Here is a 71,340-nt window from a genome sequence, read left to right as displayed (position 1 = left end):
TGATAGGAACAAGAGGCCCGACATACTATTTACATATTACTATTGTTCTTAACATCTAGCTTTCTGCCATTTTTTCTGTTTTATTGAATTTATATTGTTGTATGTTTCCATGATTGTCCACAAATGTCGAAATACTGCTTAATTTTGAAATATTGTATTGGCTATAGATGACCTCTTTGTTGAAATTTCTATCTTTCTTTTACTGTGATACCCAATCAGTTGTTGTGTTTATTTTATTTTGGTTGTGGTAATGAAGTTTTTTTTTACTATGTAGTTGATGTAGTTAAGGTGTTTGGTTAAATGTTTGAATGAAAAAATGAAAGCTAATGTTATTGTTTTGGCATCATCTACTCTTTCTAGTATTTGGCCCTACATAAACAACATCTACTCTTTCTAGTATTTTGTTTTGTATTTGATTTACAGATTTTAGTGTTAAACTGTTCAATAAAGTTTGTAATAAATAGACATTGTGTTGTTCAAAAGAAAAGGTTGTGTAAAAAAATTTCTAATAAATTTTATTTGGATTTATTTCTTCAGGAAAGAGCATTAAAGAATACTACCAATCGATCAAAGAGGAAATGGGAGTCGAAAAATGGTTCAGTCTCCACACCACGACATCACATTCGACGTGGAATGGTGTTAACTTCTCCTACCAGTCAAATTGAGACATGGCGTCTAAAGCATTATGATGCTGAGAAAGGATGGACTGGAATAGAGCTCGAGCCATTATATGTAAGTAATTTAAATTTTTATTTATTATATTTCTTACTAATAATTAATTAAATATATTATTAGGATAAAATGATGGAGTTAAGGGGTCAACATCCTCCAGAAGAACTGTCTGATAAAGAGATTATGGAGCGTGTACTTGGACGTGATTCGGTATACTTGCGAGGGTGGGGGCGGTCTCCTAGTGTCACAACTTCTACTTCACATCATGAAAATATTGTGGGTAATCAACCAACTTATGAAGAGTTAGTTGAACGACTTAATGATACAACTTCCCGCCTTAATGCTACTAACGAACAACTTAGTGTGGTTGTGGATATACTTCGTCATAACAATTTGATGGCACCGCCTCCACCACCTCCAACAGACCAAGCTTCAGATGCAAATTTAAGAGAGTCGCCATCTTTTTCAGTTCGGGAGTCACAAGATGATTCTTAGTTTATTTACATTAATTTACTAAGGAATGAACTTTATGAAGTTTTTTTTTTATTTTGGTAGGGGAAACCTTAAAATGATAACTTTATGACTTATTTTAGTATTGAACATTATAAAGAATTTTAGCATTAAACATTTTATTATTGTATGGTTTTTTTCTAGTTTATTTCTAATATAGAACATTTATAAATAACTGTTATTATCTTTTACCTACACATAACCATTAAATTTGAACAAAATATAAATTGTGTAACAGACCAATAAAATAATGCTATGTGGGCTAATAAAATGACACCACGTAGGATGCCACCTATGATGTCACGTAGGATGCCACATATGATGCCACGTCATCAGACACGTAAAACTACAAAAAACATGTCAGCATACACGTAGGATGCCATGTCATCAAACACGTCATCTGATGACTCATCAATTGATTTATAACTTAGTGGGGTCCACTGATTCTTTTACCTACAAGTGTTAATAAGTGTAGGTAAAGACTCTTTCCCCACTAACTTTTATCTACCAATTTCTACCAATTCAATATTGGTAGGTAAGCCATATTACCCACCATTAGACTAGTTTTACCTACACTTACAATTGGTAGGTAAAGACCCCATTTTCTTGTAGTGTGCTAATTCTGCGCCGCCGCCTGTTTCCCAGTACCCTAACTCCTGTTCTTCTACCTGAGGATGCTTCTCGAGGTTGTCCCGTCGACGAGCTATGACACCGGCTACGCCACTTCAAGAACGAGGTTCTGCCATCCTTACAGTCGGACAACCATCATCTTCAACGGTCGACACCACGCAGTAAGTCTTTTCTTAACTCTTTTACCAACTTTGTGAACTTAGGTTCTCTAGATGCGTGCGTCTAGGCTATGTGCTTTAGAATTTGCTAGGAAGGCTGCCTGGTTTGGGTTGCTCCGTACTCGGATGCTTCCCGGACAAGGGGTGGGCCCTAGTAGCCTCCTCTCCCGATCAGGGTCCCGGGGCTTTTCGGGGTCCCGGACCTGATCCGATGGGACTCCAAGCAGTCCTTAGGAGACTCCCTGTACCTTGACCGACTTTCTTGGGTTTAGGTACTGACTGCTTGGTCTTTCTTTCTTTGTTCCCAGATCATCAGTTATGGCAACGGGCGTTACACTCCATTCCGAAGAAGAGGTCAATAGGGCCCCCATCGTCGCCCCTGGGTCCCGGACGCCCGAAGGCAATAGGTGAGAGATGGACGTAACCGCTAATTTGTTCCGGAACTAACGGATGATGCTGCTCCTGGAGAAGCAACTGGTCATCGAATCCACTCCGGGCCTCTTTCACAATCGCATGGCCAGGCTCGAGGAACGGGCGCATACGTCCGTGGAAGGATTCGGGGCCTGGAGCGCTGGCCATATCAGCGCGGGGGCTACGCTCCCGCTTCATGACTACTTCGTGCGGTTCCTGACGTATGTGGGGATCGCACCGTTCCAGTTGCTGCCGCAAGCGTACCGCCTGCTTGCGGGATGGAAGGTGTTCTATGTCGCAAAGGAGATTGCGGTGCCCACCCCTACAGAAGTCTTGTACTTCTACAAGCTGGTGCCCCAGGTCAGCGTCAAAGACAAAACCCTGGACGGCTTTTACAGGCTGCAGCCGCGGAGCGGCTATCCTGCTCCTGGAGGCACCCCCCGGATGTCAGGCATTACTGGTACAAGAACCCCACACTGCTGCTGGACTTCCAGCGAGTGGGTAAGTATTCCTCCGGACTTTTCTCCTTTATTCATCTTTTCCACTCGTCTCTTATCATGTCTTCCGGGTCGCAGGGCCCTTCGTTCAGACCCCCCTTACCGAGTTCCTCCTGGAAAGGAGGAGGTTTTATGCTAAGTTGACCGTGGAGGAGCTGGACGTAGGGGGCTACGTCAGGGACGACAACCTCTGGCTAGTTGGGTTACTCGCGGCCACCCAGACCATCGTTGTCCCAAGCCTTCGGGGCATCCCATGCGAGAAGAACGCCGACGTTCGAGAGCAGTTGGCCCTCGACCACATTGCCACGGTGGTGAAGGCGGCGCGAGCCGACGCGACCAAGCGTAAGAAGAACCAGCTCCCGGCAGAAGCAGTTACCTCGGAAGACCTGGAGGAGCTTTTCGAAGATGCCCTACCAAACGTCGGGACTCCCGGGGCTAGCGTATCGAGGCGAGGTAACTCCCCCTTAATCTTAACTTATGCTCCCCAAGTCGGGGACTTAGCTAGGGATAGGCTAGTACCGCCGGGCCCCGCGTTTGGGGCCGATGGGGAGATGAGGCCTTCATCTCCCGTCCCTGTAGGATCAGAGATCCTAATGTTCTTATCCGGGTTCCTCCAGTACGAGGGGTTTCTGAACCCGGACGACGTAGGAGATCAGATCCATTCGTTTGCTTTAAAGGAATTGAGTCTCGCCCGGGGCCTAGATGAGGGTTCGTCCCGGGCCGTTTTTTACTGCTTTATGTTTTTTCATCTGTTCGGCTAACCGTCCTAACTCCTTTTTCTGTACCTTGGCAGAGGATTCCAACATGTCTAACCCGGCCAGCGAAATGAGGAGACTCATCAAGGACCGGGCGGCCAAGAAGGCGGCCCGAAAAACAAACGAAGTGGCGGGCACAGAGCCCATCCCCACCAGTGAAGCACCCGGGACTGGGCCTTGTCAAGGCGAAGCTCTGGCCGTGGTTCCATTCCAGGGTGTGGAGCCTGCTGCAGACGTCGCTTCTGACCAGCCCCCCGTGATCGATTTGGAGGCGGGCGAAGCCGTCAGCCGGAGCTCCAGGAAAAGGGGCCCGGAAGTCCACGCTGGGGAAGGCAACCTAGGGAAGAGGCCCCGGACGACGCGGGCGGGCTCAACTAAGGAGTTGCACGGGGAGAGCCGGCTAACCGCATAGGAAATCCCCGCACCGCCAGTTCTTCCCCTCCGTCCAACTCTTCTCGAGGAGGGGGAGTCCGCCTTGCGGGACGAGCAGTCCCGGCTAGTCAGCCGGTGCTGGAGGGACGATGCTTATAAGGCCCTGACGATTCGTCGTCAGGTCGAGTTCTCAGATCGTCCTGCCGAGTTCAGCATTCCCCAGCCGATCGTGGACCGGCTAGTCGCCGAAGAGGGCTTCAGCCCAAAGCTCGGTCAGGACATTGCCCCCATGGCGGCTGACCTGCTGGATCAGGTTGGGAGCACTATGTCCAACCTTCAGCTGAAGAGGTACGCCACGATAGCCAACCCGGACGTGCTGTTCATCTCCCAGGCTCTCCGCCACCAGGCCACCGCGGTAATTTTCACTTCTCTTATACTCTTTCCAGCATTTGTTGATGGCGGTTTTATTTTCTAACTTTTCTTTGCTACAGGTTGATCTGTTGTCCCAGAGGAGTGCTGATCTGGTGGCCGAGCTGGCCATAAAGATGGAGACGGCCAAGCTGGAGCTGGAGCTGGAGGCGGCCGTGAACCAGAGGGAGACTGTCAAGGAGACCCTTGGCCGGGAGATGGCCCATCTCCAGGAAGAAGTGGTCTGCGTGAAGGCGGAGCGCGAGGAGCTCGGTCGCGCCAAGGCCGGGTTGGAAGAGGAGTTGTCCCAGAAGACAAAGGATGCCGATGAACGGGCGACGCTCTTGGAGACGGTCGCGGCGCAATTCGCCCTGGACAAGGAAGAGATCCTGGCCTTGAAAGCCCGAGTCTGCGAATTGGGCGACTCTCTCCTTCAGGAGAAGGCGGCGCATGAGACGACCCGCAAGGAAAAGGAGGAGGCTGAGGGTCTACTGGATGTCACCTTTGATGAGGCCATCTACATGGCCTGGTGCAAGGATAAGAATATGAACCTTCTCGTCTTTCCTGATCCTGAATCAAAGCGGGCCGAGTACGAGGACAAGGAGAGGGAGGACGCGGACCTCCGGGCGGATGTGCTTTAGGCCCGAACACCGGCCTTGTATTTTTGTTATTGTTTTTGGCTTGTAATCATATTTAATCACACTGCTACTTTCTTTGGTTTTTACGAAAGCTCCATTTTATTGTTCAATATAAATTTCGTCTAATTGCCGCAACCAACTGAATGCAGGGGGCCTAGTTCCGGTTCCAACGGCCGGGACCAGTCCCAACGACTTAATTTTCCAAGTCTTCAGCCTTGGCACTCAGTCCAGGGCCCTCCAGACTCGGTTTTAGGCCCCGACTTTGCCCTGGGGTTAACCGGATGCTTTCGTATTCCGGAATTCAATTTTCCCGGATTGGACGTCGTTCGCCCGAAGTTGACCTGCCTCGGGCAGGTTCTTTCTTTATTATACCCCCGGACATTGCTCGTCCGGGGCGGGACAGGCCTTGTGCTCGGTCCTCTTTATTATACCCCCGGACATCGCCCGTCCGGGGTAGGACTGGCCTTGGGCTCGGTCCTCTTTATTATACCCCCGGACATCGCCCGTCCGGGGTGGGACGGGCCTTGGGCTCGGTCCTCTTTATTATACCCCCGGACATCGCCCGTCCGGGGTGGGACCGGCCTTGGGCTCTGTCCTCTTTATTATACCCCAGGACATCGCCCGTCCGGGGTGGGACCGGCCTTAGGCTCGGTCCTCTTTATTATACCCCCGGACATCGCTCGTCCGGGGTGGGACCGACCTTGGGCTCGGTCCTCTTTATTATACCCCCAGACATCTCTCGTCCGAGGTGGGACCGGCCTTGGGCTCGGTCCTCTTTATTATACCCCCGGACATCGCCCGTCCGGGGTGGGATCGGCCTTGGGCTCGGTCCTCTTTATTATACCCCCGGACATCGCTCGTCCGGGGTGGGACCGGCCTGGGGCTCTGTCCTCTTTATTATACCCCCGGACATCGCCCGTCCAGGGTGGGACCGGCCTTGGGCTCGGTCCTCTTTATTATACCCCCAGACATCACTCGTCCGGGGTGGGACCGGCCTTGGGCTCGGTCCTCTTTATTATACCCCTAGACATCGCCCGTCCGGGGTGGGACCGGCCTGGGGCTCGGTCCTCTTTATTATACCCCCGGACATCGCTCGTCCGGGGTGGGACCGGCCTTGGGCTCGGTCCTCTTTATTATACCCCCGGACATCGCTCGTCCGGGGTGGGACCGGCCTTGGGCTCGGTCCTCTTTATTATACCCCCGGACATCGCTCGTCCGGGGTGGGACCGGCCTTGGGCTCGGGCATCTCCCGGACAGCATTCCGAGCCGGGACTAGCCTAAGCTCGCGCCCCGCCAGGTATTTTGCTTATACCTATGATGATACCCCCCGCAAGTGAGCGGAGATGGGTCTGGGGTCACTTGAGATAGATTAGCATGGTTGTGATAATAGCCCTTTATGACGTTTTGCACACGTCATTTCCATTGTCCGAAAGAAATTCGCCCTGAGGCGTACATTGCATACTTCGAAAATATTAAACTGGGAAAAGTTATAGGACTACTGATAGTATTTACGGAGATGCTCCGCGTTCCAAGCTCGCGGGACTTTCGAACCATCGAGCTGCTTCAAGCGGTACGTTCCGGGGCAAACCTCGTGCTGGATCTCATATGGACCTTCCCAATTAGGGCCCAGAACCCCTACTCCCGGATCTTGAGTGGCAGGGAAGACTCTCCGCAGGACTAGGTCGCCGGTTTCAAACTTACGGCTCTTGACTCTGGAGTTGAAATGTCGCGCGATCTTGCCCTGGTACATCTTCAACTGCACTTTCGACTCTTCCTGGATCTCTTCGACGAGATCTAGCGATTCCTGGCGTAAGGCGTGGTTCTGGGTGGGATCATAAGTGTCGCGTCGATGGGACGGGATGGTCGTTTCAATTGGGATGACGGCTTCGCATCCGTAAACCATCGAGTAGGGGGTGTGCCCGGTTGACGTCCTCTCGGTCGTCCGGGTAGGCCCACAATACGCGGGGGAGTTCCTCGGACCATTTTCTCTTACAGGCCTGGAGCTTTTTCTTCAGTGTCCCTTTTAGGATTTTGTTCACGACTTCTGCCTGCCCGTTCGCCTGAGGTCTGGCAACCGCAGAGAAACTCTTCACTATACCGTGTCTTTTGCAAAAATTCGTGAAGTGGAGGCTGTCGAACTGCTTCCCGTTGTCAGACATGATTTTGTAGGGGAGGCCATACCGACACACTATGCTGTTGATGACGAAATCCAAGGCCTTCTTGGAAGTGATTGTGTTCATGGGCTCTGCCTCAACCCATTTCGTGTAATAGTCCACCGCCACAATGGCATACTTAACCCCTCCTTTCCCGGTCGGGAGGGATCCAACAAGATCGATCCCCCACACTGCGAAGGGCCAGGGACTATTCATCAAGGTTATCTCTGTTGGGGGGGCCCGAGGGATCTTCGCGTACCTCTGGAACTGTTCGCACTTGCGTACATAGCCTATGCAGTCTGTCTTCATGGTGGGCCAGAAGTATCCCTGGCGCAGGATCTTTTTGGACAGACTGGGTCCGGCCGTGTGATCTCCGCAAAAACCCTCATGCCCTTCATGCATGATGGCACTCAGCTCTGTTCCGGACACGCACCTGAGGTATGGCATAGACAGCCCTCGGCGGTAGAGTTTTCCGTCCATCATGACGTACCGGTGTGCCTGGTACAAGAGTTTCCTGGCTGCGGCCCGGTCATTTGGAACTTCCCCGGTGGACAGGTATCTGATCAGCAGTCCCATCCAGGACGCGGAGTGCTCGACGGCGTGGACGGCGGAGGCCCTGATGCTAGGGACGGGGAGATGGTTGACGGGAACCAATCCGGCCAGTTCGGCCTCTGCGTCGGTCGCCAGCTTCGCTAATGTATCCGCGAAGACATTTTGCTCCCGGGGGATCTGGCGGATGGAATGCGCTCCGAACGTCTGGAGCATCTCCCTTGTTTGAGTCACGTATGGCGCCATTTTCCCCCCTTGGTCTGATACTCCCCCGAGATTTTTCTGACTACTAGCTGAGAATCGCTGTAAATTTCGAGGTTCGCTGCCTCTACCTCCCGGGCCAGGCGCAGGCCAGCTAGGACAGCTTCATGCTCTGCCTCGTTATTCGATGCTTTGAACTGGAAACGGAGGGAATTTTGTAGCTGGTGCCCCTGAGGCGACACCAAGATGATCCCGGCGCCGACCCCATTCTCGTTCGAGGCTCCATCCACGAAGATTCTCCAAACGGGCGTCGCGGGGGCTTCGAAGCTATTCCCTTCTGGGGGAATCCCGGAACATTCGACGATGAAATCGGCCAGGGCCTGTCCCTTGATGGACACCCGGGGCACGTAAGTTATATCAAACTGGCTCAGCTCCATTGCCCACTTCAGGAGTCTCCCCGACGACTCAGGTTTCTGCAACACCTGTCGCAAGGGATGGTTGGTTAAGACATTTATGGCGTGAGCCTGGAAGTAAGGTCGAAGCTTCCGGGATGCCATCAACAGGAAGAAAGTCAGCTTTTCGATCAACGGGTACCGAGACTCGGCGTCTAGTAACCGCTTGCTTACGTAGTATACCGGGAGTTGTGTCCTTTCCTCTTCTCGCACCAACGCGGCGCTGATAGCGTGCTCGGTCACGGCCAGGTATAGATACAAAGGCTCTCCTTCGACTGGCTTCACCAGGATGGGGTCTTTGGCTAGGTGTTCTTTCAGCTTCTGGAAGGCCTCTTCGCATTCGGGCGACCATTCGAACCGCTGGCTTCCCCGAAGGACGTTGAAAAAAGGGACGCACTTGTCCGTGGCCTTAGAAACGAAACGGCTCAGGGCGGCCACTCGCCCCGTCAGGCTTTGAACGTCCTTGTGCTTTCGGGGAGAGGCCATGTCAATCAGTGCCTTGATTTTCTCTGGGTTGGCTTCAATTCCTCGGAAGCTCACTATGAAGCCCAGGAACTTCCCGGAAGCCACGCCGAAGGTGCACTTCTTAGGGTTCAGCTTCATCCCGTACTTCCGGATAACTGCGAAAGCCTCCGCCAAATCGTCCAAATGGTCCCGGGACGTCTTGGACTTGACCAGCATATCATCGATGTACACTTCCATGTTTCGCCCTAGCTGGGCGTGAAACATTCGATTGACGAGCCTTTGGTACGTTGCTCTGGGATTTTTGAGTCCGAAAGGCATGACTATGTAGCAATAGATACCCTTGTCAGTTTGGAAACTGGTATGTTCCTGATCCGCCACGTGCATGGAGATCTGGTTGTAGCCGGAGTAAGCGTCCATGAAACTCAAGATCTCGTAACCAGACGTAGCATCCACCATTTGGCCGATTCGGGGGAGCGGGAAACAGTCCTTCGGACACGCTTTATTGAGATCTGTGAAGTTAATGCAAGTCCTCCAAGTCCCGTTCGGTTTCGGCACCAAAACGGGATTGGCTAACCACACGGGGTACACAGCTTCGCATATGAAGTTGATGGAAGAAAACTTCTCTACCTCCAGCTTGAGGGCCTCGGCCCTCTCCGTCCCCAAAGGTCTGCGCTTCTGGCGGACCGAGGTCGCGTTTGGGTCAATACTTAACGCGTGGCAGATGATATTGCGGTCGATCCCGGTCATATCTGTAACGCCCCAACTCCAGGAACCGCTACAGTGCACATTGCAAACAATGTTAAACCCACTAACCGAGTCATTTGACCATAAATGTGTATCTAAGTGTGATTAGCGGTTTAGGGATTAAAAACTTTGGTTAAGATGTAACGTTTCACTAGAACGTTTACTGTATATATTGGGATCCCAAAAATATAATTTTAGAGTCTATTACAAAAGAATATTTACAACAGGCCGTTCTAAGCGGCAAAACAGGGTTCAGCCCTAGTTCCACTTTCAAACCTCGCCCATGTATTGGTCGAGCAGATGCATATGTACACGTCATCACCTAAGCTCTCAAACTCAAGGATGGTCCAGCTTCCTTTTGCCTTTACCTGCACCACAAAGCACCCGTGAGCTGAAGCCCAGCAAGAAAACTCATATGCTCATAAACAGTCATATCATGATATCAAATCATATCTGGCATGCCTAGCATACAAAGCTCTATTCAGCATGCAAATGAATTCAAACAGATGCTGGGGTATCCAGGATAAGAAATCATGGCCTTCTGATTGGAGGACTATCAAGTCAATCCTAATCAGATGAGTGTCGCAACACTTGAGGTTCCGATAAACCATGCTGAGTGACCGTCAAGCGAGTCACTAATTCAAGTGGAAGGGTGGCTGTTGGGTAAGTCTCTAACCTTCAACAGGTTCTGGTAAACCATGCTGAGTGACCAACAAGCAAGTCACTGGGGCCTCAGTGCCCAAGCCATGCATATGATGATCAAAATGATCATGCAGATCCCATAGCTCTGATCAGTTGAGTGAATATCACTTGAGGTTCTGGTAAACCATACTGAGTGACTGACAACCAGGTCACTAGGGGCCCAGTGCCCATTTCCTGCAATGGCTCTACTTGACTAGCCCTTGGCTAGATAAATGCTTGTTTATATTCATCGAACTTGAGGTCGGTCCTTCATTAATGCTCTTTGAGTCATTCAATGCAGAGGGTCAATTAGATCCAATCGACAAAGCTTGCACTACACACTAGGGTTGTCAAGACTAGTGAGTTAGCACAATGTGACCAGTGCCCAGTACCACTGCCGAACCTGACTAATGAGTCACGGCTTCACAGCTGATACTAACACCTTTGCCAATTCTGACTAATGAGTCAGCCCTGTGTGACCAGTGCCCAGTACCACTGCCGAACCTGACTAATGAGTCACAGCTTCACAGTTGATACTAGCACCTATGCCAAATCTGACTAATTAGTCAGTGCCATGCACAAGTAAGTGATGCTATCAATGTGTACCACATGCCAATTATCCAAGAATAGGGCATTCAGCATGCTTACTAAACAGTTACTAGCATAATTATGATCATGCACAAACACAGAGACTCAAGCTCTGACCAATCTCATATTCATCATTCCTGGCATGCCCTAATCACATGTTTCTCGTGCATCACATGCATCACATTTAGCCAACCAGCATATCTCAATAATAATCATATGCAAATGGGCAAGATTGCCAAGCATTCATTATGCTATCAATGTTTACATTTAAACATTCACACATGCATCGATCATAACCATGCATGTCACATATGGGGTGCAGTTTTCTTACCTTGGGTCCAAGCACAGGTTACCAACAAATGAGCCACAAGCACGATTCCGATTCCAAGCCTCTAGTGTTAACCTAGTCACAACCACAAATGGTGATCCAATGAGTTCAAGTTCTAAAACCAACCCTTGAACTAAAACTTAGCCTCCAAGACATCAATCCTCACTAATCCGGGTAGTATGAATGATCCCGAGGCCTAAAACCATGTTTCCGGGGTCAAAACGAGCAAACGGGGTGAAAACAGGGCAAGGGTTGCGGCCCTAGCACCTTGGGCCGCGGCCCCTAGGGTTCTCTGAGGCTAGGGCCGCGGCGCCCTCCATCAAGGGCCGCGGCGCCCAGCAAGGCCAAATCCTGGCACCTGCTTCTTCGAGCAAGGGCCGCGGCGCCCAAGAACAGGGCCGCGGCCCAACTTCGGGGCAGCCATTTTTCCTTCGTTTTAACCTGTTAAAACCTCCCAAAAACATGTCTAAACATTCCCAAATCATTAAATCAAAGTTCCCAAACTCCCCAATGGTCCAAAACCACCAAAACCCGAGGTTCAAACAAACTAAAAACCCAACAATTCACAAAGTCCAATTCAAGCTTAAAAACTTTCAAAAACTTAAAACTTAAACTTGAATTACCTCTGATTGAGTTGTTTCCAACTAAATCCTCCGGCTAATAAGCTTCTAATCTTCCTTAGGATTGCTATGCCTCGATCCTCGCTTGAATCCGAGTCCTAGAACTCAAGTTATCCTCGAAAATGCGATCGGGAACGAAAAGGGAACTTTAGGGAGAGAGAACGTACAGAACGTTTCTTTTCTTTCTTAAAAGGTTACTTCAAGCTTAAGTAGCTTCCAATAAAACCTAATGCTCAGGGTCCCGAAAACACCCCCGGGGACACTATAGTCAAAACTTCCAGAATTTCCCCCTGGTCTTACTAACTCCCAATTTATCACCAAATATTAATTCACATTACCCAATAACCCGGTAATGCTCTAAATACCCCTTGACTTACTCCAAGTCAAGCTTAAATCCCGTTGTGACTTTCCCACTAGCTTACCTCCTAGGATCGTCTTGTGCTGGGTAACCCTGGCATAACCAGATAATAACAAAGCACCACGCCCATTTCACATATATGCCAAAAATGCCCGAAATGGCCAAAATATGAAAATCACCCAATTAATCACAAATGGGTTCACATGCATATTCAATACACCTAAACATGCATACTATCATTAAATAGCATAATAAATCAATTATGGCCCTCCCGGCCTCCTAATCAAGGTCCTAAACCTTATTAGGGAATTTGGGGCATTACAATATCGGAGTGGGGCCAGGCCAGAAGGTCCTGGTTCTCCTGGACTCGGGCGATAACGGCGGCCCGAATGTCTGCTGGCAGGCTCTTTCCCACCTAGATTATCCTGGGCGGGTCGGTTTCGCTGATGCATACCTCTTCTATTTCGTCCATTGGTTCCAGGACGCGATCGTCCCCTATCCGCGGGTCCAGGTCTTCTTCTTCCTGGACCACTCGCTCAGCAGGAGGGAGGGGAGCCTGCTCGACGAGCTCCTCTCGGACCATGTATATGGGCCGGGCGAAGACATGGAAACACTTCCGGGCGCTCTTTTGGTCTCCCCAGACAGTTCCTATTCCTCCGTTGTCGCATGGGAACTTCATGCAAAGGTGGCGGATGGAGGTGACGGCCCTGAACTCGACCAGCGCGGGCCGGCCAAAGATGACGTTGTAAGCGGTGGAGCAATCCACCACAACAAAAGTGCAGAATTTGAACGAGTGCTGCAACTCACTCCCCAGCGTAACCGGCAACTGGATCTTTCCCATGGGGAGCAGCGCATCTCCGTTGAAGCCGTAAATTTGGGTCGGGCAGGACGCCAGATCTGCTTCCGTCAAGCCAATGGCGGCGAAGGCAGATTTGAACAACAGGTTGACGGAGCTTTCGTCATCCACCAGCACGCGGGACACCAACTTGTTGGCGATTTGTGCATCTATGACCAGCGGGTCATGGTGCGGGAAATGGACGTTGCGAGCGTCGTCCTCCGTGAAGGTGATGGGGAGGTTCATCAGTTTAGGGCGCTGAGCCGGAGCCTGGACAAGGGCGCAAACTTCTTGGTCGTGGTCCAACTCGCTCAGATAGGGCTTTTGGTCATTTCTCGAGGGTCCTCCTAGGTGAGGTCCGCCCGAGATGGTCGCCACGTGTCCGTCCACTCGAGGGGGCACTGCCCCGGAGGAATAGGGCATTCCGGGGCCGGGAGTCTGCGATGCGAGGGCTCCCTGAGGGGCCTGCGTTGGGGGTCCCTGTGCATACCCTCCCTGGGGTGGGAATGTCCGAGTCGTTATCGGGGTCGTGGATTGCCCGGGGCCTGCTGACACGCCCGGGACTCCCACGGGCATTCTTACCCACTGGTGGAGGTGCCCTAGCTTGATGAGATTTTCAATCTCATCTTTGAGCTTTCGACACTCGTCAGTGGTGTGGCCCACGTCTTTGTGATAGGCACACATTTTACTGGTGTCTCTCGGATTCCTTCCCCCCTTAAACATGGGGCTAGGCTTCCGGTAATGGACCGCCCTTTCTGTCGCCAAATATATGTTTTCTCGGGTGTCCACCAAGTTGGTGTATTCCGAATACTGGGGCTCGTAGCCTCTTTTTCACTTCTTGGCCAACTCGGGCCGGTTCTAGCCTTTGCCCGACCGCTTCCCCCGGGAGGGATTCACGCTGGCTTCAGTTATTCCCGTTTGCGACTACTGGGCCACGACAGGGGCCATGTTGTGTCCTGCCGGTGCGACGCCATAACCGGAGAAGTGGGTTGACTGGGATGGGGCGTACCCTGACGCGGCAGGGCCGTATACCGTAGGGGTGTAACTGATGCCGGGTGTTACGGCCGACCCCGGGACTATGGGGGGTGTGGCATATGACTGCGCGGGGAACTGTCCCGCACCTCCCGGAATCGTCTGAGGGATGGGGTGAGGAGCTGGGGGCCACCCGAAGGCTTGGATCTGAGCCTCCTCGCAGTTGATGAATCCTTGGGCTCTCTTGATGAATTCTTCCAACGTGGCGGCTTTACTGCGTTGCATGTCATCCCAAAGTGGGGATCCGGCCCGGATCCCGGACTGCAGTGCCACCAGGCGCTGTCCGTCATCGACCTTGGTCTTGGAGGCTTCTTCAGTAAAGCGCTGGATGTAGGCTCTCAATGTCTCCGCGGGTAGTTGCTTAATATTGGCGAGGGCGCTGATTTGCATGTCCATCCTCATGGCGGCCACGAACTGCTTCCAAAATGCTGACTGTAGCCCGGACCATGATTGGATGGACCCCGGTTTAAGCCTTTTCCACCACTCTTCGGCGGGACCGCCCAACGTGATGGAGAAGCAGAGGCATTTGCCGTCGTCGCTGACATGAGCCACGATCATGAGTCGGTTGTACCTGGACAGATGATCCCTCGGATCGGTATTTCCAGTATAGGCGGTGAGGCTCGGCATCTTGAACCCCTTGGGCAGTACGGCGTCCAGGATGTGCCTCGCGCACGGCTCTTTATCTTCTTCGACGGAGTCAGTGTCCGCGCGTTCCTACTTGCGGACCAGGTGATCAGTGACCTTTTTCAATGCGGCCATCTGCTCCATGAGCAGCTTGGCCGTGCTATCCTCCAGGGGGATTCTCTCGTTCCTTCTGTCGTTGATGTCGTTCCTGAGATCGCCGTCTCGTGGGAGGATTTTTTTTTTGCGGGCCCGCTCCTTTCGGGCATTCAGTCCATCGCGTAAATCTATCCGGGAAGTGTCGTCCCCTGACTGAGAGCGTGACGATCATCACGGTGAGACCGTTCTCGACGGTTCTTGTTGACCGAGGCGCTTGGGTGCAAAAACCTTTCCCGCCCGTTTGGCCCTGGGGCATGCTGGGGCTGCCCATTCCATGGCCGCGTCCCCTGCGAATCGATCGGGTGGCCTCGTCCTGGGACGAAGCGCACCTTCTCTTTCCTAGGTAACGGTCGTGAACGTGCCCCGGATTTTTTGACGGGGGTGGTCTTCTCCCGGGTCTTTCGTCGTTCCTTTTCCGGGACTCCTGGGGCCGGCTCGGAGAAAGGCTCCGGGGGACGTACCGGGCTGGCACCTCTGGGGGCGCCAGCCTGTTCTTGGGGAGCGGATTGCTGCGCTCCTGGAAACGGGCCAGCTGTAGGGTTGGCTGCCGGACCCTGCGCGACCATGAGCGCCTGCAGGACTTGAAGAGACTCTTGCATCCGGCGATACGCCTCCGCCTGCTCAGCAATCCTGGTTTTCTGATCCAGGACTTGCTGCCTTAGTTTGGTCACCTCCAAATCCTCCTGATCGTCGCAGGGGGTCCTGGGATCCACAGCTTCGTCGTGATACTCCTCATTTTCTTCCTCATAGTACTCTTCCTCGTTTTCCACTCCGTACTCTGCCTCATCCTCGTAGTCTTGCGACTCATCTTGGTGAGATGTCTGAGGAGGCACGTCCTCGGGCAGGTCCTGAGGAATATGCTGAGAAGGCAGCGGGTCTCCGTTACCTTGCTCTGGATTGGTAGGGTCGAAGGTGGTGTGTCGTGTGTTCACCATCGTAGTATAGGCGTGGTGTTAGCACTAGCTTCCTTCAGCTCTCAATGAAAGCACCAAAGTGTTAACCAAGATTTTCGGCAACTCTATTAATGAACAATATTTACTGAAGATAATAACGGAAATAGAAGATTGACACAGGGTTTTTACGTGGTTGGGGCGTTAATTAGTCTTAGTCCATGAGTCTATGTTATTAGAGCTTGAAGAAGCTTTTACAATGGAGTTTTCTCTCTATTTTGACAGAGTTTCCGTCTTTTTCGTGAGATCCATCCCCCTTTTTTACAGTGCTCTGTGGCTTGTATTTATAAGCTGATGGGAATACCGGATCTGGGCCGGACCAGACCCAGGCCCATCGGAGAAACGGATACGAGCGCCCTTCTGTAATGGAGGCCCAATACAAAAAGATATAAAATACACGAAATTCAAACCAGCTAAGGCCCAATAGGTTGACCTTAGTACTACGCCTCGCCCGACAAGACGACGCTTTGTCTCTGACCACTTCGAGTCACGAGGCTGATTCAGGAGACAAGACCAGTCAGAGTACTTGGCTGCACAGTCCTGACACATCAGTGTGCGATCCCAAGGTGACCCTTTCTGCAGGCGACAAGTGGGGACAACTCCCACGCGGAGTGAGGCGGCTTCAGGGTCATGGACGCTTGGCCCCTTCAACTGGGGATCAGGTGATCCAGGTCCATTTACCGTTGGCCCACTCCATTTACCATAAGCCCGGACCATATCAGGGTCCGGGACCAGGACGCGCAGGCCGCGATGGTCCGGGTGCTCGGGGCATCGCCCGGACCATCCTCGTCGAGGACGACCCCGGAGGCACATCCCGGACACTCCCCACGGGCCCAGTCTCGAGTCCCCGGTCCATGCATGTCCCCTAGGGCACTCTCCGTACCGAGAGACCTTGGGCCGGGCCCACGAGCCGAGCTGGCCCTCTGACAGCGGGCCAAGACGAAGGCCCAGAGCCCTTCCAGGAAATGGGGATAACAATAGCCAAAACTCATTCAGCCAAGTCCATCTTCTCTTTCATTTTTCCCTAGCCGCCTCACCATCTCCACCATAGCCAAAACTCCTCCACTCGACTGCCTCACCATCTCCACCATCATCTCCGGCAACCCACCCTCACCACCTGCCAAGAACACCCCAGTCGCACCTCCGTGAAACCCAGCCACTCCTCCACTCGGCTGCCTCACCATCTCCACCATCATCTCCGACCACCCCCCTTACCACCTGCCAAAAACACCCCAGTCGCACCTCCGTGAAACCTAGCCACCTTCACCACCTTAGGCGCGCACCTCCGTGAAACCCAGCCAAGAACACCCCAGTCGCACTATCGACGAACACAAACTCAATCTGCGCATCTCTGCACGATTCCATTCGCGAGCCCCCAAATCCAAAACGATGGGGATAGGCTAAGGTGAGGGATGTGCTGGTGGTGGTCGGAGGCGAGGAAGAAGGGTGGCGCTTGGGCTGTGTGCGATTTGTGGTGCTCGGAGCTGTGCAAAACAACAGGGATGGCTGGGTTTGCGACGGGGTTTTGCACGCAGGGGATTGGGGGTTTCTGGTGGTGGTCGGAGGCGAGGGAGAAGGTTGGTTCGTGGTCAGATCTGGTTTTTTTTTCTGTCTTCAGATCTGTGGTAACTGGTTACCTTCACGTTGTTTGTTTGTATATTTTAGGAGGTAACTGGTTACCTTCACATTCTGATGTGTGTGCATAATTCTGGGTTCTATATAATAATTGGTTACCTAGGTTACTAAATCATACTTACTCTTCTTCTTTTTTTTCCTTCAAATGTGATTTTTTTTTTTTCATTTCTAATATGAGTGACTCGTCACCCTCTTATGATAACTGGTTACCCCTCTTATGGCAGTAAGTTACTAATCTCACAATAACTGGTTACCCCTATGATACATGTTATTTAACCTCTAAGACTATTTTTTACATAAATGTGAAAAAACAAACAAGTAACTGGTAACCTGCTGAATAAATGTTATTTAAGTTAGTTGTAGGATTTTTTTTACATAACTTTGAAAAATCAATTAAGTAACTGGTTACCTTACCCAGGTTTTGAAAAAAAAAAGTATAACCTAACAAAAAAAAGAAAAAAATGTTTACAATAAATACAATTCATATTAAAAAAATATTTGCAAAACAACCATGGAAAAATTTTATATAAAAATAGTTATATAAAACTAATATAAAAAAAAAATCAAATAAGCTAAAAAAAAAATAATCAAATTATAAATATACCATTCCAAATTAATAAAACTTGATTAAGAGTGAAAATATGGCATAAACAAACTTTTATACAAAAATATGGGATACTAAACCCATAAAAGTGAAATTAAAAAAAAAGCCATAGATTAACTTTCTTGAAAAAAGTCATATTTTTGCACAATCTATTAAAATTCCCTTATAACATATAATTTTCACAAATATTTTTAATAAATTGGTCCTTTAGGAGGAGAGATAGATTAATTGAGATGGATAGAAGAAAGATGGAGAGAAGAGTGAAAATATTTTATGTTGTTTGGTAAGTTAGGAATGATCAATAGAAGATAATTATTTATCCCTTTGTTAATTTGGTATGAAAAGGATATTATAGGATGGATGAAAATAATTTTAATTATAAAATTTTTATATTATTTATTATATAATTTTTTAATTTATATTTATTATTGCACTAATATATACATATTATTATTTTATATTTTTAATAATTATTATAAGATTGAAGGAAGTTGCATTTAATTTTATTTTTTTAAAAAGATATATGTATAATAAAGTGATCGACAAGTGGGAAAAAAATCTCAAAATGTAAATATATATATATTTATAAAAAATATCTTTAAATAACAAAATATATATTTCTTAATATTTTAATATGAGTAGATATGTAAATTTGCCAACAAAACTTCTCTTTCTTCCTCTCATCCTTCTAGAGATGGAAGGATTAAAAGTTTTAGCCTATATTGAGTAGTTTTTCCATTATATAAACATAATTATGTTTTTTTTCCTGCAAATTTATTAATATATATTTTTAAAATTTTAAATAATAAACTTGAAGTGGCTGGTCGAGGCCGGAGTACTATTGCTCCACCCCATTTAAAATTTTGGGAATATACATATGTTTGGTTTTTGTTTCATTGAAATATAATTTTAGTATCTTTTAATACAAAAAATCAATCAAAAATGGTACCTTAGATTAAATTTTGGTCAATTTATTTTATAATACCCAAATTACCCTTAGTTATACCTAATTAGATAATTAAAATTTATCTTGTTTTATTAAATTGATTTAAAAATTAAAAAATATTTTTAAAGAAAAATAAAACAAATTAATAACTGAAAAGTAAAGAATAATTAAAGACAAGGGAATTATATGATATTTTAAAACACAACCTCTTATGCTAACCCATTCCCTGCAGATCTAGATGTGAGCCACCACCCACTCCCGTGCGAATCCACTCCGACGAAAGCCCATCCTCGACGAAAGCCCCTGCGATAACCCAGTCCCTGCAAACCTTTGTCTAAGCTCCCCCATACCTGGCGGTGAAGAATAAGAATAGAATGATAAGAAGAAAATAAAAATCTTTACTTTTTATTTATTAATTTTTTTTTTTATTTTTAATTTTAAAATCAATTTAATAAAAAAAACAGATTAATTTTAATTATTTAAGTAGTTATAATTGAGGTTAATTTGAGTATTATGATTTAAAAATTGACCAAAATTCAGTATAAGGTATAATTTTTTATTGATTTTACAAATACAGAATACCAAATAATAATTTTTCATATTAAAGTGTACTAAAGCTATATTTTAATTAAAGACAGGGTACCTATAACGCTCTGGTTAGCCAACACCGTCACACTGTGTACTTTAAATAGTGTTTAACTTACTAAATGAGTCATTAGGTCATAAGCGTGCATCTAAATGTTATTAATGGGTCAGGGTTGAAATCTCGGTCAATAGGAATGGATATATTTTATTTAAAACGTTAAACTGTGCATGGGATCCCATAAAAGTGTTTACAAATTTTTTTACAGTCCAAAATGGTCATTACATTTCAAAAGTTACAAACACGCCGACTGTAACGCCCTAAACTCCAGGGACCGTTACGGTGTGCCTTGTAAACAGTGCTAAACTCGCTAATCGAATCATTTGGCCAAAATCGTGTAACTAAGTATGATTAGCGGTTTAGGAATTAAAAATTTTGGTTAAGATATAATGTTTCATTAGAACGTTTAGTATATACATTGGGATCCCAAAAATATAATTTAAAGGTCCATCACAAGAAAATATTTACAACAGGCCGATCTAAGCGGCAAAATAAGGTTAAACCCTAGTTCCTCTTTCAAACCCTCGACTGTGGCGGTTGAACAGTCGCATATGTACACATCGTCACCTAAGCTCTTCAACTCAAGGATGGTCCAGCTTTCTTTTGTCTTTACCTGCACCACATAGCACCCGTGAGCCGAAACCCAGCAAGAAAACTCAACATGCTCATGAACAGTAATAACATGTCATCGTAACATAATGTGCATGCCTAGCAATAATAGCTCTCATCATGCATGCAAATAAGTTCAAGTAAATAATTACGGGGTCCTGCATCTAAATAGTAGACTAATGAGTCATTCTCTAAGGACCTGCTTCCTAGATAAATGACTAATGAGTCAATCTCGGAGTGGGTGACTAATGAGTCACACCTTGGATAGGTGACTTATGAGTCACACTCTGTATAGATGACTAATAAGTCATACCCTGTGTAGATGACTAATGAGTCCATCTCTGTCTAGGTGACTAATGAGTCACACTCTATATAGGTGACTAATAAGTCACACTCTGTATAGGAGGCTAATGAGTTTTACTCTTTATAGGCGACTAATGAGTCACACTCTGTAGAGATGACTAATAAGCCAATCTCTGTATGGATGACTAATGAGTCATACCCTGTATAGGTGACTAATGAGTCACACTCAGTATTAGTTACTAATAAGTTACACTCGGTATTAGTGACTAATAAGTCACACTCTATATAGATGACTAATAAGTCAATCTCTGGAGGTCTCATACCCTCCTAGCCATGTGACATGTAGGACACCTTAGCCTTTCTGGCTCTGGCTCTAATTGACTAGCCCTTAGACTAGACAAGCGCTTATGAGTTTCATTGACCTTAGGGTCAGTCCGACATTAATGCTCGTTCGAGTCATTCAATGCAGATGTCGATTAGATCTAACCTTTGTTGGCTTGCGTTGAGCACACTAAAGTCGTTCCTGACTTATAAGTCAGCACTGTGTGACCAGTGCTCAGTACCACCACTGAACTTGACCAATGGGTCACAACTTCACAGTTGATACTGACACCATTGCCAATCCCTGACTAATAAGGCAGTGCTTCCTCATTTAGGCAATACAAACCGACATATATCATATGTCAAATATTCAGATATAAGGCATTTGGCATGCTCAATCAATAATCAAAAGCATAAATATAATCATGCACAATTCCAGAGACTCGAGCTCTGATCAATCCCATAATCAACATTCATGCCATGCCCTAATCTCATGTATCTTATGCATTTCCAACGCAATCAATGTCCACATATAGAGCACTCAACATGCCTCATAAATAACCATGCATGTCACATATGGGGTACAGTTTTCTTACCTCTGGTTCGAGCGAGAGTTAGAACAAGAAAGACCCTTGAGAACTATCGATCATTTATCCTTTAGCGATCACCTAGTCATAGCCAAATACCAGCTCCGATTAATGAAAATCAACAATAATAGGGTCTTGATCTAAACCCCACTCTCGAGACCCTGAAATGTACCCACACAGTGAGTAGATTCGATCCCGGGCCTTAAGGATTGAAGCCCCGAGCCAAAAACCCTTAAAAACACTCAAAATGGGATTCTGGAGGAACAGAGTAACGCTACAGCGCTACTCCCTAGTGCCCCAGCGCTATACTCAGAACCCCAAACCATCCATCAGCAAACTTGTGTAGCGCTATAGCGCCCTATGATGGGCGCTGTAGCGCTACCCCCAGATTGATGCTCCCCTGAAACCTCCTTCTTCGACTCCTTCAATTCTAACTCGATTCCAATGCTTCCAAATCCCAATTTTGATGCCAAATGGACCCAAAAACCATCCTCACATGCCCCAAGCATCATAACCACAAGAACCCTAGCCAAAACTCCAATCAATTCCCAACTTTCTAACTCAAAAACCACCTGAAGCTTAACTAAGAAAACAGAGCAAAATCAAGATTTCTAATGGCTAAAAACTCACCTCAATCTCAGCAACACACCCTCTTCAATGGTGGAGCATAAACCTAGCTTATCCCAACTTGGTTCCTTGGCTTGGTTCCTCAAAAAGAGCTTGAAAATTCAAAGAGAAAAAGAAGGAAAAAGAGGTACGGGAGAAGAGGAAGAGATGCTCTGTTTTTTACAAGCTTCTACAGCCTTAAATGGCTTATATCTATCCTAGGGGTGAAAATATCAAAATACCCCTAGGTCAATTAAGAGTTTCTAAAGGCTCCCAAGGGAAAAATTGGTATTTCCCACCTATCTTGTTAATCATAATTAACGCTCTTAAATTCCCGCTATTCTCAATATTCTCAAACACCAATAATTCATATCCCGATACCCTTTTATTCCCAGAAACACTCTAATCATTAAAATCACCCCGAGACTCATCCCAAGCCCCGAACTTAAACATGTTATGACTAAACCACTAATTAATATTCCATGATCGACTCATGCCGAATAGCTCGAACAAATCCACATTATAATGTGGTCTCAACAATATGCCACCGACATGCATACAAATATACAATTACGCCCTCAACGGGTCAAATTACCAAAACACCCCTGTAACGAAATGTGAACCCACATGCATGCATTTAACATCATATTATAATATAATTCACATAAACATGCATATGATCACTCAATAACGTAATAAATCAATTATGGCCCTCCCGGCCTCCTAATCAAGGTCTTAAACCTCATTAGGAAATTTGGGGCTTTACACCGACCTAAGCGGCAAAAATAGGGTTAAAACCTAGTTCCCTTGAGAAACACCTTGGTCGTGGTGGTCAAGCGGCCGCATATATATACGTCGCCACCTAAGCTCTCCACCCAAGGCTGGGTAAGCTTCTTTTTCCCTTTACCTACACCACATAGCACCCGTGAGCTAAGGCTCAGCAAGAAAATTTATTACTGCATGAATACAAATATAATAAATTAGATGGCTGTGAATTCACTCTGGGGTCCTGTGCCCTGGATAGATGATTGTTAAGTCATTCCGAGGTCCTGCGCCCTAAGCCCTGTGACTATCAAGTCACCTGAGTCGTTTAGCCCTGGCTCTGAGTAACTATATCCTTAAACTAGCCAAGCTCTTTAGTTTTCTTCGACCAATAGGTCGATCGAGCATATAATGCTCTTGTTCATTGGATCTAACCATATCGACCAGTGTTCAATAAGCTATTGCAGCTCTTAACTCACAAGTCAATTCCATACGACCAGTGTTTAGTAGTCGATCATGACTGATAAGTCAGAGCTTCACGACCAGTACTAAACACCATTGTCATTTCTGACTAATAAGTTAGTGTCGTTCACAAGTAAACAACACAACCAAGCATTTATAATGCAGCAAATATCCCTATATATAGAGCACTCAAGATGCTTCAACAATAATCGCAGGCACAATCATAATTATGTGCATTTACAAGGGCCAGTGCCCAATCAAAACTATGTTCAGCATTCGAGCCAAGCCCTAATCATGCATGTCACAAAATGGGTGCAATTAAGAACGACCTTTGAGAATGATCCTGTCCTTAGGCCCTTAGCGGCCACCTAATCATAACCAAATATAAAACCCCATCAATAAAATGAGTAATAAAAGATTCCCGGACCAAATCCTAGTCCCCGGGACCTCGAATCCTACCAAAACGATTAGTATATTCGATCTCAAGCCTTAATGTTTGAAAACCCGCGCTTAAAACTAAGTAAACCATGCCTGGCTCAAAAAGAACAGGCGGGCCGCGACCTGCCCCCAAGGGTCGCGGCGCGCTTCCCAGACAGACATGCCCCCTGTCTGGGTACCAGGGGCGGGCCGCGACTTGCCCTTGAGGGTCGCGGTGTGCCTGCCAAATAGATCACAGTGAAGGTTCTGGGGTTCACTCAAGTCGTGGCTCCCATGAACTCGGTCGCGACTTGACCCCACGAACCCAGCTCTCCTCCATATTCCTCAAACCAAACTCAGCCAAAACCACTTCTAAACAAACCCAATATCAAAACCAAACATCAACACAACATAGCCACCAATCTAGCTACAAAACTCAAGCTTCATATCACTTAAAACATCACCAAATACACAATTCCAAGATCAAACTATCAAGCTTTCAAACAACATAAAAATAGAGTAAAAACTTAAAGTTCAAGCTGAGAACCCTTACCTCAAATATGATTCAAATCCCCTGAAATGATGTAACACTTCTAAACCCTCATGCCTCAAGAACCTCAAGCTTCAATTTTCCTAATTTGCCTCCAAATCCAACCGAGTGAGAGAGAGAGAAGAGAAAGAAACTCTGTTTTTCTGCCTTGGTTCTTTCTACAACCTACTTGGCTGAGTATATCTAATGACCTAAATGACCCAAATGCCCCTAGGGCCATCTAAAACCTTCAAAGCCACCCAAGGGCGGTTTCGTCATTTTCACGTACCCCGTTTATCATAATTAATGTCCTACAATTCCCGTTATTCCCAATATCCTCAAATAATTATTAAATCATATTCTATTACCCGCTCATTACCAATAATGTACTAAGCATCATATTACCCCTAGGCTCACCCCGAGCCCGGTAATTAATCACGTTATGACTAAATTGCTAACTTGCATACTAGGATTGTCTCATGTCGAATAGCTCAAATATAATCACATAATAATGTGATCTCACCCATATATCACATACATGTACATAAATACATAAATATACTATCAACGGGCCAAAATTACGAAATTGCCCTTCTAATAAGAAACGGGCCCACATACATGCAAATATTACCATATAATAATATAACTCACATAATCATGCATATAATCACATAATCTCATATTAAACCAACTATGGCCCTCCTGGCCCCCTAATCCAGGCACAGAGCCATATTAGGGAATCAGGACATTACAGTACCAAATGTGTATAAATATTTCAACTTGATTATATTTTTTTTTAATATTGTAATTTATAACATTTTTTAATTATATCAAATTGGGATTATAGCTATATCAAGAATATTAACAGCAACATATTTTGAAAAAAACACCACACAAGAAAACATCGATCAATAAAGCATTGCCCTCAAACTATAACTAGAAGCAATTCATTTCCTTCTTCCTGTTATGAAGTAGGGGAAATGAATATTATAAATAATTAATCATTATTAGTTTTAATTAATAGAGTTAATTGTACAAAATTATAAATATACTCTTAAAATATTTATATATATATATATATATTTCTGTTACACTTTTCATATCTTTCACTATTTCATTTCAATCTTATTTTCTAATAAAACTCAAATTCTCTTTTTATCTCTTATATATTAAATCTCTCTTCAAGCATTTGGAATCAATAATAAAAACAAAAACTCTATATAATTTTACTAAAAGACATAAATCTCCAAGTTATATAATTTGTTTATATTATTGAGTATTAAGCACTATTCTAGCTGACCCATATTGATTCATGGGAGTGAATATAATTTTTTTTATTCAAAAGACTTTTAAAGAAAAGTATCATTTTAAATTTTTGGGCAAGACCTCCTAAAAGTTTGGGTCGAATTTATCAAAAAAATCAGTGTATTTGTTTGTACATGTGTTTTTCATAATCTTAACAAGTCTTCATATCAGACATTAACATTTTTTTTTTTTTTGTTGTTGTTGTCGTGGACCATGGCTGCACATGCTTGTGCTCTTCTAATTCAATTTATTTTATTTTATTTTATTATTTGATAAAGAAATATTGTTATCAATACTAAAAATAACCGTATTATTCTTTTTGTGTGGCTGACAATAATTGTATTGGAGAAAAATAATGATACGTCACCACGTTATCCTTAGCTCCCAAAATTTTGATTTATATCTAATTATCTATATATATATATATATAAATATATATATTTATATTTATAATATTCATCTTATATATTAGTCCAGTCAATTTGACATACAATTTTGTGCTGATTCCGACACTGAATATTGTGTATTATTATATAATTAGTCAAATTAAGTTTTCTCTCTTCACACAAAAAGCATCAATTAGGGGTATTATTATATAATTAAATTGAAAATAATATGCTTGAAAATCTTTAAAATAGATAAAAGTGATGAAGGAATTAAAATAACCTACTTTAGTATATAATGCTCTATTCTTATTCTTGTTCATGTTCTATTTTTAATTTTTAAAAATGGTTTGGATTTCATCACGAGGTGATATATATATATATATAAGATAATTCTATGATGCGGTGCATACTTTTTGTGTTTCTTGGCTCGTGAATAATTTTTGGCGCAATTTTTTTTATGATGTTGTGTATTGTAGTTATTTTGAACATCTTGCAAATTTTTAGGAAATTCCGAATAATTTACAGTGCCGAAAACTAAGTTCAAATAGGTTGTTTTTTACTCGCATAAAAAAAATTAATCACGTGTGCAACAACCTGTTTAAAACTAGTTTTCGGTACTGTAAATTATTCAGAATTTCATAAAAAAAATTATAGTACTTTAAATAACTATAATAAACACGGACATAAAAAAAATATAGTGCACCTGTGTATCATACAAATATCATATCATACATATATATATATATATTATAGTGATTGATTGGTAAATTGGTCTCGTGACTCTAAATATTTAATTATTGTACTTGCATGTGTGTGACAAATCATACGTACGTATATTGAGTAGTCCTAGTGACATGGATTAATTAATCCCTTAATTAGTTCCAATAATGTCTATTTCATATCATACATTATTTATAGAACAAATTATTATTGAAAAATTAAGAGCCTACACTTTTCAATGATACATAAAAGCAAAGTTAACAAAGTAAGTCTTCTTAAATACAAAATCTTATTTCTAATAAAAATTAATTGGAATACCACATGTGCCTATTGGACTTTTCTACGAACTTTTCTTATTTCTATGAAAAATTTAGATCCATCACTACTCAATAATACTAGGTAAAATTAGTGCTTATAGTTTAATCTATTTATAAAATATATTAATTTATTTTTATTATATTTTTTTAATTATCATGTAAATTTTAAATAAATAAACATTGTCATATAATATAAAAGAATGACATAAACATATTAAAAAATAAAATAAACTAAAATATTATCTATAATTTTAAAAAAAATACGATAATTTTTAAATTTTTTAAAAAATGAAAACTGATAAACTAAGAATCTATTAGATATACATAAAGATATAAAAGCAATTCCTCTTAAATACAAAATCTTATTTCTTGTAAAAACTAATTAGAATGATTTGCCCATTGGACTTTTTTATAAACTTATCTTTATTACTTTAAAAAATGACTTTAATAATCTTGTGCCAAAGACATCTAATTTGTCCATATACTTCCCCTACAACTCAATAAATCCAAAAAAAACACATGAAAACACACAAATGTAGGCACGTTCTAAATATGAAATTAAATGTCTCTACATTATTATTGAGAATCTATGTTCTTATCCATGGATTTTCTCATCAAAAAACCTAATAATAAATTGATGGTTTTGTAGGTATTAGGTTGAACACTTGTGTTCACTTCTATTTTTGGAACGATTTCAATGTTCTTTCGCAACAATGTTAGGGGTGATCTGATTTTGGTAGGAGAGTTGTGAGAGAGTATAGTTTCTCAAATTTCCCTAAATTAAAAGGCTTTTTTTTTTTTTTTTTGAGAAATGTTAAACGAAGACTTCTCGTGGTTAAAATAATGTAATTAATCAAACAAAGATAATAAATTTCATTACATGACGTGTCTTTCTCTCATTCACTAGATACAGAAAATATGAATTTGATGGAGACACCAATTTTTGGGACAACAAATTTGGATTACGTTTGGCCATAATAAATATATATATATATATATTAATTATATAAAAATAAAACCTATGGCTGTATATCAATGAATTCATGAACCATAATATATACATGGCTCCCCAGAAAAAACAACTCATCAGCATATGATATATAATTAATGTAGACCACAATAAATATATAAAAAAAATTGAATTAATATATATATATATTTTTTTTTTAAAAACCTAGCTATAATGTGTCTATAGAATTTACAAATAAGTGTTTCAAAGGGTCTATATATATATATGAGTTTATATTTTTTTAGATCATGTGTTTTGCTTCATTACATGTTTGGACCCTGCATTTTGATAAATTATTTTTTGAACCTTGTGTTTTGTAAAATGGTTCAAATAGACCCTTAAACCTGATTTTGATAAACAAAAAATTGAATATAAAAACACAGTTCTTAGGTAGAATGACTGTATTTTTGTTCTGAGTTGTTAGTTTGATGAATTATTTATGATTTTAGTTCAAAAAACTTTGATCAAAATTGGATTTAAGGGTCTATTTGAACTATTGTAAAAAACACAAAATCCAAAAAATAATTTATCAAAACACAAATCTAAAAAAAAAAACATAAACCCTATAAATATATATATATATATATATAAGTTTTAAGTGTGTATAAGGATTTAAATGTGTGTGTGGGAAATATGTAATTTAGGTTGAGTTTCACGTGATTACGTATATTAGTTTGTGGCTCATAATCTCCACACGTGTATGGGCGTAATACGTGCTAAAATTAAAATGCAACAAGAATTCTTGTGTTGTTGCCGACACTCATGACCTCGTATACATAAACCTCAATTTCATATAATTATATAAACATACTTAAATTCTATCGTAGGCTCTTCAAAAACAGCTTCACCTTAGGGCTATTGTGTATTCTCGATCCGTAAATAGTTTACAGCGTGATTTTTTTATAATTGTGTATTTTGTAGTTATTTAGAATATCCTGTAAGTTTTCAAAAAAATTCGAATAATTATAGGCTGAAAACTAGGTTCAAACATGTTATTTTTCACGCATATAAAAAAATTAGTAACACGTGCAACAATTTGTTTCGAACTTAGTTTTCGCCACTATAAATTATTCTTTTATGAAAATTTGCAAGCTGCTTTAAATAACTACAAAATACACGGTCATAAAAAAATCGCGCCGAAAACTGTTCACGGGTCGGGAATAAACAAAAGACCCACCAGTAGGGTTCTTTTTGAAGCCCTTACAGAAGAATCTCCCTATAAACATTTAAATAATTCTACAATAAGGGCATAGAAAATGCCCCTATCGTAGGGTCATTTTTTATTTCTGGTATTTGGAAAAATTATAACTTAATTGTTTTTTCACGACAGTGTATATTATAGTTATAGCAGACATTCTACTAATTTTCGAGAAATTTCGAATAATTTACAGTACCCAAATTAGAATTCAAATAGTCTGTTTTCCACAGCACGCGTGCAGAAAAAAACTCAATCTCCTCTAATTCTCTTCTAGTTTTTGCACTTAAGTCCTCAACCTCTATATTTTTGCAATTAAATCCATATTCTCATTCAATAGTTGCACACATAGATGATAAAGCAAGTCACGTGACTTTAAACAGGTTATATAGAGTGGTGGGAATAGTCAAAATTGCCTAGACAGGTTATAGATTGTGCACCACTAACTTCTTTTTCCATCTATGGCGTTTTCTTCTCCACACAGTCCCAATCAAAAGCAAAAGCATACAGAAAAATCAATATTGTTTTGGTATATATATATATAATATGCATAAATATTTATAAAAAAGATAATGGAAAGCCAATTAATATATATAATCTATAAATATTTAATTTAATTTTTTTTAAAGAGTTTATATAATATTCAAGAGAAAATAGCAGTGTTTGGAGGAGCTAGCCATTGTCACCCTCAGCTTGTTCTCTTATATATATAAATATATATATATATTATTACCTATTCGGTTTGGAGAAAGAACGGACATGCACACCAACCCCTGCCTAACAAATTTTTGATTATTTCCATCTAATAACCATGTTGATTAAAAAATCACGTGTATCACACATGTACTGCTTTCAAGGAATGTTTGTTTTGAGTAGTTGAGTTGTCTTGAAAAGTATAGAAGGATTGAGGATGGAGGTAATATTAAACTCTTGTGTACAAAATGTTTCACTTTACCATTAAAATAGATGTGGGACCTACACAAATTAATCACTTTACCCCCTTAAAATTTGAGTCAAACATAAGAATGGTTTTAGATTCTCATTCTCACATTTACTTTTCCTCATACCAAACACCCTCTTAGTGTTCTCAATCCGTGAATAGTTTTCAGCGTGATTTTTTTTATTGACTGTGTATATTGTAGCTATTTAGGCATCCTGTGCATTTTCAGAAAATTCTGAATAGTTTACAGTACCGAAAACTAAGTTCAAACATGTTGTTGCACGCGTGACTAATTTTTTTTGTGCGTGTAGAAAGCAACATGTTTGAACCTAATTTTCGGTACGGTAAACTATTAGGAATTTTCTAAAAATTTGCAGGATGCTAAACAGCTACAATATGTACGGTCATAAAAAAATTGCGCCGAAAATTATTCACGGGTCGAGAATACTGAAGAGTCACACCGATAAGGCTTAAAAGTGAAATCCATATATAAAAATTGTCCTATATATATTTATATAACGGTAAAAATAGAATGAATACTAACAACTGCAACAATTCAATAGGGGAAAGGTATTTAAATGCAAAAATATAAACTATCAAGGTTGATGATTTATGTGCCAAAGGTAGGACATATTGAGGATTTTGTTTCAAGTTTGATAAATTATAACCTAATTTATTTTTATATATATATATATGATTATGTATATTATAGTTATAATTAGTATTTCACTAATTTTTTAGAAATTTTGAATAATTTACGATATTGAAATTAGGGTTCAAATAATCTATTTTACACGTGTATATATATATATAAGATATGAGTGTAATAGACTGTTTGAAACTCTGATTTCGATACTATATATTATTTAAAATTTCTTCAAAATTAGTGAGATGTGTACTATTACTACATTGTACACCATCATATAACAAAATTTTGGTTATAATTTCTTCGGGTGCTTAAAACAATCACACCCTATACTAAAAATTTCCAATGTATATAATACTACATACAAAAAATGTGAACATATCCTAATTAATACTTAAGTATTGTTTTCACAACTACTATTAGGCATATTTTTGCATAATACTAGTTTAGTTTATTTAATGATTTTCTTTGATTTTTTTTTTAATTTTCTATTTTAAACTAAAAGTTTTGAATAAATTATAAATTAAAGGAGTTCTCAGGTGTTATTCTAAAAGAGAGTTTTCCTAAGGAGCACCACTGGTGCAATCTAACACCACAAGGAGGTGGCATACCGTTATTGGTGCAATCCAATATCGAATCCTACATATTGAATTTAATAAGTATTATGAGGTATCGCTAACCGACCATAGAGTATCACCTCATGTGATTTTGGACACATTATTAAGGAATCAAATAGCAACATTCATTCTAAAATGGGAGTACTATATATGCTACACACCCCTCTCTCTCTCTCTTTTCCTAAATTATATGCATTAAATTTTATTTAAATTTTATTCAAATATAATTTATTCTCTATTTTAATTGTTTATTACATAATTAATTAATAAAATTACATCACACACATGTTTCACATGCATGTACGTATGCCATGCATAAGGGGCAATAGAACTCTCTATAAATACTCACAACACTTCTCATTTCTTCATCACAATCTTATTTCATACATCGATCTATTAGCTCTCTCTCTCGATCTCCCCCTTAAGTAATCTTATTACTTATATTATATATATATATATATATATATATATTACTTAGGAATATGGAAGGCTCCTCATCATCCCTAATTGTACGAGTAATTAATAATAGTGATATTTTTCCTCACAACAAATCGTACTACTACGTTCCTTCATATCATTATTCTTATTACCTTCACAAATGGGGTCCCAATTCCAAGTCCAATTCTACTGCTATTCCCCATGATGAAGAGACTATTACTGTTATGCTTTTCATAGCACTATTATTATTCATAATAATAATAGTGTTATTATTACTACTCAAAAACTTGTTCGTGAAACTACTTATTATTAGTAGTAGTAGTAATAAGAAGCAGCAGCCTACTGCCACTACTCTTCCTCCGGGTCCCTCCCCATGGCCGATCCTCGGAAACATTCCGGAGATGTTGCGGAACAGACCGGCGTACCAGTGGATCCACCGTCTCATGAAGGAGTTGAACACAGACATTGCCTGTATCCGCCTCGGCACGGCCACTAATCTCATCACTGTCACCTCTCCGGAGATAGCCAGAGAGTTCTTGAAGAAACACGACGCAGCGCTCGCTTCCAGACCCGACACGGTGGTCACTTCTCTAATAAGCCGCGGTTACAAGACCACTGCCCTCACTCCATCCGGAAACCGGTGGAAGAAGATGAGGAGAGTTCTGGTGTCCGAGCTCTTCAACCGCTCTAAGCTCGCTTGGCTTCTCCAGAAGAGAACCGAGGAAGCTGATGATCTGGTTCGCTTCGTTTATAACCAGGCCTTGGCTAGCAGTGGCGGTGGAGATGGAAGAGCAGGAGGAGTGGTGGATGTGAAAGTTGCCGCGAAGCAGTACGCGGCTGGGGTAATGAGGAGAATGATCTTCGGCAGGGGATATTCTGAGAAGGGAAGTGACGGTCGCCCTGGGAAGGAAGAGGAAGAGCACGTGGAGGCTGTGCTTACTGTGCTGTCACACGTTTATGTCTACTCTGTATCGGACATTCTGCCATGGCTGCGGTGGTTTGACTTGGATGGTCATCAGAGGACTGTTGGTGAAGCCATAAAAGTGATCAACAACCACCAAGACCCGATAATCAGCGAGAGAATTCGAGAGTGGAGAGAGGACGGTCATGATGCTGAGGCCAAGAAGCAACCATCAGACCTGCTTGATGTTCTCATCTCGGCCAAAGATTCTGACGGGAATCCACTTTTGTCCGACGATGAAATCCGAGCACAAGTCACGGTGAGCTCATGCCAAAAATCATACAAACACACACAACTTAACATGTTGCTTTATTATACGAATATATAATATTATTAAACCATATATATATTTAACATGAAAAGACACATGCACCTTAACTTGCTATAAGAATTTGAATCTCAAGCCCTATTTTATGTTACTAATATACTCACAAAGAATTCCAAATGAGAATAATGTAAAGAGCATTTCTATAAGGTATCAGGTTGTTATTGGTGTGATATCAGGTACAACATATCTTAATTTAGAGCCGATATATTTACTTGCACGAATAAATATCTAAGCATTTATCTAATGATATAATGATCAAATGATTAGAGCATTGCTATAAGGTATCCTAGGGTAGTGTACAACAACATAATATCAACAACATCATGATATATCATCATTAGTGTAATCTGGTATCTATTGATAATGATTAATTAGTACTTGTTACGATAGTTACTAATATGTAGTCACACGTTAGAATTATTTATAAACAGTAATAAGAGTCACTAATTAATACATTATTTTTATGGAAACGCAGGAATTGCTTTTAGCAGGAATAGACAATCCGTACAATGCAGCAGAGTGGGCACTGTCAGAGATGTTGAACCAGCCAGAGATGCTTGAAAAGGCAACTGAAGAAATCGACAGAGTGGTTGGCAGTGGCAGTGGCAAACTCCTCCAAGAGAGTGACATCCCCCAACTCCCTTACCTTGTGGCCTGCGCAAGAGAAGCTCTCCGCCTCCACCCGGTCACCGCCTTCAACCTTCCCCATCTCTCCACCGCCGACTGCACCGTGGCCGGCTACTTCATTCCCAAGGGCAGCCACGTCCTGCTCAGCCGCCACGGCCTCGGCCGCAACCCGGCCGTGTGGGATCAGCCGCTGCGCTTCAATCCGGAGCGCCATCTTCCGGAGAACAAGTGTGACTTGGGGGAGTCGGAGCTGCGGTTCATCAGCTTCTCCGCAGGGAGGAGAGGGTGCGTCGGAATGGGGCTGGGGACCAACATGACTATTATGCTTCTGGGAAGACTGTTGCAGTGTTTCACCTGGACGATGCCACAAGGAGTGGAGAAGATCGATCTGAGGAGTGAAGAGAGCAGCTCTCTCTTTAAGGCTACGCCATTGTATGCCCATGCAAAGCCTCGCTTCAGTCCATCTCTCTATACCTCATTATCACATGAATGAATGTATAGAGTTATTTATAGTACTATCGTTGATGATGTTATACACTATTCTATCCTAGTATAGATCAGTATTGGTGTTCATAGGGGTACTCACACACCACCTATCTTATATCCCTTAATTACTTGGTTAGGTTATGGATTTATCCCTTATATACTTTGAGTTTGACTTAGTTTTATGTACTAGTATTGGTTTAAATTGAATTTAGTACTTTTTGAGTTTTGTTTTATGTTAGTTACAATTTTAATAATCAACAATTGTTTTTTTATCAATCATATTACTCATTAATTGGACAATTGTTGCCTTTCATCTTTGAACGAATAATTTAAGTGCACTTAATTATTATAATTATATATATAAATAAGCTAATAAGGAGGCCTTTCAATATGAGATTATAGTACGGTAGTGCACTTTTGCTATTGAATAAAAGCGAATACGTGGTGTTAATTAGATCTTAATTATTAGTTTTACACTTAAGAATTTGAATTGGCTTTTTTTGTATTAAGAGAATCGTCAACATAAATTAAATTTGATTATTATTTATATTTTAATTTCATGCAAAGAAATTGATCACTAGTGGGTCTTTCTATTTTATATAATAGGAAAAGAAAATAGTTTATAAAATAAGACTATTTTGACAATTTTCATTAGCTATTTGAACTCAAAAAGCTATCACAAAAACAAATCAAAGTAAAAAAATATTAAACACATGTCAATCAAACCATCACAAAAATAAAAAAAATAAAAATAAAACTCTAAACTCAAATATGTTTGTGTTGGTAAACCTAACCCCTGCCGAGCCCAACCCACACACCAACCCTAGCTTCGTGTGAACCTACATTCGACAAAAGTAGATCTAGCCACAAATGCAATTGGCCATTCAAAACAAAATCTTCACTAAATTTTCTAACTATATTAATATATATAAAAATTATAAATTGATACAGGTTCATTTTTAGATTTTATATTTTGTCTCATTATTTATTTGGATTTTATGTTTTGACAAATTACTTTTTAGACTCTGTATTTAATAAAATTGTTCAAATAGACTCTTAAATCTAACTTTAATGAATGAAAAATTGAATAAAATAACACAATTGTTAGGCAAAATGATTGTGTTTTTTTTGTTCTGAGTTGTTAATTTCAAAAAATATTTGATCAAAATAACATAAAATTAAAAATATAATTTGTCAAACTACAAGGACCAAATAAGAGAAAAAAACACATTGTCTAAAATAGTATAATCTCAATTATAAATAGCTCCCCTCATCCAGAAGTCTGTCTCTATCCTTGTGTACATTTGAATTCAATAATTCTTTCTTCTAGAGAGATGAGAAAGGAAATAAAAGAATTCAATAATTCTTTCTTCTAGAGATTCTAGAGAAATGAGAAAAAAAATAAGAGGTCTACTTTTTTTTATTAAGTTTTATTTAAAAATTTGATTTATTTTTAATTATTAAAATTATTTAAGTATAAATTAATTAATAAAATAGAATGTAGTATGAACTTATTATTACTTTTTTTTAATCAAAATTAGTATTTATCTTGTAAAATAGAAGATAATTAAGCAAGTCAACATGGAGTTTTGTATTAATATAGAAAGAGAGAGTTTGAAGTAATCAACCAAGCAGCAAACAAACGTGCAAATAAATCAACCAAATTAAATCTTGACCACAAACAATTATCTTATCTCAGCCTCATATCTTTCTATCCTACTTACAATTACAAGGTTGTTAAGTCGCACGTTTCGAAATTATAATTTGATATACTCATAATTCCTTTTCCTTTGCCGTAGAATAATTTAATTCTATTGAGACATGCGAAATCATTTTCTCATTGACTTCTTTACATACATACGTACATACCTCAACATGTAAAAATGGTTTAAAATATGACAATTGAAGAACCATTTTGTCGGAAAGTCGGTTACTAAACTGACAGAGAAATTATCAAGATATACGAGAATGAGTGATAATGGTTGTTGGAGAATTCTAGCCTCCCTCACATGACTTAGTCCTTCATGTGGGGCCCTGATTTTTGACAAGTGTCAATATTGGGTTGGTGTTAAAAAGTTGACTTTTTAACCTTTTACTTGATGTAACCGATTGTGTTAACCGACTGTGTTTTTTGAGCTGACGCAGCTTAAATAAGTGGGGGTAGAAGCGTAATTTTAGGTCCAATAAACTGTATAGTTGAGGGTTTTATAGTAAATTTAGATAGGAGTTTTGACTTATTTACGATTGTAGACACATAAATATTTGATTGCTGCTAAGTAACTATTATAATTGACTTACATAAATGTATAATAAAATAACGTAACAAAAACTGAAGCTTTTTTATTTTTTTAATGCGGTATAAGAAATGAAGAAAATGTGGTGAAAAGTTTTTAATATTAATAATAATTTTTTAAATGTAGGGATTACTGAATGACACACCACATTACCATTTAGTAGTTAATTTTTGCATTGACTTTTTATTTTGCATCAATATTGAGCATATTAGTATAGGTATTAGCTACGTAAGAAGTTTCATTCTGCTAACTGACTTTTGAGGGTTTGTTAAGTGAGAAAATTAAAGTACAACATATCGAGAACATATATTTTAGTGTAAGTTTGTACAGTTTTTTTTCAATTAAATTTCAATGCTTTGGTTTTTTTTTTTTTTAAGTCTTTTCTCTTCTAGTATTGGATGACTTCATAATCGACGTCTAATTATGTGTGACAATATTTCAAGAAAATAATACTAGTACTATAGCACTTTGCTTGTGTTTATTTTATTGGAAACAGAGAATAGTGATAACATTTGGGAGATAATGGTTGTAAAAATAATAATTAATGCACTCATTTTGGTTCAGCTGAAATGTATAGTGAGATATGTGAGTTAAAATGCACACCACATTTGGTGGCTTAGCTGATGAGGAAATTATTACTCTATTATTGATTGCACTGAAGATGGGGTCAACCAACTGAGAAGTGTCGATTGTATGAGTATGTCGTATTGGACTCAGTAGGACATCCCAAATCATGTTTTTGTACTCTATGCTAGAGTGATTGTAAACATAGACACCCTTCTGGTTTAGTGGTAATACTTTTTGACCATATGACCACATTGTTGGAAAAAACTTATACAGGATCTTTATTTATTTTCATGTATATCTAATATTAAACAAATTAATACGAGATAGCCTAAAACATGTTTCTAAAATTGAATTCAAAGATAAACAAATAATATAATACTTACAGTATACGCAGCGGAATTAAGAGTCCTTCCTTCAGTTTCTCTAGTTCTTGTATCCTTTCTGTCGCAGAGTATTATCAAGAAACTGAACCGATCTTCTATTTTCTTCACGATCTTCCAATGTATCATTAGAACCACTTAGACTAGTGTGGGCAATTCTCAACACATGAGATAGATATAGAGAGAAGAAGAGAAAATAACAAAGTGGCTTAGAAAAGGACTTGTGTTTAGAGAGAATATAAAACTATCAGAAAATCTGACTTGTGACTTATCTGTCGTCTCTGAAATCTTCTCTCTAAGCACTCCTTTTATAGACTCAATTAGGCCATTTAATTTAATTAAAAAATCAATAAAATAACAGTCATTTTGAAGCCCTATGTCGAAATTATCATGGGTTATAGGCCCGTGAAATTTCTCATTTGATTATAATAAGCCCATTGGTCTTAAAATCAAGGCTTGTATTATATTCTATTGATTTAATTAATTAAATAATTATTTAAATCCTTTATCAAATTAATTATTTATAATTTGAACCTTGATTTAAATTTATTTATTAATTTAGATACCAATTTATCTTAATTAATAAATCTGGCATAATTTCTCTTTTCTTCTCAATATTACACAACTCTGTGAAATTATCCAAAATTGACCTGGTCAACTTTGATAATTCTAATTGATGATTAAATCAATTAATTGAGACTATCTAGATGATTTTATCCAAGGTACAATGGGGACCATGGGCCTATGAAATCAAGCTCCAATAAGTTATCATAAATCTAACAAATAAATTTACTAACTTATTAATTCCTCGTGACTCCACTATAGACTTGGAATTGCACTCTTGAATTCATAGAACGCTCTCTAACAAATATAGATACGCTATTAATTATCCATTGTTACAACCATAATTGTCACTCAATCCTCTATAGACGGTCTACAATGAGATGGGACTAAAATACCGTTTTACCCATCATTGTATTTAATCCTTAAAACACTTAGTTCCTTGTAAATGATATTTCAGTAAACTAATTTAATTACTGAAATGAGATCTCTATCATTTAACACCTTGAACCAAACTAAAAGGAAACCATCGTTTCACTTCTTCATCAGAAGCTATAGATATTCATATCTATGATTAACTGTAATGCCCCGGATTCGTTAATGGCTGGATTAGTAGGCCGGGAGGGCCATAACTGTTTAATTATGCCATTAAATGTGTTTATGCATGTTTATGAGAATTATATTATAATATGATGTTAAATGCATGCATGTGAGTCCACATTTGTTTACAGGGGTGTTTTGGTAATTTGGCCCGTTGAGGGTATAATTGAATATTTGTTTGCGTGCTTATGATATATTGTGAGACCACATTATAATGTGGATTGGTTCAAGTATTTCGACATGAGACGGTCTCTAAACATGATTTATCGGTTTGGTCATAACAGGTTTGAGCTCGGGGCTCGGGGTGACATTAATGATTATAGCGTTACCGGGGATTTTAGGGTAACGGGATATGAATTATTGGAAGTTGAGGATATTGAGTTTAGCGGGAATTGGGAAGCGTTAATTATGATTAACGGGATAAGCGGAAAGTACCAATTTTACCCTTGAAATGGTTTTAGAGGCTTTAGGTGGCTTAAGGGTACTTTGGTCATTTGAGGGAATTAATATTACCCTTTAGTTGGCTGTAGAAGGATAAAGATTAAACAGAACAAAAACATGGGTTGTCTTCTCTCTTCCCGTACATCATTCTTCTCTATATTTCCCTTGGTGTTCTTGAGCTCAAGGTGGGGTTTTAAGCTAGGAAACTCAAAGGCTGGGTTGGTGGACTTGGTTCAACCATTGAAGGAGGTTCAAATCTGAATTTGAGGTGAGTTTTAGTCACTGGTTTCAGGTGTTACTCTGTTTTTCCTTTTAGTTTTCAATTCATGGTTTTTGATGTGGAAAGTGGGAATCAAAGGGAGTTTTTGTGTTGGTTTGATTAGGATTTGATGAGGGTAAGCTATGGGTGTTGTCTAGAGGTTAAATTGAGTGTTTGGAGGAGGTTTGGAGTTGGTTCCAAGGGTTGGTTCCAAGGGAAAACGCAGGGGAGAGTTGGCTGGTGCGTGCTGGTTTCTTGGCTGGTTTGCGAAATGAGCCGCGGCCTGTCTATGGTGTGCCGCGGCCTGTGTTGGCTTTAAAGGTGAAAATGGCTCTGTCAGGAGGGTGAGCCACGGCATGGCTCTGGTGAGCCGCGGCCCATCAGGGCAATTTTAGCCAAAAAGATGTTTTTAGCTTGGGGATTCAAACTTTAGGCCTCGGGGTTGAACCTAGTACCTAGTTGAGTTATGTTTGATGTCCCGGAGGCTAGATCTTGGTTTGGGAACCCTCAGTTATCATTTTTATTGATGAATCCTATATTTTGGTTATGACCAGGTGACCGTCAAGGAATTTAAAGGTTGATCGTTCTCAGGGGTCGTTCATATAATAATTCTCACTCGAACCAGAGGTAAGAAAACAATGTATGAATACAGTTGCACCCTGTATAGATATATGACATGCATGGTTTGATATTGAGGCATGTTGGTTGTTATATGTGGACGTGGATTGCATATTAAATGCTAGCGAACGCTGATTACCTGTTTATGGCACTGACTAGTCAGGGACCGACTCTAAAGTCGATGATCACGCATTGAATAGCTCTATGGCATTAGTGCGGGACCGACCCTAAGGTCGAAGAACTTATAAGCGCTTGCCTGGTCTATGACCAGATGTTTATAGCCAAGGTATATGACCCCGGTGACTGTTTGTCACATGGCTAGGGGACGCTGTCCATAGCACGACTCTAGAGTCGGGAGGTAGGTTATGTTGGTGACCACTCACCATGCACCTGTCCTGATCAAACTTATGAAAGAATCACTTATCAGTTAAGCCCTGGTGACCCTATCGTCACATGGCTAGAGGGAGCTATGCTCGTTATTGTGACTGTTGGTTGTTGTCACCTATTTTCTTGGACTGATAGTTCTGAATGGTTATTATGACCGTTGTTGATATTATATCCTGCTCTATTGTGTTTTCTTGCTGGGCCTTGGCTCATGGGTGCTTTGTGGTGCAGGTAAAGGGAAAGAGAAGCTTAACCAACCCTGAGTGGAGAGCTTGGGCGATGTAGTGTACATACAGGGCCGCTTGACCGCCACGATCAAGGAGTTCTCAGAGGGACTAAGGGTTTACCCTATTTTTGCCACTTAGGCCGGCGGGGACTGTAAATTTGAAACAATAGCGACTCTTTTGTATTACGAACTACTTGTAAACATTTTGAAAGGCTCATGAGCAGTTTATTTACTTAATGAATTATATCCTTTCCTTTTTACTGGTTTCTCACCTTAACTTGATAATAACACTTAGATCACGTTTTTAACCAAAGGACTCGGGTAGCGAGTAAAATTTCCGGTTCACTGTTCACCATAACTATTCTGGGGTAACCAGGGCGTTACAACTTGGTATCAGAGCAATGCCAAGGTTAGGGTTCCTGTAGACTGGCTGGGTATGTACACACATCACCGAAGTCACGCTCGACTCATGGTTTGGTAACTATCTATGTGGTTACATGTATAATTGTTTAAATGTGATATATATGCTTTACCTGTGTGCATGAGATACCATGTTGAGCCTGTGCCTTGAAATATTATATCTTCAGCAAATGTGTGCTAATTAGTACTGAGATTGCTGGCGCCTGCTTATTAGTATGGTTGTTTATAAGTTATTATGTGATACATGCTGAGTGTTGAATGCCATGAACATGTATCTGATTGTGAATATTGAATGACTGTGGAATGTGATAATTGTCTGTTGTTCTTGGATCGTGAGGTGGGAAGAGGTTTAGTTATTACTACCTGACTGGCCGTATTGATTATTGTTTCAGTAAGGTATCAGTGACAGAATGAACCCAGAACAGACAGACACTGCAGCTGGCCAGAGTGTTCAGGGTCAGAATAATAACAGTCAGGGACAAGAGAATGACCAATCTCAGGTTCCACAGCCAGCACCTGCAAACTGGCAGCAGATGTTTAATGATTTGCAGGCTATAGTGTTAAAACAGGGAGAGGAGCTTCGTCTCCTAAGACAGCAGCAAGTGCCTTTGGTGGCCAGCGTTGCAGAGGCACCTTCTGTGTCGGTCCCAGTTATTGGGCAGCTGCCTGGGGTTGAAAACAGATTGGAACCTCTTTATGAGCGGTTCAGGAAACAACAACCTCCAGTGTTTGAAGGCAGTGCCGATCCTACCAAAGCTGAACAATAGATGAGCATGATTACCACTATTCTTGACTTCATGAGGGTAGTTGGTACTGAGAGGGTGGCCTGTGCTGCCTATATGTTTCGGGATGATGCCCGGATTTGGTGGGAAGTGGTTGGCCAGACCAAGGATGTTAATCTCCTGAGCTGGGAGGAATACAAATCAAGTTTTGTAGTACCAAATCACATTTTAAAGTCAAGTGGAATTCAAATGCGTTTAATGAATTACTTAGAGTGGAATTCTATTAGTTGAATGACCAATTTTAGAAAAAGACCCGTACTATGAACCATTAAAATTTTTTAAATTAAAAAAATATGAAGAACCCACGAATGGGTGTAAAGAAATGGTAGCTAGTTAAAGGGTAAAATATTAGGGTATTTTTGTCTTTTTGTACCACTAAGCCTTTAATTGAAATCTAGTCATTCAACCCAAAAGGTATACACATCGGACAATCAAAATATATTGAAGTACTAAGTCCTTCAATACTAAGTGAGTGACGCCAGAAGACCCATGGTTGTTATATATAAAATTAAAAGAAAAAGCTAAATGGTTGTACTTTGTATCCAACCTGTACCAATAATAAATTAAAAACAAAACAAAACTTTCTGACCTAATAACAAGATATCTGTTTATATATATATATAAATAATATGAACAAAAATCCCCAAAGAAATATAAACAAATAAATATACGATTATAAGAAGTAAATCAGAGATTAAATTTTATGGGATGTTCTTCTCCAATAAGTTGTGAAATTTTTGGGCAATTGCATACTGCTTTACCTCTTGGAACAACTCAATTAAAGAATCAATGGCTTTGCATATCATCTCTTTCTTCTGGTTTCCAACCAAAGGACCTTCACTTCTTGATGATGATGATGATGATGCACATACACCCTTTAACCACTCCTCAACAAATGAAGCTTTCTATTCATCAAACCAAACCAAACCAATATTTCATTAATGATATATATAATCAATCAATAAGGATTCATGACAAACAACATTACAACTACCTACTTTTACAAGAAAGTCTTTTAAAGGCTCGTGCTCGCTTCTCGAAGCGAGGCTAAGAACATGCAACAAAGTTGAGGTCAACTGAACAGTGGAAAACAAACAACAAAAATGAGATTATTCGATCATAAACTTTAAAAAGGAATTAATTTACCAAAATAAGAAACAAGTTATACCAACAAGAGAATGAATGTATATGTAACAATCATGTTTATAAACCAAACAAACAATTCAGATTCTTGACCTGGTTCTCGAGTGCAACCCTGTATTTAAAACTCGATGGTGCTGAAATCTGGTTTGAACCTAGATTTTCCATTAAATGCACCAGGCCCTTAACAATATCAGAGAAGGAATTTCCATAATCTGAAACAAAGACAGAATTAACTTAGCTCCTAATACAATCAGAACAATATGATGAAAGGAGAGTATGATAGTCAAAGAATTATCTATGGCTGAACAAAATGTGATAGCGAATGATGAAGGTAGCTCATATAGGTACGAGTCTGGCCCTAACTTTTAATCAAGAGTAAAACCTAATGCTCACCAAGTACAGATGACGGCACAGCCAATGCCACAGCCGCTTGTATCTTGATCTTAAAGTTAGAAGAATCGCGTAATAGTAGCAGAAGAATACTAAAGACTGATGAAGCCCTACAAAAACAAATGTGTGATTAGGCAGAACACTAGAAGAGAGGAAGAGAGATTAAATCTCACTTGCAATCAGAAAATATACAAACAGTTGAAATAGTCATGCATGCATACAAAATTAGAATAAGCTATACCAATCCATTTCATGCAGTCTTAATGTCTCGTTTAGAAAGAGATTGCTCAACGCGTGACAAACATTCCACTGAACCTGTAAAATAACTTTCCAACTTAAGCACAGAAAAAAAAACAAAACAAATATAACAAAGAGAAAACCTATTCTGATATACTCAAGTTACTTGAGAATAGTAAAGTACCTTCACATTCCCAGTTGTAACACAAGAAATAAATGCCTGCACTGTTCTCTCAAACCAACGTGAATCACCAAAAGAAGCTGGATGGTATGAAATTGATGCAGATTGGTCGCTACAATCGCTAGTTGATGGTAGATCCTCAGAGCTCCTGGTCTTCAGAGATAAGGTGGTTTTATCCGTCATCTTTCCATGCAAACCATTTTGACTAGTGCATCTGATAAATCTTGAAAGATTTCCCAGAGCCCTCACGGCATTTGATTTTATCTGATGTTAAGAAATGAAAGGGATTTCAAAACTTGTATTACTTTAGACACCAAAAGTAAATTTCATACTGCAATCATATCAGTGTCTTAAAACCTGATGGTATATGTTAATTTAAGAAGTAAAAGGTAAACAAGGAACAGGGAACAGGGAAGCAGTGGGCATATGCAACTTGGACAAGAAACTACTAATATTTTAAATGAAACACAGCTAACATAAATAATTACCTTGTCTCCATCATTTGATAGACGTAAAGCACAATCAGTTAGTAATGTCACTGATTCAGAGACTGCAGTATAGTCTAAGGAAAAGTATAATACATCAATAACTTTTTAAATAAAGTAGTTAAAAATAATAAATAGATTCTGTAACACATAACCCACCTGTGGAGCCTTCCAAAGCAAGGGTATCAATACAGTGCCGGATAGAATCACATATGTTTGCCAAAGCCCAAGAAGCAGTTATTCGCACCTGAAACAACAAATGTACAGGAAAATATTACTCCCTTGTGAACAAATTAGAGAGCGGGGTTATTATAAAAACTGAAAGTAAAAGAGAAATACCGATATTGAGGGGTGGCGGGTATTAATCTCCACTGCATGGATCAATTTGTTTAGGATCTCTGCACTATACCATTTAAGTTTCTAGTAATTCTTCTGTCTATATTTCGAGCTCAAAGAAACTTGAAAGCATGACAAAAATTTAAAATCACCTCTGGAAAACTTGAGGAAAACATGAAATGACACCAATGGCTCGACAAGAAGCTGATCTAACTGAAGGCACCTCGTCTTGTTTGGCTGCATTAATCTGCAAAGTCTCTTAGTTATAATGCATAAACTTGTCTGCAAATAATTAATTTCCAAGAGAAACAAGTCAAAAACACATAATCAACGCTTACCACGGCAGAAAGAATGAAATCCTGTTTCTCCTTCGCAAGAGAGAAGAATACAGAGGAAGTTATGCCCGCAAAACATGTTACTGATGCAGCTCTCACCTTGCAGAACACATAGAGGTGGTTCAGAAGTAACTACAGACACTTGAAAGTCCAAGCTAAATTAATAAACCGAAACTTCAGGGGCTTATAATTAATCTTTAAAAAGCCTACCTAAATTAATAAACCTAAACTTCTGTCAATTCTTGATAATTAATACTACAAGGGTTGTTAAACAGATTAACACCTTGCAGAGAAAGAAAAAAGAATGATAATGAATTGTCTTTTCTTAGTTACTTTATACTTAATGATATCAGGTCAATGTTAACCAACCATTGCAGAAGCATGTCGCAAAATCAATGGAAAATGCTTCTCAAGTGCCTCGCACCATAGCAGAGTTCCTGATTGGCCAGCATTATATTCATCTCTACTACCTTCTGAGATCTCTTGTTCATACAATGGAGCCGATGAAACTTTCTTCATCCTTATATTATCAGAAGTAAATGGGGTTTCCAGTAATTTATCATCTAAAAGATCCTCAGTTCCTTTAAACCCCGATATTGCACGAAGACATTCATCCAAAACCTGTAATTTTCACATATAAAATCAACAGTATTATAAAACCATTAGATTATCTCAATGGTTAGAATAAGAAACAGATTTTATGTAATACTGTATAGCGTAGTGTTCTTTAAGCTTCTAGGACTTGTTAAACATAGTCATCTGTGGCACATAATAGGTGGCAAACTATAAATCTTGCCTTCGGGAGGATACCCCAAAAAAGATGTTTTACCTCACCGCACATTTGAATGTAGTAAAAAAGACGAATTCGGATAAACAATAAAATAATTCCTCCATGGGAATATTAAGCTAAAATGTGGAATGAAAGCATACCTTTATAGCTGCTATAATAATCTTTTCGCCAAAAGGTCCCATTGTATTGCCAACATGCGCCTTCCATGGTCTTGTATTGGCTTCAGGTGTTGCAACCCTCAAAAATCCATAAACTATGGTGGAAACTTGTTCCCAACGGGAAAACATTATGACTGGATAATTGTGTGAAACAGCTCTGAGAGTCTGTAACCAATAAAATTCTCTACATAAGCCTTCCTTAGTACATAAAAAGTTAGTCTAATAAATAAAAATAAATAAAAGCTTGAGCAGATACTTCTCAGATCTTCTATTCGCTTCTATTTTATCTTTCATAAATTGTATAACTAGATCCAATTACAATGACAGATAGCCACTTTCTCAATTACAGCTAACTAACGAAAACACATACCCTAATACACACTCGTGCCCTCACTTCACACGAGATAAATAGCTACAATTCTAACAGGAAAATGTATTCAGAATTATATAACATCTATAGGAAAAAATAACTAATTCCACCATTGAAAACATGATACATCCACACAGGCATACAAATAGTAAATCCAAGATTACAGAGTACTTCAAGCAATGCCTAGATTCTTGACAAGAGAATAATTTCTAACAACCATAAAGCATGGTATTTCCAAACTAACTAATAGGTTACCTGGAGAGCCTCTAAGCATACTGTGTGATTGTTTACTTTTTCCAAGTAATGAAACAAAGTAACAAGAACACCTGGCTTCTTTTCAGCCTCAATAAAACCTGTAAGAAAGCCAATAATGAATTTATAATATTAAATGAAGAAATATACAAGGAGTTTTGTGTAAAATTCTTGAGCACACTTCTGACAATATGAAATATCAACACTTGACCATCCTCATGGCATGAAAATAATACTCACCTTCATTCATCTCTTTAAGAAGCACTTCTTTAACTTGCGTTGAGGACGGTGAGATAGTGAAAGCTGCTGTCAAACAACTAAAAGAAGCAGTCTGTTGAAAAAGAAAAGTATCACTGAGGCATGCAATGAAGTGAATAAAATTATGTAATTGTTATAATCAGAGAGGGAACCATACCAGTAGACCTGTCTGGTCATTTCTGAAAGGGAAACCAACTTCAATCCTTTTTTGTATAGATGTTATAACTGTTGGCAACAGTTCAGCAGTCATTCTTGAATATCTGTAACACAAAATAGCAATATGTAAGGATAGGATTTAGTGAAAAGATAAAAAAGCAGGATAAAGCAGGAAGTCACTTTGAGCAAGAGCATCCTGAACCTACAGCTACAGAAACATTCTAAATACTATTCCCTGGTCTCTAATATAGCTTGCAAATAGAGTGGAAATTTAATTAAACTTAAGTTGACCGAGTTGTGAAATTCCCAGTTTTTATAATAGTATAATTCATGTCCTAAATGACGGTAATAGTAGCCAGGTACCCAGGCAACTGGAGACATTTTATTTACAAATTGAATGGCATCAAGCTTAAGCAGCTCAATAAGCAATGCATAATAGTAAACCTGCCATTGGATTTGGAGGTTAAAAGATAGAAAAAAGATATGTATTTAAACAAAATAATGTGAATAGGAAATGAATTATACGGTGTGGATGATATCAAAAGCATGAGAATTTTGAACAAGGACACCAGCAATCTACCATGGTTTTCCCGCTGAATCAAGTAAAGAATACCTACACAAGAAATATGTGGAAATTGTAACTTAAGACTTGAGAATCTAAAGATGATGTTTATTGGACCAATTAAAAATCTGAGGAAAAAGGTGTACAGCCAAGAGCTCTTTCTTTCAAACCTGTATGCAACTGCATCAAGATATGCCCCAAGGAAATTGAAAGTGCTGTGAAAGATACAGATTTTGAAGGCTCCTTGTATTCTGCTACCTGCAAAAAAACTGAAGAAGGTCCATCCAACATGACTGCCAGAGTTGAGGCAGATGCAATCCGTGCCTAGGTATCATGGATTCAAGAGTCAGCAAGGAACACTAAAAAAGAAAATCATAATATTTTAGGTTCTTAACTTAAACAAATTTCCCAAAAAAGAGCAGTAATATATACCTTCAAATAAGGGTCAAATAGCAAGCATGTCATCAGAGTTGCTTCAAACTTCCTGATTATCAGAAAGTTGAATAAAATAAAACAATAATGCAAGAAAATTAAGCATTTTGACAATAATAATATATATATATATATAATGATAGTTTGGAAGAGTTAATTCTTCACCTTGGTTGTAATACATCACAGGTTGGCAAGAGCAATGTCCATTGAGTAGTAAATGATTTAGAATCAGCTTGACAAAGATCCTTCCCATCAAATTTCAAAGACAAATTCCATGAGCTTTCAAAGGTTCATTCTAAAGCAAACAAACAAAAAATAATAGAGAGGGGTTGGGATAAGAACCTAAAATAAATTACCTTGATGCAATCCAATGCCGCTATTCTAACCCTTAATTTCAGAGCACTGTCAGTATCTTTAACTGATGCATCGCTATCGCTGAAGTCTGAATCATCAGATGTAAAATCTTGTCTAGAAGATTCATGATCTGAGGAACTAGGAGAACTCCAAGCTGAAATGTCCCTTTTACGCAAGTGTGGAGGCCTGTATGGAGCACAATCTGTTCTTTTAGGCTCTTCCAAAGGCGACTTGAATTCTTTTATGCTAAGTTCCTTCTCCTTGTGACCATCAACTGGAAATGTAAATTGCGGTTTACCGAATTGGGGCTTACCATTAAGCCCATACGTAAAGAACATCCGCAATGCAGCCACAAAACTCGACACCTAAATAAATATATACATAACAAACGTTGACTGATGCTAAAATAGATATCCCTACATATTGTGGATTGATATCAAGTCTGCAACACACTCGTACACAGGTATAGGTACACTTACATGGTCAGAAAGGGAACCCTTAGGATCCATAAGAACCAAATGCAGGCAATGCAAAAGAGCCGCATAATACCTGCAAAGACAAGGACAGTCTACTGATTAGGATAAAAGCTCTTTCTCTTATATTTACAGTTTTTGCTAATGTAAATTTGGTGGTACCTGGACATGACGCTATCTTCCGAAAGCACACTCTTAGATGCCAAAACATCCATCATTTTCCTAAACACCTGGTTTGGTCATGAGAAACTGGCCTAAGCAACAGAGTGTATAGTTCTATATATTATATAGTATAAGTAAAAAAGAATAAATATTTGTATGTGTACCTCAATAGTTGATATCCATATATGAGCAGAAAAGGATGATCCCAGTCTGGAGATGGCTTCCTCAAGCATGGTGAAGGCAATGGTTTGAACTTCCCACAAGGAGGTCCCAGACTGGTTGATCCTCTTAGCTGTCAACTCTGAATGAGAGACTGCAACTATGCCAACCAAGAATTTCACCCATTGAATATCATCTGAAGATGACATTTTTCTGCGGTATCCTTTCAAGAGACACCTTATAATTGGAAAAACAAAACACATTATAAATATATAGATATCGATTGAGGAGTTGGATAAGAGTGAATGGTACCTTAACGTGGCGAAGCATTGGAGAAGAGAATCAGAGTGAGTAGCAAACGAAGAAGAAGGTGGTGTGGTGATGAAAAAGTGGATCAAGATTTGGAGAGAATGGAGAAATCGAGTCCAGGATGAGGAGCTGAGCTGGAGAGGAACGCGATGGCATACGTCGTGGATCTACGAAGCAAAAACATCAAACAGTATCATCAATATCAGTACGAAATAGAACTTGTATCAGAAGAAGAAGAGACTTACGAAGTGAGAGAAATGAGGAAAGGCAGAGTGATTATGAGCAGTAGAAAGCAGCTCCATTAGAAAAAGCAAATCGGAGATGAGCTCGTGAGGAGGAAGATCGGGGGCGGCGGAGAGGAGAGTTTGGGAATGCGAGAAAAGGAGTTGGTGGAGGAGATGAGGAGTAGGCGGCGGATTGGTCACAATTTCGTCCCGGAGACTCAGAAACGCCGTTCTCCATGTTCTCACCGAGTCCTCCGACATCACCACCGCTCAAGCTCAGCCTCAGCTCACTGTGATTGACTGTCCACCATCAAAGCCTCCTCTTTCCCTCCCTCTTCATTTGGGCTTTCTTGGGCCTTTACCTCGACCTAAAACCAGGCCCATCAAAATTTTAAAAATACCACAAATTGAGCTAATAGACCATTGTTTTTACAGATTTATATGGTATATGTATTTTTTATTTAAAATTTGATGATTATTTCATATATTTATATATAATGGTATATGATATGATTTGATAAGGATTTTCTATCCAACTTGGGTTGATAATTATTAAAGTTGGTTTGGTTGTGTATAAAAGAAGAAAGTTTTGTTATAATAACACGTGTACATCTAGAAAAAAACAACAACAAAAGCATCACCATTGATTCGGCTTTTATCCATCTATTGATTCTGATTGGTTGGCACTACACATCATATCATATCAAATGTTTACTAAATATAACATAATCTTAATTATTATTTTAATATCAATTTGCATAGACCATGGTGCTAATAATAATAATAATACAGCTCAGTTTTAAAATAATTAGCAGAACGATTGGCATTTTTCTAAACTCTACATTCTTTTTAATATAAATATGGTATTTTCAAAAATACTAACAATTTTTATTTTTTTTTGGTACGTAAGAAAAAACTCATCAGCGAGTGAGTGATATATCAAAGAACAAGATTGTTGACTCTGAGAGCAAGAGCAACAATGGTGAAGAAGGAGGAGTTTTTGACGGGAGACGAGATCAGAGAGGTAGCCAGAGCTGACTTCCCACCCAACTTCGTCTTTGGGGTGGCCACTTCTGCTTATCAGGTATCTCATTCTCATGAAGATCAAGATCAAGATAAAGATGAAGATGATGAATTATTTTCTATAGATATATAAATCGAAAGTTGATTACTGTATGGATGGATCTGGAAAACATAAATAGGTTGAAGGTGCGAGCAATGAGGGTGGTAGAGGTCCAAGTATTTGGGATGCTTTTTCACACACTCCAGGTATTTTTATCATTGTTGATTATTGTTTTTTAGCGAAAAGTCAATTTCTTTGTTTGATTATGCCGTTGTGTGTCGATTAGGTAAAATTCTTGATGGAAGCAATGGGGACATTGCAGTGGACCAATATCATAAGTACAAGGTCTCCACTCACCTCTCATCACATCGATCAATCCATGCTTTTCTTCACTCACTCACTTGTGTACTGCTATTGTATCCATACAGGAAGATGTTGAGCTCATTTCCCAGCTGGGATTTCAAGCTTATCGATTTTCCATATCATGGTCTCGCATCTTCCCAGATGGTTTGGGAACCAAGGTCAATGAAGAGGGAATTGCTTATTACAACAATCTCATTAATGCTCTTCTTGAGAGAGGTATTACTATTGGGATCATTTGCATCTGGTTTCTTCCTCATAACTTGTATTCTATTCTATATGCTAAATACATTTTTGTTGGTTGTATAGGTATCCAGCCTTATGTAACTTTGTACCATTGGGATCTTCCCTTGCATCTTCAAGAGATAATGTTAGGGTGGCTCAACAAGGATATAGCGTGAGTACTAATAACTAATTCACACCATGTCTTCCAGGTGTTTGATTAATTTATCTATCTTTTCCATGTGCTGTGCTGAATGCTGTTAGTTTATGATTTCGTAAAATATTTTATTTCCTTAATGTGTGTCCCTGTGTTTGGAAATGGAAACATTGCAGAAAATACTTCGCCATATATGCAGAGACTTGCTTTGAAAATTTTGGTGATAGAGTCAAAAATTGGTTTACGATCAATGAGCCCCTTCAAACTGCTGTAAACGGTCATTGTGTCGGAGTATTTGCTCCAGGGAGATATGAGCAGGCATCCACAGAACCATATTTGGCTTCACATCATCAACTCTTGGCCCATGCTGCTGCTTATTCCGTTTACCAAAGCAAGTTCAAGGTATGCTGCACAAGCCATTTGCTTTGTCTTTAGACTCCCTTCATCCTGCTCTAAATTAACTTAGCTCAGCAATATGACCTTAGCTTTGTTGAATATTCAAATATGGATGCTCTAGCAGACTAACAGGGAATGCGAACTTAAAGATGGATATATTTATAGTTGTCTAATCTTGTTTTCAGGAAAAACAAGGGGGGAAAGTGGGTTTGGTAGTAGATTGTGAATGGTCAGAACCTAATTCAGATAAGATTGAAGATCAAACAGCTGCGGCAAGGCGCCTTGATTTCCAAATTGGATGGTACTCTCCCTGAAGCGCAACATTATTTGCTTGGAAATTATTGTTAATTCATTGTTTTAGAATCTACAAGAAGTCCTTACATATTACATATTTGATATGGTTTTTAACATCCTTAGCATGTATGTAATTGAGTCCAATACAACTCTGCATAAACATAAATAGATAAACTCTTTGTAATGTCAATATAACAGTAAGAGATCGCTAGAAGAAGTTTAAAACACTTCTTCGAGTGATGATGCATAACACTGTCTCATTTGTTTACCCTCTAGACTTTGAGAAATTAATGCCTGCACAGGTACCTGCACCCAATTTTTTATGGAGATTATCCTGAATCTATGCGTGAAAAAATTGGAGAGCAACTTCCCAAATTCACAGAGGAAGAAAAGAATTTGCTTAGGAATTCTGTGGACTATATTGGCCTGAATCATTATACAACAAGATTAATTTCACATGCAAAAGATAGCAGTGCAGAAAGTGACTACTACGGAGCACAAGAGATGGAGAGAATTGGTAATAACCATTTACCACCTCTTCTCTCTCTCTTTTTTCCATATAGCTTTCTATTGATTTATACTGTTTACTTTTTTTTATTGTCAGTTGAATGGGAAGGAGGTGAGACAATCGGTGAGAAGGTATTGAGTCACCTTTCTCTTTCCCTCACTCTTTCATAATTCTCTTGTTTTCTTTCAGATCCATAATGCATATATACAATCTTATAGCTTTATCAATCCTGTTGCAGGCGGCATCGGAGTGGCTTTATGTTGTTCCTTGGGGAATCCGGAAGGTTATTAATTACGTAGTCAAAACATACAATAACCCAACAATTTTTATTACTGAGAATGGTAAGCAGTGTAGTAGTAAATTTTACTGTCAGATGTATGGTTTAGTACTTGATATGATCATTACTCATCCAAAGTATCAACAACAACAACTCGTTATTATATCTTCCGAATCTCTGATGTGTCTATCATTCCTAACAAGTTACCAACCATTTGTTACATGTCAAGATCTTACATTGAACTTAATCTGGTACCATGGAATGAACAGCCTTCAGATGAGATTGATTCAGCTGTTTCATTGTTGATTTTGCATTCATGTAAAGTAGTTATGACAAGTGATGATGTCAGTGCCATTATAAAATACTGCTGCACTGCACTGCAGGTATGGATGACGAAGAAAATAAGGCTGCCCAGCTTCATGAAATGCTAGATGATAAGCTGAGAGTTACTTACTTCAAGGGATATCTTGCTGGAGTTGCTCAGGCAATCAAGTAAGTAGCTTAACCCATACGATCTGTTATATAAATGGGCAAATGTTCTTTTCCATTATGAACAGCAATAGTATGCCCGATCATTGTAGGTATAATGGTAGAAGCTCGGGACCAAGTTACTATTATTTCTTTTTCCGCTTTTGTATTATAATGCGTATCTTTGCATGCATACTATGTTTTGTTCATAATATGTAGTCAGTGATCTATGCAAGGAGAAAATATTGTAAATATTAGTTAAATTTGACAACACACACACCTCTTATGCAACACAACACAACATAATATTGATTGATGAAGCAGGGATGGAGCAGATGTGAGGGGATACTTTGCGTGGTCATTGTTGGACAACTTCGAGTGGGCTATGGGCTATACAAAACGATTTGGCATAGTCTATGTCGACTACAACAACAACCGGCTTACCCGCCACCCTAAATCCTCTGCTTATTGGTTCTTGCGGTTTCTTAAAGGTGATGAAGATAAGAAAGGCAAGGAAGAGTAGTACTAATACTAGCACTATTCTAGTAGTAACTCAAATGTCAACATCCCTTGTGTGCTTTGCATTTTCAATTACTCTCTTTCCTTACCGGTCCACCATTGTATTGCATGCACATTTATGCCTTGTAGAAACTTTGTAATGGCTATCCCCTCCTATTATGACCAAAAAAAATACAGAAATTTGGTAAATAAAAAAAAATATTACTCTAAATGAATAATGATGCATAAAATTTGTGACCAACCAAATAAATTAGACTAGGTGGCCAAAAAGCTTGGAGTATTGATGTGCCTCGAATAATAGTGGGACACAACTAGTATTGAGCTAGGGGCTGATTAGTATGGAATCTAAATTTAATTTTATAAATTTGCAAACTCAAAATCTGTGGGGTCCATCAACATAAGTAATTAATTTTGAAAATTTTCAAATGTTCTCTGACTAGATAATAAGATTAGATTATAATTATTGATGTACACTACAAGACTGAGCTTATGGAAAAACGTTTCATTGGGGTCAGATGAAGTTGATTCTAGAAATAAGTCTGTGGGGGATAATTATGTACAAGCACTTTAATTAGGCACGATTCATACTTTGCACATATGACAATTATGCTTTGTACAATTGTTCAATTGCATTGCATATATTGGGGTTTTTTTTCCTCTTTTTAGTTTACTGACTTGTTGGTGTTAACTGACTAATTATATAAGATTTTTTATCAATTTTTTTTGTCGGGAATATTAGTTATTACTATTCAGATTGTAAAGGAAAAAGAATACAAATTGGAGGGAGATTACCTCCAACCAGCAAAACTCATCATCCAGCTTAAGGGCATGATTCGCCAAACCATGGGCCGCATTATTAAACATACGGCCAACATGAGACAGAGATGCCCTCAGAAAAGTAGACAATACAGTTTTAATATCAGAAAAAATAATCCCCGGTTCATTATGATAGGTTGTATTATTATTCATAGCCATAACAAGAGAAAGTGAGTCATAAAAAACAACATCCAACTGTATTTCAAGTCTTTGAGTCCAAACGAGTGCAACCAAAAGTGTAATAGCTTCTGCTTGAAAGACCGACAACATTCCTGCGTGACGATCCAGAAGAGAGTTTTGGTAAGAATAAAACATGGATATGTCATAAGAATTGAAAATAAATCACTAAACCTCCTTCACCATTCCTTTGGTTAAGGTTCCTACAATCAATATACCATTGACCATTTGTGCCCACTTATGGTGATACCTTTTTAATTTCTGTGGATTTCTACAGGGACACTAACTTAAAGAAAAAGACACTGACCTTTTAAAGGCTTTGAAAGAGCCGCTATAACTTCCTTCTCGCTATAACTTCCTTCTCGGGGGAAAGGATGATTGCTCTAAACCCTATTGTTTTTGTTTGGTTAGATATTGTCGCATCTACTAATAAGGTAATGGGATGGTTCCTCAAATCTTCTCTACTTTGATGTGTAGATCTTACATTTTGTAAGGGTTGCTCTATCATTCTCTGTATGCTTCTTATTGATTTGAAATATTAGGTTACCCATTCAAATACTTGGTATCCTTGTCTTACTGGTTGTTCATGAATTCTTTTATTCCTCTCAAACCATATTACCCAAGCTATAATGAGCATTTTTTGGAAGGATTCTTTTTCGAGAATTTCAGAGTCATAAAGTAGAATTTCCTTAAAGGAAATGTCTTCTTTCCTATGTGACATGAACAGATTGTCCCACCAATCTCATATTTCTTTGGAGAAGGGACACTAAAAAACAGCATGTGCATTAGAATCCTCTCCAAAACCGCAGTGGACAAACACTGTGTGTAGAGATATTGCGTCTGTTTAGGCCTTTGAGAGTGGGCAAAATTTCATGGTATCCTCTCCATGCAAAATGTAAAATCTTTCATGGTATTTTGATTCCCCAAAAAGACTTCCACCACAATGATAATACTACTCCAAATGAAGAGGGCAGTGTTGTGTCAATAGTCATAGCTAGATTATACCCACTTTTGACAGAATAGTTCTCATGATTTATATAGTGTCAAAGCCATGAATCTAAATGATCAAAAGGATTTAAAGGTATGGTTAAGATGTTTTGAGCGTCAACAGCATTAAAAAATTGTTGGATTTGTATCATGTTTCACGAACCAGGAGTTTCTATGAGATCATGCACTCTAAGAGGATAAGATATATCAATTATACTCGGCAAGAAAGATGGAGATCTTGGGATCCATGGATCACTAAAAGCCAAGGTATCTTTCCCATTTCCTATACGTCTTTGCAATCCTTTACGTAAAAGATCCATACCCTAGATGATACTTCTCCATGTTTGGGAAGGGTAATGACCTTCTCTAGCCTCCATTATACTTGTATGTTGATAGTATCTTGCCTTCAGCACTTTTGCAAGGAGGGAGGTAGGATTTATTAGTAGCTACCAAGCCTGTTTTGCTAGTAATGCCTGATTATTCTGAATAAAATCTTGAAATCATAATCCTCCCTCACGCTTTGGTCTGCACATTTTATGCAATGCTCGCCAATAAATTTTCTTGTGCATGTGCATAAATAGATTCCCACCATAATCGGGCTTGTATTCTTTTAATATCTTGGCACAATCCTTCTGGTATACATAAGCACGACATAAGATATGTTGGCATAGCTTGGATAAACGCGTTAAGTAAGATTTATTTACTAGCTTGAGAAAAAAGCTTAGTTTGCGACAAATGTAACTTCATCCATACCTTATCTTTTATTGAATTAAACAAAACTCTGTTGTTTCTACCTCCCAACATAAGTAGACTCAGATATGTTTCTTTGGAATCAGTCCTTTATATATTGAGAGAGGATGTATACAAAGTGGCAATCTCTTCCGATAAGACTTTTGATCAATTTGTATGATGTTAATAGTTATAGTGACCCATAAGCTATACTTTAGCGAAAGATATATTGTATAAAAATAGGAGAATTGAGTAAACCATAAACTTTTCTAGTTCACTAGTTTTCTGGTGCTGACCTATGTAATTTTGTAGACAGTTGCTTATGATGTAATGCTTTTTTCTTCTTTCCCTTTATTGGAGACCAATCTAATGTAGATGGTATTTTTATTATAGTGAGTTGTTTTTATTTGAGTTATTGTTGTTGGATTTGGATACTCTAGAGTCTATACTGAAGTAAGTTTACTTGAAATATATTCCATTCAATTTTAAAATATTGTAATACTTAATAATGTCATTTAAGGCTTTGAGGTGTTGGAATTGGATTTTAGTTCTTAAACAAGCTATAGATTTAGCTGTTTTATTATTACTAATTTATTTGGTTGGTTTGTCCTGTTAGTTGTCTCATCTTTGCTAATTGTGTCATTTATTAAAAAATCTGATTAGTTTAAGTTAGAAATATTCAGCTTTATTATATTTGGTTTGGTCCACCTTATTAATGATTTTGAGACCCTACTACTAACAATTATGAGTGGTACATAATTTTAAACCAAATAAAAAGACAAGCAATGTACATAAATATATATGTATATATATATGTATATGCTTTGTTTGATTAGATGTGGATTGGATTCTAGAGATGTAATATAATAATGTTCTAAAAGGAAATTTTGGCACTAAACTTCTAGTTTAAGTGTTCAAAATATCTCTTTTTTATTTCCATTAAAAGCAGAGAATCAATATATATGTATTATATTCTTATACTCCTTCCTAACTGTGTAGTGGGCAATACAAATATTTATTATTTATATATCAAATTGCTACACTGTAAAAAATATTTTACACATTTTTTTTTCAGAGTTGAAAAAAAATATATATATATATTATATTTGATTGAGAAGAATATGACAGCTTCAAGACTTTGGTTTTCCACCATAGGCTTGCTTGCATATGGAACTGGGTTTTTGGTTAGGTAGGCACAGCTGTGAGGACGGTGGACAGCCCCACAGGCAATTATCCCCAAAGCTGCCCGAGACCTGCCCCTGCCCGCCGAAGAAGGTCGCTGGGGGCTGACCGATCAAAAAGTTTCCATCCAAGTAAAGTCTTCTCAACGACTTCTTTTTCCCGAACTCCAATGGGATTTTGCCACGTAACCGATTGTACCGAAGAGACAGAGACGATAACAGAGGATAAGCCGCGAAATTAACAGGTGCGTATCCTTGGATTTTGTTGAAGCCCAAATCGACGGCCACGAGGTCGCTTTGTCCCGCGGCGGGCGTCGAGATCTCGACACCTGTCAGGCTGTTATTGGACAGATTAACCTGCTGGATTGACGGTAGGAGAAAGAACCAGCTCCGCAGTGTTCCGGTGAGCGAGTTCTCGCTGAGTTCGACCACTTCCAACTGAGTCGAACCGTCGAAGGACGATTTGGACAGCGGCCCGGACAAGGAATTTCCCTTGAGAGCGAGTTCGAGCAAATTCGGTGGGAGTCTGGGGATCGAGCCTTCGAGTCGGTTGAAACTCAGATCGAGCCGACGCAACCCGGACATGGAATCCATGGCACCGGGAAGAAACCCGGAGAGAGAATTACGCGAAAGGTCGAGAGCTTGGAGGAGCTTGAGGTTGGCGATGGAGGAGGGAAGCGAGCCGGAGAAGTTGTTGGATCGGAGAGTGAGGGATTGGAGATTGAGGAGGGAAGATATGGAGGAAGGAATGGGGCCGTAGAAGTAGTTATCGGCGAGGTCGAGAGTGTGGAGTTGGGTGAGCTGGGAGAGGAGTGGGGTGAGGGTGCCGGAGTAGCCAACGGGGTCGAGAGTGATCTGGGTGAGGCGGGTGGAGTCGGGAGAACAGGTGAGTCCACAGGTGAAGTGGATCCGGCGAGGGGAGGCACATGGGTCGGCAGCGGCGAAGTCCCAGGAGGCTAAGCAGGACCAGGATGGAATGGAAGAGGGTTTAATGGAGGCTTTGAAGGCCTTGAGGGCTGAGATGTCAGAGGGTGCAGTGAGAGCATGAGCATAATCGGTGGAGTGGACAAAACAGAGGAAGAAGACGACGACGACGACGACGGAGATAGAGAAGAAGGTGCCCATTTTGCTGGGTTTTGATTTGAGTTCAGTTTAGTTTAGTATAGTTCTGGAGAGAAAGAGAAAGAGTTATATGTTATGTAGTAGTAGAAGTAGTGTGAAACCATGAAAGTGAAAGAATGAAAAGAATGGAGAGAGAGAGAGAGAGAGAGAGAGAGATGTGGACTGTGTGTGAGTAGAGTCTCTCTCTGGCTGGAGAGCACTCGAAAATTGATTGGTTTGATGCATGGAATGGTGGGCACCCACGTATGTGCATGTCTCAATCTTTGGCATATTTTTATTTTCTGTCCTTCCAATTAATTCAATTTTTATTTTATTTTATCTCAAATTTTTACATTCACTTATAAGTTTTTTCTTTATATTTTTTCTCTAAAATAATAAAAAAAATATATAACTACACACGTGAAGTTGAAAATATGTTGAGCTAAAATAAAAGAGGGGTTTAGTTATGCTTTTTAGTTAAATTTTATAATTTTAGTTATTATAACTCACTAATTGTGAGTGCTCTTAGCTACCAACATTAAGTGGTGTATAATTGGATATTTTATATCAAAATATATTAATGGTATGTGCACTAAAATAATTTTTTTTTTTAAATAATAAATTTTATTCTATTTATTAAATTGAAATATGTGAACGAATTTTAGATTATAACTTATATTTGGCCTAAAGAGACTTGCTTTTGGTGGTTGGCTTTTGCCTTTGGAATGAAATTACGTTACTTCAAAAGAAAAAAGAAATTAAATTATTGCCAACATGGTAAAAAAATTAGCTAGCTTTGTTGTTGTGTTCAAAATGGTCAAAATACATTACCCCAATATTATTATTATTATTATTACTAACAGAAAGAGGAAGTTGAAGTTGGGTTGAGACAAGCATTAGTATTTATTTAGACAATTAAACATATGTTCTCTTCTATATTCTATAGTAGTAATATTATTACCACTTTTTTTCAAGCAATAAAAGATGTTACACCAAATCCTATTTTCTAAAAGTACAACTCCAAGTCCAATTCCAACAACTATATGAGAATGTTACATATACATAAGATCCCTCAAGGTGACCAAGATAAACACAGTACAGTACTCTCTACTCAACTTCTGTCAACAGCCCTTGTATGCTTTGCATTTTCAGTTACTCTCTTTCCTCTCCATTCCACCATTGTATGTATTTATAGACCCAAAAAATACACAAATTTGGAGGTGAAAAAAAGGTGCTGCTGACCTAAACGAATAATTGTACATAAAATTTGTCACCAACCAAATTGAACCAGGTGGCCACCAAATCAGCATTTTTCTTAAAAAGAAAATATAAATTATACCTGGTCATTATTACGTTGCCAAACATGACCTCTTTTTTTTTTTTTTTTTTTTGTGTGGGCCAAATATGAATACGATTCCCCTTAAAGTAACTTGTTTTGCAATTTGCTAGCTGTGTTCAATATGGGTAAATTTCCCCAATATTTATTATTGCCTACAAAAAGAGAAAGTTGGATTGGGACGAGTATTAGTAATTTAATCAAATTAAACCTATGTTTTCTTCTCCTTTGTTGGAAAGAAAACACTCTAAACATCACTGGGAAAGTAATCTATAAAGTATTGACTAATATTTTAAGGACAGACAAGAAAAAAGATGTTGCACCAAACCCAATTTTCTAGGTATTCAAAGTCGGATGCTCTAAAATTTCAAGTCCAACTATGAGAATGTATATATTAAATTAGCCTAATCAATTGCAATGATAATAATATGTTACAAATATATACATATACATAAGATCCTTGTTACAGCATTGTTGTCACTAGTACAAAGATACACAGGTACCATTAGATTTAGACCTTGACTTGTTAAACTACCAATTACATCAAACTAAATATGACATAATTTCTCCTTCCTTCCCCCGTTGAAAAGAAAAAAATTAATTATAAAACAAAAGAAAAAAGAAAAAAGAGAACACCCCCTTTGAAGAAACAAAAAAAAAATCTAGTGAAGAAACAAAAAATGATAATAAAAGGACCATCATCAGCCAAACTACGTATCAAACTGTATCTGCCTTTTCCTATGTAAGTTCTCAGAAGTCGGATTTCATGAGCTTTATTCTCGGCTTTACATTGATGTTGTCAAAGGGCATTTCCTGTTCTACATTGATGTAATCCTTTGTCTTTAGAACCTGAAATTTGTTTGAATCATTATGAAATAAGGATTTCAAGGACATGTAAGAGAAATCTAATACTAATTTTTAACATGAATAGAAACAGAGCATTGCATTACCAGTGTCTCGAAAAACATCCTTGATGCTTCCTTGCGAGTTTTCCCCGTCAATAGATTGTCCATTGGGAGAACCCTCTTTCCATGCACAGATTCCTTGTCAAATAAGGTTTGGAGATACTTGGCAACAGCCCTATACGCGAAGCACCAGAAAGTTTGTTAAAGATGGTAGTTCTGCCGCCGATGATGAGGCGTGATAATTCAAAATAATAAATCAAAATCTCATATTTTTACTAAGTTTCACCCAAAACTTAATTGGAAGAGATTTCTAGACATAGAAAGACCAAACATAAGCTATTCAGCACATGCCTAGACATAGAAAGACCGAACAGGTGATGAGGTATTGAAGAATCAATACACTTGCTCAGTTTCACATTCGTAAACCGATTCTCCAAAGAAACAAGAACAGACTAAGGAGGCATATTACCTGGTTCGAGAAGACCATCCAGTGTTTTCAAGAATACGAGTATCTTCAGCACCTGGCATATCATCATCATCTTCATAGTCTTCTTCTACGTCGTCATCATCTACATTCAAAAATTCTGAGGGGAAGAAAAAAGAAATTATGATTAGTAAAAACTAAGAAAACAAATGCACGGGTGAAAATGTGTGACTTGACTAGGTTGCAGTATTGCAGTAATTAATATAGAGTAGCAAAAAGCAACACGAATAGAGGAGCAGGCAAATTTTATCAAAGATTTATACAGTAGCACCATATCGCCAGATACTCACAACACCTCTTTCCCTTGTGAAAAAAAAAAATTATGACAAAATTCTTCAAGAGCTACTTGGGAATGTGATTCATCAATGACCAACTGGAACAGATTAAAATATTTCTTAAGACAAAAATCAAGAAGAAAGAGTAGTAAACCTGTGTCATTTCCAACTGTGACATCATCTTCATAATCCTGCACAATATAGGCCATAACTGAGTAAGCACCTCAGAAACATAAAGAGAAATAGATGAGACATTTGCACAATCACTAATCACAATCCACTCAGAAGGGGAGAAAGAATAAAGGAGACAGAACATTGTTAATTAAAAGGAACCAAACAGAGATGAATCATGAAGGATCACATACAGCACGAAGCTCCATTGCAGAACTGTCAGCCGTTATTCCTTCATTTACATCAATTTCCTTGACGTCTGCATTTTCTCCTTCATTCAAGGGAGCATTTTCTACATCCACATTCAGTTCTAAGGGAAGACTAGAATCTAAGTTAGCTCCATCAGCTTGCATACAGCTAAAAGCCAAATCCTTGTCTTCACGTACTTCTTCTGGTGCCTGGACCTCATCCGGATTCATAATGCTGAAATCGTTGTTTTCATGTACTTCTACAGCTTGATCTCCAGGCCCAGAAAGCATAATATCATACCCCTCAGTTTCCACGAGGGAGGCATGTAAATTGAAATTATCTTTCTCAGGATCTACACTAAATTCAACACCATGTCCAATATCTTCAATAGCATCAACTCTCCCATTACTTGTGTCTGCTAGTGATGTTTCCTCAATAGGCTCAGTTTCAAACTTCTGTGGAGACATGCATGATGTATCCATTGGTGCAGAAGCATCTACACCATTACTCTTATCCACAAGATCTCCTTGCACAATGTTTTCTGTCATCTTGTTGGCAATATCATTGGAATCAGGTTCAATCTGAATTGACGACTCAAGCCCATTAACAGAATGATTTGCTGCATCAGCCACTTCAATATTTTGTACATCAATTTCCATTTCAGCTACCACACCCAAGTTTTCATGTTGAGATCTGAAGTCAATGTTTTCAGCGTGCTGAATCTCACTTTGAATGGGAATGTTAACAAATTGTGTTTCCAAATCACTTCTGACAAAAACAGAAGACTCTACATTCTTCGTCAATTCAACAGGATCACTGCTTTGATCATTTTCACAAACCCTTATCCTACTCAAATCAAATTTCTCATGGTGCAAAAATATCAGTGCTGTGGACATACCTGAAATACAAGTAAAAACCAACTCAACAAACTTGTAGGATATTATGAAAAATTAAGCCAGAGATTACATGCAATGCTCTAGAATCAACAATAAAACCGAGACAAACCAAACGACCCCAAAAATTGGAAGAAAAGGTTACAATCTCATAATCTAGAAAAGCCAAGTAAAAACCACACCAAAACTTATCAATTATAGAAAGGATGAACTTGTGTACAAGGAAGAGCAAAATATTCCATGTAAAGACCATCATTATACATCTTATATATGTTCCGATGTACCAAAAATGCAAACTACCAACAGTAGACTGTACTTGCCTAATAAGGTAAGGTAAATAACCTGAAATATTAATTCCAACGCTACTAACTCACCAGTAAAACTGGGTTGATTAAAAATTTCTGCCTCCAAGAATTGTCTTTGAATCATTGAGATTTCTTGGCTAGTACAGGGAGCTTTCTTACGCAGGCGACGTATGCCTTCTGTATTTGTCAATTGTTGGCGTATCATACTTCAAAAAAAGAAAGAGAAAAAAACAAGGAAAGAAGAAGAAAAGTCAGATGTTTGAATCTTGCAAAAAGAAAAATATTAGCACGCTTAAAAACAAGCAAGCTTAATTTGATTCATGGCTTAATAAAACTTACTACAAGACATTATAGGCTAAATTTCATAGTAAAACTAGTTATGTTACAAGACTGCTATATAAAAAAACAACTTTCTACCACTTTTTCCTGGACAACACCGTCACAGTTAGTTGACCCAAGTGTGTTATTATTAGTATCTCTAATTGAAGATGTACATAAGATCACATAAATAACGACGACATATCAGCAGGAGATCATGTAAAGGGTTGCACAAAATTTATATTTAAAAAAAAATCTTAAACTTTATTTACTGTTCAACCATGATTCAAGTTGAGGTACTACAACATTAGTGTGTTTCTAAAGCTTTGTTACCAAGTTGTGTCTAGTGCGATTTGTTAACTCTCTCCCTCTGCCTGTCCCAAACACTCATACACAGCGTTGTTTCATTTGCCTGGGTAGAGCAAACAACGGTTTCCATGTCTGATAGGGTTTGTACTAGGAAGAGGCTTACACTTTTTGTTTTGCTGGGGAAGAGGTTTTTACTTGACTATACAGCTTGGTATTTAATTCAAACTTTTAGGACCAACGAGACAAACTAAAAAATGAAGTTTTGCAGATAAAATAGGTCACAAGCATGCAAACTAAAACATACTCGCCATGTAGAACCATCATATCATCCATAAGCACTTTTCTCTTCGAGGCACTAGCCCGGCGAGCAGACCGAAGGCGTTTCGTTGAAATTGTTTCAGGTACAGGTGGAGTGGGCTTCATCTTCAAAACTAATGATTTTCTTCCAACTGACGCAACAAGAAATAAGATTTAGTCAGAACCTCCATAGCAGTAAGTACATCAGAGCGAATTCATCAAAATAATAGAAATATTAATCAACTCCTCTGACAAGTCAAACAACACCAGTGCATAAACAAAATAACTCAAAGATAATAAACAAACCCATTTCAATACCTAAGATAGAGGACAGCAAATCATTATCATCAGGAATGGATTCTGTGGTTCTATTCAACCTGGTCATATTAAACGAGTCACTCGAGTTTAAACTATGTACAGTCAAAGTACTCTCTGTGAAGCTACGTTTCTTTCCTGTCGTAATTTTGATCCCAGCACCACTCTCATCAACCCTAGGTGTGGACTCCATCAACAAATCATTTGGTTTACTAGTAAACCCATCAGTAAAAGAGAGCAGCTTTTCAGGGGCAGGTAAGTCTAAAGCCACAGATCTGTCAAAATTCTCTAACTGAATATCACAAGATGCTACATTAGCCATTTCTTCATCCAACTTCCTGCAGTCAGCTGGAGTCTCTACCCATAAAGCAGGTTCAGAAAGCTGTTTATTTTCTGTGTCCGGTCTTATAACATCAATTGAATGGCTCTCTTCACCTGCATGAAAGAATAAGTCGTATAAGCTGCACCTAAATTAGACAATTCAGAAGCATGGATTGCATATTCTCCTTTAGATATTCCCATAGTTGTCAAACAATCACGGACGGTAATTGGGAGGAAAGACTAAATTTTACCTCCAAAAGATGATACATCAAGTTCTTTCTGAGTGCAGGCATGGAGTCCAGGAAAATCAATAGATGCAATGAAATCATGAGTAGCATGATTCAAAGTATTTGTTTCTATTGGCTCTTGAGAAGTCTGACCTTCAACATTCACAACCTCTGGTCTCCCAGGTGACTCAGGTGGACAAACAACATTTGTTAACAATGCATTGCTAGGGGAGCATGATTCTCCCATGTTGTGAGTTTCAACGTCAATTGACGAAGTCTGACGACCAGGATCCTCCAGTTCTGTGGTCACCTGGGAGCAGCTAGGAGATGCAACAGTTTCCTCCAATCTAACTCCGGGAGATTCAGGGCATTGTACATCTGTTCCGTCACCAATGTGTCTAGTTCTTTCGTTTATAACAACACCATTGTGTATGTCTTCCACCCTGACTGGACCATCCACTGCATTAATGTTTCCATTTGAACACTCTGGAGCCAGAGGAATAGGTTTATCATGCTCAACAGCAGCTAATGGTGTTGAAACCCCATTATCAGCAGAGATGTTCTCTGTAGCAACTGGAATAGATGCTGAATGAAGCTGCAAATTTGCTTGTTTCGTCTCCACTTCACTCAAAAGGCAGCCATTCTCCAAAGGAGCAACAGTTTCGTGGGCATCACACTTACTAATATCATTATCTGCATCTTCAGGTCCTTCAAATTCTAATAAATCGTGGTCTTTTGATTCCAAGTGACCATCAAAGTTCAGAGGCCCTTCAAACTTGGACAGGCTTGAATGTTCCACAAATCCAGGAGTAGATGGGTCCTCAGCATGCTCAAAAGCTTCAATATCTGCATCAGTGACTTCAATCTAGCCCACAAGCAATACATTTATCAACAAAAAGAATTAGTAAAAAATGCAATACGATGAAATATAATTTATTTATATATATATATTAATCTAAATCCTCAAATTTTGTTTCTTATTAAAATACATTTTGTTTAAGAAACAGAAAGAGAACCTGTTTATATTAAAAAAAAGTGTCTAAATCTTTAGAATCAAATAGCAAATGAACCATCCAATACTTTATCCCATAAAGACTCAAGTTTCCCTCTAAATCTTCAGAAACTCCATTATTCCATTCAACCCAAAGACCGACAAATAGCAATGATCACCCCATTCCACAATATTTAATCATTTAAAGTACAGAAATATATATAAATCTATCAATATTCCCGCTCCCCCACCCGCCCACCACTAACACGGAAAAAGAAATAGGCATACAGCATGAGAAAACAGAAAGCAGCAATAAATTTTGGGCATAGTTGGTCAACCTGGTCCCCAGTGCCATCCACATCCATTATTTCTGTAGTTCTAGACATCCCCTCAATGCCCTCATGCATTACATCTTTTTCTTCAGGTGTCATTGGAGGAGCTGATGCCTGCAGATCACCACTGATAAAAAGAGCAAGATTGCTAGAATCAGTCAACCCACCCAGCACGACGAGTAACAGATTTAACACTAGAAAGAGTTGAGGTGACAGAATAATTAAAAATACTAGATAAGGACAAAGTTATGCATGTAAAAAGCTTACTCTGGAATTCCATCATTATCTTGGGCAGCAACCTTGCCTAAGAAAAGGTCCTGTTTGTAACCATTCAAAGGGATTTAGTTTTGTACTTTAAAAAATAAAAATAAAATATACTCAAAATGCAAATACAGCTAGAAATCTTAATGTAAACAACAGATCCAAAAACAAATACAGCACAATAGATAAGCATCTAACAAAATCATCCATATCTATATTATGTCTCATTACTAACTGATACAGAGGCAATTTTAGGAAAAGAAAAAGCATCCTGCTGTTTAAAAAATAATTAAAAATCAAACCAACTAAAAATTGGCTTTATTCAAGCAATTAAACAATCAGTAATAACTTGCTTGTCTAACTTCTGCTTTTTCACACACTCGTGAAGCGTGTTAATGAACATCTGCACTTGCCTTTCCTTTTTTTTTCACAATTGCATTAAGTTGTAGTCCTTCACTACTCAACATTTCAAATCCTAGTTCAACATACTTTCTTCTTTTTTAGGAGTATTATATTATGGTAGCCTCAACTTATTAAGGGTAAAATCTGACAATTGATATTGTAAACCACAACGTACTTTTATTTTTATTTTTTTTAAAGAAACAACTTTGTGTTAATAGGTGGTGAAATACAAAGTTTAGGAAATAACTTTATATTGTCTCGATACCAAGTTGAAAACACATTCATGTCAAAGAAAGAAAAAGAAACCACACATGAAATATGAGTCCCAACACTTTCTTTTAGGAAATATTCTTGTTCATTTTGTTTATATATCTCAGGTTTATTCATTTGACATGAACTCATTCCAAAAGAGGGGGGAAATAGTGAAAGCATACAGGAAAAGCTATATGCATTTACTATCAAGGATGAAAAAATCAATATCATCACTGATATTTCAGCCAAAAGATTGTTTAGAGGCTCGTACCGATATATTTTAGGTGTATAATGTTTTCGTAAGAAAAAATTAATTCAATTCATGTATTGAAAGTTTGGTATTTCTTAAGGATTTTATTCAGAATTTTCATATTCTTAAACAAATATCCGAGTATCAATGAAACTTCCAAAAAAAAAAATCCATAGATATCAATATTTTCTATACCATTTTCCTCAATACTGTTATTTTCATCATTAATTACCCTAAATAAGCATTTAAGGAAAATAGCATTTAGTCTAAATCAACATCGCTAAGGAATCCCACATAAAGGCAGAAACATTGCAAAATCATATTCTGTATCCATATAATGGAAGAAGTTTATAACTAGCCAAACTAATTTGTAACAAAAATACATCATTAATATCCAAATATGGTATAGTTACCTCATCCAGGTCGAAACCAATTTGAGAAGTATCACCATCGCCAAATCGCTCTAATAACACACCATGAGATGTTAGAGATTCAGTTAGTTGAATCATAACTCATAGCTATCAATAATTTAAAAAAAAATTATTTCATTTCTCAAAGCAACCATTTATTTCTGAATAGGGATACCCTTCTATAAAAATTATAAAATATCTTTAAAATAATAACTTTAATTTGTAAAACTTCACTCCACTATAGAAAATGAAAAGAAATTCCTATAAGACATCTGCAAGAGAAATAAAACTTCCAACTACACTCCACTTTCTAACACCTTAGCCCCAGAAAACCCTCTAAAAATAAACTCAAACCACGCCCCAGAAACTCAAATGAGTCCAGGAACTTCTATCATGCTACTGCATATTCAATTAGAACAATCATCATGCAATTGAAAAACAAAATACTAACCATCCAATCCGAACTGAGATGTTGAGTAAACAACACCTTCCATGGTATCTTGAAGTGTAATCTGATCTCTTGCACTGACATGATGATCAACATAGTTACTGCAAGAACATCACTTATCAGTAAATTAGGTTGTTCAGCTGTAATAATCTAAACTACCACTTTTTATTATTGATTTCAGATAAGAAACAACTAACCCCTGAAACATTTCATTATCTGGAAGCTCAAAATCATCAAGGTCAAAAGTTTCTGGCAAGGTGATGGAATGATATGGTGCAGTAGATTCTTCTGGAGGCAAATCAACTGCAGTGGAACGAAAAGCTTGCTTTATCTTAAGCAAAGCCTCACTGCAATCATCAAAAAGGTAGTTCACCTTTCTTGAATATATCCTAACAACTCCAAGTAAAAGATGGCTGGACAACCGGAGTGCTATAGGAACATCAGGAAAAAGAATTGAATCTGTCCAATGAAATTAAATCAGATGAATAACATTAGCATATATATTTTTAATAGAAACAGAACTTGTATTAATATGGGGAAAATACAAGAGGAAAAAAGTGGTGAAAAAACCACAGAAACAGGGCAAAAAAGCTAGGATTTTACAACAGACTAGCCCCTACACAAATCAGAGAACATTACACCTTTAAAGTCTTTAACATTGTAAATTTGTAAGCCCGTAGAACTACCCAGTATATTATTATATAAATAAAAATATAAAGAGTATCATATTTGAATTATCTTGTTCAAGCCTCTTGTATTATTTCATAATTAATACAAGATTTGTTTCTTTAAATGTATATATAAATAAATATTTGGCAGTCGCTCACAATTCACATTAGTGTGGATAAGAAGTTTTGGTTTTTTCTATATTTTTATCAATAAACTAATTCTTGTTTCCTATTATTATTATTTTAAGAAAACAGTTCACTTTTGTTCTAAGCGCTCTTAATTTTTTTTTCCATAATTAAAAGCCCTCTCATTTACTTTTAATATTTATTTCCATAAAATGATCCAACAAGAACTCTAGCTCCCTCCTCTTCTCTCATTTCATGGAAAATTACATTGATTTGCAAAAGATTTGAATATTATATAAACAAAAATGTAAAAGCGTCATTTTTGGTTTTAAGCACTCTTAAATATTTTTCCATTACTAAAACCCCTCCCATCCCATTGAACTTTAATTTCCCTATAATGATCCAAGACAACTCTTGCTCCCACCTCTTCCATCGTTTCAAAAAAAAATAAAAAAAGATTATCATAACACGCTGTAAACAAAATCCCATATAATATACTACACACAAATTTTCTCAGAAGTTGGACCAATACATTTGGAAACAGAAATTGTAAGTCCAGTGAAAAGTACTGTAACAAAAAATAATTGCCCAATGGAATATTATAAAAAAGAAGACAAAAATAAACCGCACAAGACCAATGCAAGGAAATCCAGCAATTGCATGTAACAGTAGATTCAACAAAACAAAACCTTCAGCGCTGGGTAGTTAAATACTTCATATCATGCTATCATTAGAACTAAACTACCTTAAATTAAAATTAAAATGCGTGGCTTGATAAACCACGAATTACATAAAGTCAATGCATTGCTGAAAATTATTTTCATCATATCTCACACGGCATCTTGAGCCCTGAGAAATTCTTGTGTTTAATTTTTAAACAATGAACGTATATTTCATTACTACGCACATATCATCTTCATGTCAATAATACCCAGTTTTTTTAAAGTAAGCTAATTTTCTCCAATAGTAACCTGACCTATCGCAAGGAAGTTGCGCACTTTCGCAAATTTAAAATAAAAGCAAGAAATGCCCGAAATTCAACTGATTTCTAGACTTTCCCTCTCATTTTCACAAGAAAGACAATTGAAACTGAGAATAAAAGGTAAAGAGTTGAAACTGACCTACTGAGACTCCGATATCGGTGTCTGCAACCTGATTCTTGCGGAGCTTCCTCTCCAAATGGGCCGCAATCCATATCGTCCCAAGTGGACCTTTCTTGGCCAAGATAAACTGAGAGTAAAACATTTTCCTAAATCCCTCCCCACCTTACTCCACCAATAAAAACCTAGATTTCATACAACTAGAACTTCTTTTAAAAAAAAAAAAATAAAGTCCTACAATTTCTGACTTCCACCGCCAAATTACACCTGCAAATAAATTATCCCAAATATAAAAAACTTCAGCTTCTACGCCATCTGCGTCGTAACCAAATCCACCCAAAATCGAGCTTAGGAGCTTCCTAATCAGCACAATCTTACGTGATACACCAGAGTAACCCTAGTTTCCCAAATAGGAATCGATCAACCATTCGTTACTTGCCAACTTTGCTCACCGAAGCTCAACTTAAATACAGATCCCAAAAAGGCTTCATTCGTAGGAAGAATTTAGCAGAAGAAACACCACAGCGGCGTCGAAAACGATCGACAGACGCCAAACGGGTGGTTCGGTAGAGAAAACCCTAGAACAGAAGGAGTATCGAGCGGTCAATTGAAATAAGAAGCAAATTATAGAGAGGGAAAGGTAGTGACGGAGTATGAATCGGCGGGAACTGAGTCAGGCGGAACCGAGTCAGAGATCAGAACCGGGTGGGGGAGCGAGTTGGAGAGTCAAAGAGAGAAATTAGAGTTCAGAGGTTTGAGTTGGGAGAGACGCGAGTGGCGAGAGAGAGAGAGGAGCGTGTCTTTCTTTGCAAGTTTTTTGTGAGGAGATTTCCGTAAGTAACCCTGGAACGACAACGGAGAACGAGGGAAAGGGGTTGAAGCAGAGGGGCAAATTGGTCTTTTCAAGTACTGGATCTAATCAACTGGATGATGAAAGTTGTGGACTCGTTGGTTTAAATTAAAAAATAAAAAAAATAAAAAATGAGCGAGTTTTTTGGTGCGCTGGCTGGCTGGCT

The 71,340-nt window shown here is 39.1% G+C and overlaps 6 protein-coding genes across 7 annotated transcripts in view; 3 read left to right on the top strand and 3 right to left on the bottom strand.

Moving 5' to 3' along the window:
- LOC133817567 (uncharacterized) overlaps positions 1 to 1,369 on the top strand; it is a 2,397-nt gene extending 1,028 nt beyond the window's left edge. The window contains exons 4-5 of the mRNA XM_062250115.1: positions 538 to 732; positions 796 to 1,369. Of these exons, the coding sequence (XP_062106099.1) occupies positions 538 to 732; positions 796 to 1,167 (567 nt within the window). The 3' untranslated portion in view covers positions 1,168 to 1,369. The remainder of the gene's footprint in view (positions 1 to 537; positions 733 to 795) is intronic.
- A 30,370-nt stretch (positions 1,370 to 31,739) lies between these two features.
- LOC133816848 (tryptophan N-monooxygenase CYP79A68-like) lies at positions 31,740 to 34,419 on the top strand. Its single transcript, XM_062249156.1, has 2 exons — positions 31,740 to 33,004; positions 33,549 to 34,419. The coding sequence occupies exons 1-2, from the start codon at positions 31,829 to 31,831 to the stop codon at positions 34,191 to 34,193; spliced, it is 1,821 nt and encodes a 606-aa protein (XP_062105140.1). The 5' UTR covers positions 31,740 to 31,828; the 3' UTR covers positions 34,194 to 34,419.
- Positions 34,420 to 41,274: 6,855 nt separating this feature from the next.
- LOC133816845 (uncharacterized) lies at positions 41,275 to 49,796 on the bottom strand. Of its 2 annotated transcripts, none has more exons than XM_062249152.1 (27): positions 49,506 to 49,796; positions 49,264 to 49,427; positions 48,957 to 49,188; positions 48,793 to 48,860; positions 48,637 to 48,706; positions 48,160 to 48,522; positions 47,969 to 48,048; positions 47,804 to 47,855; positions 47,542 to 47,695; positions 47,335 to 47,422; positions 46,811 to 46,913; positions 46,636 to 46,726; positions 46,399 to 46,496; positions 45,756 to 45,938; positions 45,195 to 45,446; positions 44,829 to 44,924; positions 44,643 to 44,737; positions 44,494 to 44,557; positions 44,314 to 44,401; positions 44,158 to 44,231; positions 43,673 to 43,933; positions 43,493 to 43,566; positions 43,255 to 43,361; positions 42,955 to 43,073; positions 42,717 to 42,794; positions 42,480 to 42,623; positions 41,275 to 41,838 (listed from the first exon to the last, which is right to left on the bottom strand). In XM_062249152.1, the coding sequence occupies exons 1-27, from the start codon at positions 49,743 to 49,745 to the stop codon at positions 41,524 to 41,526; spliced, it is 3,753 nt and encodes a 1,250-aa protein (XP_062105136.1). In that variant the 5' UTR covers positions 49,746 to 49,796; the 3' UTR covers positions 41,275 to 41,523. The 2 variants fall into 2 exon arrangements, with proteins under 2 accessions (XP_062105136.1, XP_062105137.1); XM_062249153.1 differs by having other exon boundaries at positions 41,638 to 41,843; positions 49,506 to 49,795.
- A 567-nt stretch (positions 49,797 to 50,363) lies between these two features.
- LOC133816846 (beta-glucosidase 42) lies at positions 50,364 to 53,959 on the top strand. Its single transcript, XM_062249154.1, has 12 exons — positions 50,364 to 50,568; positions 50,687 to 50,753; positions 50,834 to 50,892; positions 50,976 to 51,126; positions 51,217 to 51,304; positions 51,463 to 51,688; positions 51,868 to 51,983; positions 52,279 to 52,493; positions 52,581 to 52,615; positions 52,723 to 52,825; positions 53,145 to 53,253; positions 53,554 to 53,959. Exons 1-12 carry the CDS (start codon positions 50,464 to 50,466, stop codon positions 53,750 to 53,752), a joined length of 1,473 nt encoding a protein of 490 aa, XP_062105138.1. The 5' UTR covers positions 50,364 to 50,463; the 3' UTR covers positions 53,753 to 53,959.
- Positions 53,960 to 57,453: 3,494 nt separating this feature from the next.
- On the bottom strand, positions 57,454 to 59,033 carry LOC133816847 (LRR receptor-like serine/threonine-protein kinase GSO2). Its single transcript, XM_062249155.1, has one exon. The coding sequence runs from the start codon at positions 58,761 to 58,763 to the stop codon at positions 57,588 to 57,590; it is 1,176 nt and encodes a 391-aa protein (XP_062105139.1). The 5' UTR covers positions 58,764 to 59,033; the 3' UTR covers positions 57,454 to 57,587.
- A 1,434-nt stretch (positions 59,034 to 60,467) lies between these two features.
- Positions 60,468 to 71,113, bottom strand: LOC133816844 (sister chromatid cohesion 1 protein 4). Its single transcript, XM_062249151.1, has 15 exons — positions 70,346 to 71,113; positions 68,628 to 68,889; positions 68,434 to 68,531; positions 67,986 to 68,035; positions 66,675 to 66,724; positions 66,414 to 66,534; positions 65,109 to 65,949; positions 64,540 to 64,971; positions 64,229 to 64,373; positions 63,367 to 63,503; positions 62,105 to 62,997; positions 61,894 to 61,930; positions 61,450 to 61,564; positions 61,026 to 61,155; positions 60,468 to 60,924 (listed from the first exon to the last, which is right to left on the bottom strand). Exons 1-15 carry the CDS (start codon positions 70,467 to 70,469, stop codon positions 60,826 to 60,828), a joined length of 3,534 nt encoding a protein of 1,177 aa, XP_062105135.1. The 5' UTR covers positions 70,470 to 71,113; the 3' UTR covers positions 60,468 to 60,825.
- Positions 71,114 to 71,340: the final 227 nt, after the last annotated feature.

Source organism: Humulus lupulus, chromosome 2 (genome assembly GCF_963169125.1).
Source record: "Humulus lupulus chromosome 2, drHumLupu1.1, whole genome shotgun sequence".
Taxonomy (NCBI): Eukaryota; Viridiplantae; Streptophyta; class Magnoliopsida; order Rosales; family Cannabaceae; genus Humulus; species Humulus lupulus.
The sequence above is the reverse complement of the archived record's forward strand: the minus strand, read 5'-3'. Positions and strand labels throughout refer to the sequence as shown.

Bases quoted from the DNA above. Each gene is read 5' to 3' on its own strand.
- LOC133816847 (XM_062249155.1), bottom strand. From the start codon at position 58,763: ATGGGCACCTTCTTCTCTATCTCCGTCGTCGTCGTCGTCGTCTTCTTC.
- LOC133816846 (XM_062249154.1), top strand. From the start codon at position 50,464: ATGGTGAAGAAGGAGGAGTTTTTGACGGGAGACGAGATCAGAGAGGTA. The intron at 50,754-50,833 runs GTATTTTTATCA...TGTGTCGATTAG, and splicing joins TGCTTTTTCACACACTCCAG to GTAAAATTCTTGATGGAAGC. The intron at 51,984-52,278 runs GTACTCTCCCTG...ATGCCTGCACAG, and splicing joins CTTGATTTCCAAATTGGATG to GTACCTGCACCCAATTTTTT.
- LOC133816845 (XM_062249152.1), bottom strand. From the start codon at position 49,745: ATGTCGGAGGACTCGGTGAGAACATGGAGAACGGCGTTTCTGAGTCTC. The intron at 46,914-47,334 runs GTATAATTCATT...TTTGTGTTACAG, and splicing joins CTTTTGATATCATCCACACC to ATATTCAAGAATGACTGCTG. The intron at 43,362-43,492 runs GTATAGCTTATT...TTGTTTTTGTAG, and splicing joins AGACTGCATGAAATGGATTG to GGCTTCATCAGTCTTTAGTA.
- LOC133816844 (XM_062249151.1), bottom strand. From the start codon at position 70,469: ATGTTTTACTCTCAGTTTATCTTGGCCAAGAAAGGTCCACTTGGGACG. The intron at 66,725-67,985 runs GTAACTATACCA...GGTTACAAACAG, and splicing joins TTGGTTTCGACCTGGATGAG to GACCTTTTCTTAGGCAAGGT. The intron at 64,374-64,539 runs GTATTGAAATGG...TTGTTGCGTCAG, and splicing joins TTTGCTGTCCTCTATCTTAG to TTGGAAGAAAATCATTAGTT.
- LOC133816848 (XM_062249156.1), top strand. From the start codon at position 31,829: ATGGAAGGCTCCTCATCATCCCTAATTGTACGAGTAATTAATAATAGT. The intron at 33,005-33,548 runs GTGAGCTCATGC...ATGGAAACGCAG, and splicing joins AAATCCGAGCACAAGTCACG to GAATTGCTTTTAGCAGGAAT.